This window comes from Urocitellus parryii, chromosome 11 (assembly GCF_045843805.1).
Source record: "Urocitellus parryii isolate mUroPar1 chromosome 11, mUroPar1.hap1, whole genome shotgun sequence".
NCBI lineage: Eukaryota > Metazoa > Chordata > Mammalia > Rodentia > Sciuridae > Urocitellus > Urocitellus parryii.
The window spans coordinates 103653362-103714309 of NC_135541.1; the positions used below are offsets into that span (position 1 = coordinate 103653362).

General features: G+C 36.0%; 1 protein-coding gene and 1 pseudogene across 4 annotated transcripts; one reads left to right on the forward strand and one right to left on the reverse strand.

Annotated features, from left to right (window-relative positions):
* Nucleotides 1-4836: 4836 nt before the first annotated feature.
* Nucleotides 4837-24227, reverse strand: Lrif1 (ligand dependent nuclear receptor interacting factor 1). 4 transcript variants are annotated; one of them, XM_026402838.2, is made up of 5 exons: nt 22616-24227; nt 12727-13010; nt 11504-12585; nt 10098-10370; nt 4837-9276 (listed from the first exon to the last, which is right to left on the reverse strand). In XM_026402838.2, exons 1-5 carry the CDS (start codon nt 22681-22683, stop codon nt 8839-8841), a joined length of 2145 nt encoding a protein of 714 aa, XP_026258623.1. In that variant the 5' UTR covers nt 22684-24227; the 3' UTR covers nt 4837-8838. The 4 variants fall into 4 exon arrangements, with proteins under 4 accessions (XP_026258623.1, XP_026258621.1, XP_026258622.1 ...); XM_026402836.2 differs by having other exon boundaries at nt 11504-13010; XM_026402837.2 differs by lacking the exon at nt 22616-24227 and adding an exon at nt 22186-22321 and having other exon boundaries at nt 11504-13010.
* Nucleotides 22821-42323, forward strand: LOC113192636 (ETS-related transcription factor Elf-2-like; annotated as a pseudogene).
* Nucleotides 42324-60948: the final 18625 nt, after the last annotated feature.

A 60948-nucleotide genomic window follows, 5' to 3' on the forward strand; every position in this document is an offset into this window, starting at 1 on the left:
TCTTTCTTCTTGTTCCTTCCCCTTCCTCATATATCCATTTTTGGTACTGGGGATTAAATTTCAGGGATGCCTTACCGCTTAGCTATATCTCCCCAGTCCTTTTTACTTTTTTGAGACAGACTATTTAAGCATCTCACTCTGTTGCTTAGGCAGCCTTTGAACTTGCAATCCTCCTGCCTCAGCCTCCCAGGTCACTGAGATTATAATTGTATGACCTGCTCACTTTTATGGTGAATTTTCTGCTCATACGTTTTCTCCACTTTTAAAATTAGGTTTTGCCCTTTCTTCTTCCTAATTTACATTTTAATAAAATCATTTGGCTATTGTGCTGATGCCAAGTTGTAGGACAACACTGGCGGAAGTTGAAAGGTAGTTATTTCAGAAACCCAGATGAGAAAGATAATCACAGTCGAGTTAGTGAGCTTCCAGGTATAATATAATAATCAAGAGAATTTCTAAAAGACTGTTTGTAGAGCATAAAACAAAGAGAAAAATCTAGGTGAACTCCAAAATTTCTATTTTAAAATGGAAGACTGGATTTGCCACTGATATAAATAGGGAAGATCTTTATTGAGGCAAATTTTGGGTAGGCTGTTTTTAAGGCCTTTTGTTATATACCAAAGACTGGAAAAAAATGGTTAAATGGTGGTTCCAATCCATGCTTTCTGCTTTCCAGAATGGTCTATACCATGTACAACCAAAACATGGGGATCTTGATTAGAATAAGATGTACTCCATGTTTGTAAAAATGGGTCAAAATGTACTCTACTGTCATGTATAATTAAACAGAATAAAAACTGTAGTATGAATGATAATCAAAATTTGGTTTGTGTTTGAGATTATTTCAAAATGCCCATTAGACTCCCAAGGGTAAATATCATGGAGGCAACTAAATACAGAAGTTTAGGGTCCAGAGAGTAGTAGATATTTTGATCCTCAAGAACTAGATGAGACCATCACATGAGTATAGATATAAAATAAAGGCATAAAAGGTTTGAGCTCTAAGTAATTTCAACATTGAGAAAATCTGAGAAGGGGAGGAAACAGCTAAAGAGATTGAGAAGAGTCAATGGGGTATTAGGAAAACAGAATAATGGGTCCTGGAAGCAAAGTGAAGAACACATTTCATTAAGGACAGAATGATCAAAGGCGTCAAATGTTATTGACTAGGACAAATTGACTACTAGATTTAGCAATATGATAGATATTGAAGATTCTTGACAAAAGCAACATTAGGGCTTGGTATGATGGCATACATCTATTCAATAAATATCCCCGTGACTCAGAAGGCCGAAGCAGGAGATCACAACTTCAAGGCCAGCCTCAGCAACTTAGTAAGACTGTCTCAAAAAAAATTTTTTTTAAAGGGCTAGGGCTATTGCTCAGTAGTAGAGTGCCCCCAGGCTCAATCCCCAGTATGCTTCACCTTCCCCCAAAAAAGGAAAAGGAGAAATAAAAAATTCTAGTTAGGGTGAATTTCAGATTGAGAGTGTTAACATTTGAGATCAGAAATATGGATTATGGAAAATCATGAAAAAGGAGTCAAGCCACATTTCAGTATCATGGAATACAATATCAGAAGAAACATTGGTGCTTGATTACTTTCATGAGTTGCAAAGTCTTAATAAATGAGCAGAAAAATAAAACAGGTATGAAAATGAAATAAAATGATGTCTATTATGGTTTTAATTGCATTTATTTAACAAACACTGATAGTATGCTTATTATATGTAAGACACTATTCCAAGAATCTAAAATGGAAGTTATCACTTTCCAGTCTTTAAAAAAAAATTTAAGATTATTCTTTTCCAAACTTTAAAAATACTAAAAAAGGAGCCCACAATTTTGTTATCTTCTTTTATCTTCTTTAATACCAACTGTCCAAAGTTGAGTTCACTATTTCCTATAAATCATCTCCTCTTCAGTCTTCTCTGTTAATGGTATTACTACCCATCCAATTCCTCAAGTAAACATATCTGTTAGTCATGCTTAATTCTTTTGTCCCTTTACCCACATTCAATATGGCCATAAATCCAGTAGCCATTAAATTAAAAATATAAATTTTTTTTACCACTCTCAAAGTGGGTTGCTTTTACCTCAACCACTGAAATGGCCCACTGACTTATTTTTAGCCTACTTATCCATTTACCTTACCCCAGACAATGACCTTGGACCAGTTGTCTTCTCTTCCTTATCTATAAGATTAGTGAATTACTACAGGCAAAATACCAAAAAAAGTGTCTGGGGAAAAAAAGTGAATTATTAAATATTCTAATTGTTTTACTTGCATTTTGGTTTACTTTAAATACATAAATCAGCTTATGTAACCCTCCTGCTTAAAATCCTCCAATGGCTCCTTCTCACAATTATAATAAAATCCAAATATTATAATAAAATCCAAATGCTTCTATAAATCCCTGTAATCACCCGCCTTTCAAAATTTATCTCACTACATTTCCCTTTGCTTACTATTAGAAGGCAAACTCCTTCCTCCAACAGAACCATAGTTTCCTGTTCCTTCTACTTGCAATGTTCTTCCCTGACAACCCTGTACAAATCACCCATCATTAGGTCTCAGGTGTCATCCCTTCAGAGGTTTCTCTACTTATCTAAAATAATTACCTGTCACTCTCCTGTCCTTTATCCTGATTTTATTTTCTTTACACCACTCTCATTCTCCATAATTATTTGCCTATGATCCCTTTCTTCCTTAATCCATGCTTTATTTACCATTGTATTCTTAGTACAATATCGATCCTGAATAACTAAAAAATCAGTGGCAGATGTGGGAATCATTATCACTTCAGTCAATTCAATCAGGATTCTAGCTTTATGTTCTTTATGATTCTACTGGCCTTGCCCTCTCCCATGCTATTGGTTTCATATTTGTGTTGACTCCCCTCTGAATGGCAAAATAGCTACAACAGTCCTTTTTTGGAACCCAGGAGGTAAGTGCCTAAAAAAGAAAACCTGTCCCTCAATTGGTTGATCCCTGATGCAAGAATACCAGGAACTACAACAGTTCTTTAAAGGAACTACATTACTTAGTAGCTCACAAACTGTACAGTCCCTAGTCACCAAGACAAACTTATAGAGATGTAATGCTATAACTTGGATCTTAAGGGTCCCTCATAGGTCCATGAGGAGACACTTGGGTCTCCAATGTGGCAATATTGGAATGTGGTGGCAACTGAAGGTGGAGGACCCTATCAGGAGGTCTTCAGATCACCTCAAAAAGGACCCAAGCCATGAAGTGAGATCAGCTCCACTATGCACTCCCGACCCTGACATGCTGCCTTGCCACAGGCCCAAGAGCAATAGTGCCAACCTAACATGGGTTGAAATCTCTAAAATCATGAGCCAAATCTCCAAAATTTTAATAAATTTATTAACTATTCGTTATAGTGACAGAAAAATGACTAACACATGCAGTACATTATCCTAATTTTTTGAGGGTGGTAAATAGCTATTTGACTTTGTATTAGCTGTTAGTTTAAGTAGTTCAAAAGTTCAGCATATCAAATTGAGACTGATGTTTTTGGAAACTGCTGTGACAAAAAGCAAGCACTGTTATTACAATTAATACGTAACAGGAATTAAGGGCAGAAGTAGCATCTGAGGTCTAAGTTGTGCAGTGCCCAATTGTCATACCATTTCAATACTTAGGTTTTGTTTTTAAAGATTAAGTATTTTTTCTTCAATTTCTATGTTATTTCTTCAAATGGCTACTATGATGTTACGACTTGCAGAAGACAGAATTCTAAGATAATTCTCATCCATGATTCCTTTGTGGATGAGGCCTAGAACATGAATCACTTTTATGTTAAATTGTATAGCAAAGAGATCATTGGGGTGGGCCTGATGTGATGACACAAACCCTTTAAAAATCATCATTTTATATGGGTGGTGGCATTAATCAGAAAGATTTGAAGGGTGAAAGATTGGATGTACCATTGCTGACTTTGAAGGTTCAGGAAATAACTGGATAAGAGTTTAAGTGTTCCCCCACCAGTACTTGAAAAAAAATTAGAACTTCAGTCCCATAACCATAGGGAACTATATTCTGTCAAAAATCAGAATGAGACTGAAAGTATTCTTTTCCAGAGCCTCTAGATAAAAAGCAATCCTGGTTGACATCTTAATTTTGGTTTTGTGAAACTTTGTACAGAGAACCCAACCAAGCCCACTTGGACTTCTGACCTATAGAACTGAGAAATAATGTTGTTTTAAGCTGCCAAGTTGTTAATATGTTATGCAATAATAGAAAAAAAATCCAAAACACTTAATGAGTTATTTTGACCTACTGGTACCATAAATAAACGTCTGAGACACTAAAAGCGCCCTAAATCAAGAAAGCCTGGGAGCCTTTGGCTTAGACAAATCAGAAGGAAAAATAAGCCCCATAAATGTACACAAATAATAATACAATGAAACTAAATACAGTACAGGAACAAAGTTAGCAATGGAGGAAATTAAAAACAGAATGTAATAAAAATAGAATGAGTTGATATTGTTTTTGACAATTAAGAATTAGAAAAATGTGAGATGGCACTTGAGAAATGGTCAATGCCTTTTCCCAAAGAGTCCATAATAAGTGCATCTGAAGCAACAAGATAAACTTTTTTTTTTTTTAAGAGAGAGAGAGAGAGGGAGAGAGGGGGGGGAGAGAGAGAGAGAGAGAGAGAGAGAGAGAGAGAGAGAGAGAGAGAATTTTTAATATTTATTTTTTAGTTCTCAGCGGACACAACATCTTTGTTGGTATGTGGTGCTGAGGATCGAACCTGGGCCGCACGCATGCCAGGCGAGCGCGCTACTGCTTGAGCCACATCCCCAGCCCCGAGAAACTTCTATCTTGAAACTTCTGAACTAAAGAAAGGCCTATGAAAAGATTCAGTGTTGAGGAAGGAATTCAATGAAAGTTTGGAACTATGGGAAGCTAAGTGCTCTATAAATACCTAAGCAGAAAAATAATGTAACAAAGTACTTAAGTTATAAAGAGAAAATACTATAATTATCTGGGTAGTAAAACCAAATTGTCTTCAAAGGAACTAAGATCAATTGGCTCAAGCTACTCTTTGGGAATTAAATTTGTCCTTCCAGTTTTCACAATATTTCACTCAGCTTTCAGCTACACTGGTATTCTTTTACTCTTCACATAGGCCATACTCTCTCCTACCTTTCGGTTCACTGTCTCCCTTTGATGGGAAAGTTCTTCCATATCTACTTCTTATCCCTTCAATAATTTAAATCCTGTTTCCTTTCAAATCTCAGTTCATAATTTTTAAGGAAAAGTTGACTTCTCTACCTAGACAAAAACAGGACATGAGACTGCAATTGCGTAGAAAGGATGTTCAAAGAGCTGTACTTTAATTCAATTTGCTCCTGTTGGAGCTCTAGCCCTCATCACTTTTACTCCATGTGATAGGAGTCACTGACATGTAATAAAGAATGACTTGTTTCAAAAGGATCACTGGTTGTTGTACTGAGACAAGGCTGTAGGGGCAGAAAGGAGGGAGAGGGCTTAAGAGGCTACTAATAATCCACTCCAGGGCCTAGCGCATGGAAGATGAAAAGTGGTCAGATTTGAAGTATTTTGAAAGCAAAACCAAATGAATTTGAAGTAAAGGCAGGGTGTGAGAAAGAAGTAAAGAATGACAAGTTTTTTTGGCTTTAGAAACAGATAAGATATTGTCATCAGCTAAAATGGAAAAAATTGTGGGTAAAGTTGGTTTGGGGAAAGAACACAAGTCCTATTTTGGCCAAAAGTCTGAGGTGTTTATTTAGATATCTAATAGAGATTTAAATAAGCATTTGGCTATAAAAGTCTGGATCCAAGACAGAGATTTCAAAGTAAAGAAAATCTGTTGCTTGTTAACATTCAGTGTTTAAAGCCACAAACTGGATGAGAAAGTGAGCAAAAGCAGAGAAGCAAACCAAAGGAATGAAACCTAGAGCACTTAAATATTAAGAAATTGGGGAGAAGGAACCAGAAAGAAGACTGAAAATGAGCCACACACTGACACAGAAGTGTGATCTACTGGAAGTGAAATCAATGTATATCAAGGTAAAAGGAAACAGGACACTTGGTTGTTCTTTGCAACAAATCAATATCATAAAAAGAAATTGATACAACGGCTAAATAAAACACGTAGTCCTAACTTTGATTCTGCTTTGGAAAAAAACAGTTGAAAATGATATCCTGCGGTCAAATAGGTGAATGTGGTGTGAATATTGAAAGAAATGAAAGTTTATTGAAAGGCTGAAAACTGTTAACTTTAAAAGCAGGATAAAAAAATAAAAACCTATTTTGGTAAAAAATATACATACAGAGAAGACTGGAAAAGATATACATTAAGGTGAATGTATAACTTTAGTGATGAATGCTCAATGATGGGACTGTGAAGATTTGATTTTTAGCTTGCTATATTTTCTAATTTTTTCCACAATGAACATGCATTACTCTGTAATAAATATTTTAAATATTTATCAAAGTCATTAATGATTTATGAAATTATTAAGAAGACTGACAGGTGACCTTAGGATTAAATAACATGGAAATCACTGAGGACCTTGACAAGATCTATTTAAGTAGAGGCAGCAAAACTGAATGGAACTGTTCAGCAGTTCCACATAATGTTAAACACAGAGTTACTGTATAACCCAGCAATTACATGCCTAGGTACATACTCAAAGTAGTTGAAAATATATTCATACAAAAATTTGCACACAAACATTCATAGCAACATTTTTAGTAGCCCAAAGTGGAAATAATCCAAATATCCATAACAGATGAATGGAAAAACAAAGTGTGATACAATTGGCCCTCTTTGTCTGCAGGTTCCACAACAAACCATGCATCAAAAATTTGGATTTTTTTTTTTTTTTGTCTGTACTGAACACATACAGACTTTATTTTTTTCAATATTTCCTAAACAATAAGGACAATTATCTACACAGAATTTACATTGTACTAGGCATTACAAGTAATATAGAAATCATTTAAAATATACAGGAGGAGATAAGTAGCCTATTAGCAAATGCTATGCCATATTATAAAAGAACTTAATTATTCAAAGATTCTGATATCCCTGGGAAGGGTTCTGGAACCAATCTGTCACAGATATTGAGGGATGACTATATATTCATACAATAAAATATTATTCAGCAAAAATTAATGAAGTGCTGTTGCCTCCTACCACACGGATGAACCTTGAAAATATTAGGCCAAGTAAAAACAAAACTAAACTAAACTAAAATATATTGTATGACTCCATGCAGATGAAATGTTTGCAACAGACAGTTTTACAGAAACAGTGGTACTTAGACAGGAAAGGATAATGAATGGGGTGATGGCTATGGTATAGGACTTGTTCCTGTTGTGTTCAAAGTGTATTGATGGTTGCACACCTCTGAATAGAATAAAAACCACTTTAAAAAGGGAGAATTTAGTGCTATGTGAAATATATCTCAATAAAGCTATTTGCAAAAATAAAAAGGCAGCAGAGTCTAGTTGATGTACTTATTTCAATCCTATTCAGTATTTTTTGATTTAGTATTTTCTCTGTTGTTGCCAGGACACATTTTTAAAAATCTTATTCCCCCATATTTGCTAATCATTTTCTAATTCTTCTCTCTTCTTAATCTCTATCCCCACACTACGTTCAAACTCTCCAAAATTAAAAAAAAAAAGAAAAATGTATTCCTCTATTAAGAAAAACTACATTTCACTGTGTAAAAAGTATTGATACTTTTTACACCATCTATATAATATATGAACATATTACCAAAGGAATAAAGGGAGAGGGGGTTCTGCTGTCTAAAGATACATCACTTTAAGCCAACAATATATCAAATAGCCTAAATTCCAAATATTATTTTGGATTATATAAAATAACTGACAAATTACAAAACAGGTGTCCTTCCCTCTTGAAAAATGGTTAAATACTTAAGTGATGCTGCTATACTACATTTTTAATGAAATTTTTAAAATCAACAATGGTAGATAGAAGTTATCATTATTTTACAGGTAAAGAGACCAAGAGAGTACTTTTAAAGTCAAAGGTAAATTTAAGTTTACTGCTAATTTCCTCTCTTGGACTGTAAAATTTAATTTAATAGTACACACTAATTATCTATTGTTGGAGTAACACCTGAGCAATTTAGCTAAAGATACAACAATAACAAAAACCTTATATACAAATATTCAAACTTGGGAAGTTTTCAGTTAAAATAATAGAAAAATATAAATTTTTTCCTTCCAGAAAAAGGTATCTAAGAAAATGGTTCAGACACCTCATGTATATTATTCACAAGTCATACATGAATCACCCTCTTCTGTATTTCTTAAATTCTATAATAAACTGATGAAAAAACAGGTTTCATTTTCAGAATACATCTATATTAACAATAGTCCCGCTGTTTATCTGCAGTTTTGCTTTCTGTGATTTCAGTTATCCACCATCAACTGCTATCCAGAAATATTAAAGCAGAACATTCCAGAAAGAATTAATTTATTATAACTTTTTAAAAAATTCTGTCATTTTGAGTAGTGTGATGAAATCTTACACTCCCCTGGCTCAAGACATGAATCATCCCTTTGTCCAGGGTATCCACTCTATATCTGCTACCTGACCTTTATTCACTTATGTAACTGTTATCAGAGTGACTGTCAACAGTATTACAGTGCTTGTATACAGGGTTCAGTACTATCTCCACTTTCGAACCTTCCATTTGAATAGCATTTCTGGTAGATAAGGGTGGAATAATATACTAATATAAAAGTCTATTTAAAAAACACAGTTATTTCATATTAAAGTCTTTCAATACATAACATTTTTATTATTTTTGTTGCATCTTCTTACGCATTTCTTCAAGAGCTGCTTCTTTCTCTCTTAGCACTTGTTTAAGTCTTCTTATTTTTTCATCTCGGACGGTTTCTTCTAATTCTGGTGGTGTCACTGGAAAAATATCTTCAGTATATTTTTTACTAAAGAAATTACTTTGTTCAAAAGCTGCATATGAACTCAATGCACCTTTCTCCTCCTTCTTGTGGGAACAGTGTTCTACTTCAGTTATCTTTTCTTCTCTGGTTTTGCTGCAGCTTGTGGGAATGTTATTTTTTGATACGTCTGAAGTCGGTACAACACTGCATAGGGGTTGGGAACTGGTGACAATAGTTACCCCATTTATGACTGTGTTGCAGGTACTCTCAGTTTTTCTCTTCTTTGTGTGATCCATCTTCTTCATGTTTTTGGATTTTCTTTTCTTATTAAAACCCTGTTGCAATGTTGAGTAAGATCATGAAAAAAAAGTTATTGTCATATATATAATGTGCTCTCAAATTTAACAAAATTTGCAAACACAAATATTTAGCAAGTAAACTCAATTCAATGAAATTTACTTGGGCCAGTAATAGCAAAAAAGACCGGGATCCTACTGTGTGGTATCAAAACAAATAGCATTGCATATAATCATAGTCACTGAGAATAAACTGCTTAATTCACACCATTTCTGTTCACGTATTAAAAGCTCTATGGACATACCAGCAAAATACAATAGCACTTGTGAAGCACCTGAGAAATAGCTGATTTAATTTTTTTTTCTTTTCCTTTGCACAGAAGATATATGTGGAAGGAAGCTTTTCATTGGGCAGGGTTGAGGTTCAGAATACTAGATGATAGATGACCATATAGTCATAACCAGAATGACAATAGATAAAGTTACAGGGACATATCTTTTCATTATTACTGACCACTTAGGTTGCTTACAATGTATTAATAGTAAAATTGCAATGAACATCTGCATGCTTATATTTTCCACATTTGGATAATCAGTTGAAATGTTATGGTCTGTTCTTGTATTACAATGGGAAAAAAAGATAATAGGTGAATAAAAACACTTAAAACAATGTCTTAACTGGGGATAGATTTTTATCTGTGCATGTTTCTTTTAAACATTGTTTTGGTATAATACATACTTGCAAATTTGATAACAATCACCATTCATACCAGTGCACAAAACTAAAAACCAAATTAAAAAAAACTAATATATTCATATATTTTTGTAGTATTTACAAGGGACACTTTAAGACCTATTACCTGTTTTCTCTCTTGTTCTTTCACCACAAACTCTGTCTCTGTGTTAGTACTACTCTTCATCACACTGCTAAAGGAATCAAAACTTTTTCCAGAGTGCAAATGATCAGGAATTCGAGTAAGGCACACTCGCAAATCTTTAGTGAGACCAAATATCTTTTTAAATTCAGCATCGCTCTTCAGACATGATGCCTTAACACTATTTCCTTGAGAGACTTTCTTGTCATTTCTTCCTTGAGAGACTTTTCCTAACGTTGATGCCATCTCATTCTGTATCTGGAATTAAGAAAACACAAACAATACTACTAATTACTCAATTTATCAGACTAGTAACTAAGAGATTATTTAATCTTTCATAAAAAAGATATCATGCTTTTAAGGATTCGCATTACCTTTACCTTACCACCCACACTCAAAATACTGAATTTAAATAAAATCTAAAATAATTCCCCTGCAATTTCTACCTTTAGCTTGTTGCACTAGAAAGGTAACAGTCCATTCTCAAACAACTGAAATGAGAATAGAGGCCAATAACTACTTTAAAAAAAAATGTAACATTATTTAGAAATTAGTCTTCTGAAACATTATGTCTTTAATCAATTGTGTAATTATCAGAATTCACTTCCTTACATCTCTAAAGTTTAATGGATTATTACTGAAGAGGAAAAATACTGACATTATAAAGCAGACCTCTAAGTAAAACAAGGAAAAGGTAGGTACATGAGTATATAATAAGCACACAAACATTCATATCTTAAGAACAGAGGGTATTGGTGGGCATGAGGAGTCAGAGAGAAGGGCTAAAATAAAGAAAAAAGAAACCTGTTTTAACAAAAATAAATAAATAAACCCACCACCAAAGATAATGATAAAATCTTATTTCCACAAACAACTGAAAGATACTGACTAGTCCTATCCCACCCTTTCCACATTAAAAAGAAAAAAACCTGAATATTTCTCCAATACCTTCTCTCTCTCTCACACACACACACCTCCTCAAAAAACCCAGTTCTCTATATACATGTTGCTTTTTTCATATACTAAAAGCATATTATATATATATATATATATATATATTTATGTATGTACACAATTTTACTAATCTTTGAAGTCGTATAATCCTCCCCCCAACTCTTCTAAGAAAACTTGCTGTTCTGCTTTTTTTTTTTTTTTGGTTGTTGTTGTTATTAGTTTGTTTTTGTTTTGAAGAGTTGGTATCCAAATGATTCAAGATATTGTTTGGACTTGCCTAATTGTACTCCTTCTCTCCTTAGATGAGAGTTTTGATTTAATTAAGTATATGCATGATGGAGTGGGGGTGGGTAAAAGAGGTATCATAACTGAGAATTAAGAAAGAAAAAATTTCTATATAGATATATAAAAAGAATACCCTGACATGGGAAAATTACCTTTGATTCTTGGTCTCTGAAAACATACTGTTGTGAAGTAACAGTTGTTGCATCAACAGAGGAATTTATTTTCTCTATGCTCTGGATCGTATTTCCTTTTCTGGGGGCATTCTGTCCTGTACTAAATCCATCTGGAAAGACTGGCTTTGTGAATAAAGTCTTACTCTGTTTTAGGTAGTTACTGGATTGATTCATGTTATGTGGGTTTGTGGTAGAAAGAGATGATTTTTCGAACATTTTATTCTTCTCTGCACTTAGATTAATCATGGAAGCAAGCTGGGTATTTGTAAGTGATTTTGTCTCCATCTGTAAAGATTTACTTTTAGCCAAAACAATATTTACAACCTCTCTGGATATTTCTGTGACAGGACTTGAACTCACTACCTGTGATGTGTTTTTTCTTAGTGGAATATCAGGAGAAACAGAATTCTGATGATCAATTTGTGATGGCAAAATATCTGCCCCCTTTTTAGCCAACAGATAGACTTTCCCATTAAACATAACCAAAGCATTATCTTTAATTGGCACACTTATGGATTGTGTCCCACTAGGACTGATGGTACTCAATGATGGCATATTTACAGTATTATCTCCCAAACTTTTCCTATCTACGAAAGTTTTTAAAATCTTTGAAGCCACATTATTTGAAGATTTAACAGGAACAAGAGATGGAGTACAAGGCCGTAGATTTTCTTGAAAAATCCATTTCACTGGAGCAGCTTGAGAATGCTGACCACCTTTTAATTGTGTCTCTGCAGCAACTTTCGATGGAATTTGGGTGGTATTTAGTATCAATGGCTTTGCTATTTCTTTAACAGGTTTTGGATAGATATTTTGAAAGTTCTTGGTAACTACATTTTTCACTGTATTTACAGGAGATACATAAATAACTGTTGGTATTTGGGAGGACTCAACTGCTCCTGAGGTACTTGTGGTTGCAGCTGCAAGTATCTTTTGCTGAACTGAAGGAGGCAATGATGATGCAGGTACGGATTTCACTTCAGCATGGGCTGGAATTTGTAAATGATGCCCGGAAGGCAAAACTGGAGACTTCACAGTCATTGGAAGATTCGGGGTTTTGACTACAATATAAGATGAATCATTTTGTGTTGAGGGAGGAACAGCAAATGTTTGCATGGTGAGTCCATCAATTTTCACACCATGACTCTTAACTTTAGAAACTGATGAGGTAAAATTTTCAGTTCCCACAGAAGTAACTCTACCTTTTTCTGCTGTATCTACTGTTCTTGTAAGAAAATACTTTGAAGAACTGGCTGGCTGAAAAATGGGCAATTGAACTGATGCACTTGTGGAAGAGCTGGAAATCTGAGTCTGAAAAGTAACTTGAACTGGTTTTCCTGTATTCCCTTTCAAAGCATCAGACATGACTGAAGATTGAACTAGTGGGATAAGATTTCCAGAAGAATTAGGAATTGGAAGTAATTGCAGAAGATTTTTTCCGTCCGAGCCAATCGTCTGAACTACTTGATACATGCAGCCTGAAACACTTAAAAGAACATTTTGAGTAAATAAATACAACATACTACATGGTATATACATTTTATTTTTAAACAAATATTTGCAAAAATTATTTTAAACTATTAAAATATAATAAAATACATAATTTCTTATTTTGAGTTTGCAAAGAGAAATATCTCATAATTAGGCAATAGATATGAGATATTAACATTTTTTCTCAGTAGAGATTTCTAAGGTTTTACCCTATATGATACTAGAATAGACTCCTTGAAACTATCAGCATTATCCCTTCTCCATTTCCTTGAATTCTTTCCTTTTCTCCTTTACTTTTATTAGCAGGATTCTCATTCCCACCTCTACTTATGTTTATTCTTTTATTCTCACTTTTTTTCTTTCAAATCTATTCTATCCTCTTCCAACTGACAATGAATCACAAGTTCAGTTGTCAACCACTTTTATTTTCCTTAAGACATCTCACATGGTGATATGCTAGTATGCCACATTTCATACTATAGAGTTAACTGGGTTTCTCATGTAAGAACCATTTCCTCTTGTGATTTTTGTTATAGTACATTTGAGGTTTGGTGCTAAATAGTCTCTTGTCCTTATATTAGTTTAATTATCAATTGTCTCATCAACCCATCTGTATAATACTACGGCAATTTTAGCTGAACAGTTGTCAATGAAGGTAGAACAGACTGGAAATCAACACATTCTTTGTAACTAAGCCAACTGTGATGCTCATCGATTGTTAGATTTTAAGAAAAGTCAATACATACTAAATCTCTGTATAATAAATTATTTGGTGATTACTTAAATGCAGACATCTTAAGTTATTTATAACTAAAACTATCTTTCAGTTCTTGAAAAATATTGAGCTCTCATGGTCTCCAGGGCCATCTTACATGCTATCAGTCTACCTAAGTACTCTTCCCAGACATAATTCATCATAGAGCTCAAGTCTCAGAATAATTAATATTTCTCAAGAGATACATTCTCTGGTCAACTTAACTTCCCATGTCTTTCCTTCATAATTAATCTATAACATTATATCAACTAACTCCCTTTGACACAGGATGTTATATAATAACAGTGTTTGTTTTCATATCTATAGACTGTCTCCTATGCTAAATTACAGCAACATGAGTAAGAGTCCATATGGTTTTCATATACTCAATGAATAAAAAAAAAAATCAAAAGGACATTTTACGATGTGAAAATTATACGAAATCCAAATTTCAGTATCTATAAATAGGTTCTTAATATTACCCAAAGTCACACTTTGTATTTTGTACATGGCTGCTTTCATGCTAAATGATAGAGTTGAATAGCTGCAGCAGAGATCATATGGTTCTCAAAGACTAAAATATTTACTACCTAGTTCTATACAGAAAAGTGTTTGGTGGCTCCCCAGATACACCAACTTGTAATCTCTTAAACTACTGTGTAAGTGGATATGTAGAGACAATTATCATTAAGTAAGATAAAGGATGTATTTGAAAGAATACAAAAATGCTTATTCCTTTTGTTAAAATATTCTCTTCCCAAGGCTTTCAGTTTCTTTGCTAACTCATCCAATCTGAAGGACAGAACTCTTCTTCCTACTCTGTACTTTTTCCTACATTTCTTTTATATAAATAACTTTGATTACTAAAATACCACTTATATGTCAACAATTCCCATATTTATATTTGTACCTTCTTTAAGATACAGGCTTATTATATATACCTCTACTTCCCCTTGACATTTTTTTCAGAATCTTAAAGGCTCCTAAAACTGCATGGCTAGACTATCTCTGCCCATCATTACACTCAAAATTCCTTGCTATCTCATCTCTTAGGCACCTAATTCAGAGCACGTAAATCTTGTTTTCTCATCCCTTGTATCTAATCCATCAGAAATCCTATCGATATCATTGTTTAAATTTCCATTACCTGTTCAATTATTTCCAAATCAACTGTTGCCACTCTAAGATAAGGAAATATCATCTCTGACTTAAGAGTACTCCAGTAGCTTCAAAATTTCTTTTTCCCTTTGGTCATAGATATCCTCTCCCTTTTAGTTCCATTCAGTACACTAAAACTGGTCCTTCCTGGCTTACAACATTTCTAGTTGCTTCCCATTATTCTTCGAATGGCAGAAAGAAAACCATTACTTCTGATACAATGGAAGCCAAAGGAAGAGAGGATTTAAAGAAAATTGGGCAATTATATGGAAAGCTTCTGAGAGTCCAGAAAGAATGAGGATTAAAAATATACACTGGATGGGCTGGGATTGTGGCTTAGTGGTGGAGCATTTGCCTAGAATGTGTAAGGCCCTGGGTTCAAGACTCATCACTGCATATAAATAAGTGAATAAAATAAAGGTTCATCAACATCTAAAAAAAATAAAAACATATACACACTGGAGGAAAGACTGGCAAGAAGCTAGAAGAGGAAAAGCGGAGTTAAAGAAGAGAACTTTCTTTTTTATTTATTCATTTTTTAAGGTTAGATGAACCAAGGCATATGTAAATGCTCATATGAACCAGTTAAGAGAAAGAAATTAATAATTAAGAGAGAAAAAGATGACCAATAAGGAGTTATCAAATAGAAACCAGAAGACAAGTAGAGGAATTAAAACTTATAGCAGGAGAAATATCTTCTTCTATTGGAATTGAAAGGAAGGTTAGGTATACTTGCAGGTAAGGTACATAACTTTGGTGTCAGCTGCAATTCTGATCTGATAGCATTTATTTTCTTCATGAAAAAGGATATGACATCATCTACTGGGAATAAGAGCAAACATAGGGAGAGATTTGAGGAGGATCAAAAATTTGGAACACTCTTTGTGAAAGAATAAGCTGACCATAGAAAATATTAGAGTTGTCAGGTGTGTACTAATGGATGAGGGAGGCAGGTAGTAATTATGAATTTGTAGTGCTACTAATTTGTACTCTTGTGAAATTTTCTTTCTCTCACTATATACAAGTAAAGAGAAAGCATACTGCTGAATTCACACAGGATGGCGATGATTTCAGAAGGGTACAATGAAAACTGAAAAGGAAATTGATAAGAGATATTAAAATGATAAAACAGAATCTAAACTAGACACAAAGGAAATTAAAGAATCAAGGTTAAAATATAAAGAAAAAGGACTGGAACGTCATATAAAGTTAAAGAAGTCATAGTGAAGCCTAGGGTATAGCTCAGTGGTAGAGCACGTGCATGCTCAATCCTCAGCATAAAAAAAAAAAAAAAACCCAAAAAACCACAATGGAAGTATTTAACAAGTAAGCTAGAAATATAAGACCTGATATTTAGAAAGCAGGATGCCTGAATCAATAATTCTGTAGATGCAGCAATTTCATCTGATAACAAGGACTACAGAATTAACTGGCTATGACAGAATGGAGAATAAAAAAACTGGGGGAAAAGATCTTCATATCAAAGAACCAGGCAACAAAGATATTATCCATATAGATGTTGAAGTCATACAGAATTAGAAAGAAGACTGTGAGCTAGATGCCTAGTTCAATGGCAGGAAGACGGTAGATACTCTTAATGAGCCACAATTAAGAACTGATATTCCAGAAAGTTGTCTTGAAGCCCACTTTTTTGCAGTCTATTTTCTATCCTACAATTCTATTAAAACTTCATTCTCAAATATTACCAAATACGTCTTCATAGTTAAGTCTGTCTTCATCCTCATTCCCTTCGTACTGTCTGTTGCCAAGTGACACTGATGGCCAATTATACTTTCATCTTGAAACTCGTCTCATTCTTTTTGTGGTTTCTAGTGTGTACAATTTGTTTCTCTTGATTTTCTTTGCCCTCCCTTCCTTATTCATTTTTCGGCATTTTAAGTATTCAATCATGGCTATTCTTCAAAGTATAGTTCTTGACTCTGCTTTTCTTCTTTAAGACATTCTTCCTTAAAGAGTACACCAATTTTCATGGTTTCAAATATTCCCCTCAACTACTTCCTTCGTAATACTGGCTCCTAGGGGTACATGCTTTTATTCCTATACCCAATATTGATCTCAGTTTCATAGTTGTGATGTCTTATAAAACGCTTCCATTTTAATACCATCATTTAAAATTCAACAAGTTAAAATTAATCTCTATTAAAAACTAGTACTTTATCCTACTTTCCAAACATATGATAGCACTATACACCAGGTCATAAAGGCTATAAACCACCAAGTCATCTCTAAAGTATCATTATTATTTTCTTATTCACTTTAGATTCCCTGTAGCACTTTGCATTCATACTTATAAAATAAACAGTACAGAAATGTATACTGAACAAAATACCAAGTCTATAGTTTTCTATTTTTTAACAGACTGCATCCATCTTTTCTTTTTTCACCATTCCAACTTCTACCATCTAGATTAAACCTCATCATCTTGTCTAGAGCTCTTCCATCTGGTTTCTTTTGCTTTGATGTTTAAGCTAGTTTTTCTGGTTGCAATTACTACTGACTAGTATGTATACTAGGATAAATTGTTTTCATCCTGTTGCTTTGTGCTCAAAGTTTCAATGTTAATCACTGCCAACCCAGTTTTACAGGAAAATCTACAACCTAGTCCCAATCAATCTTTAGAATACTATCTACAACTTCTCTATATGAAACCTTTGCTCTATGAAGAGACCTTTTTGCTATTCTGGAGTATGCCATGCAACTTATTCATTCTAAGTATTCTTTAATTTTTATTTTCCAACAACTTAAAATAGGCTTAAAATTCATCTGCCTCACAAAACACCTGCCAGTCATTCAAACTCACAGTTTCTTTCAACTTTGGAATCACTGAAACACTTTCACTGGTGCAACTAATGCTGGAAGTTACGTAATATCATCTTTATTGCCTTTTATCTACTAGCTATTTTTTAAAAATAAAACAAAATGATATTTCCCCCAGCAACACTGAACTCCTTAAGGTAAGACACCATATCAATGACTTGCAATTGTTCTTCAACTACCAAGCACAGGAGACCCTTGAAAAATATTATATGAAAAATGATGCAGTTCTTTCCAGTCACCATTTCAAATCAACTATCTCAATGCTTTTTATTGTTTAGTATCCTTTCATATAATTATAGACTTCATTTATCAGCAAAATCTGCCTAACAACTAGAAGTTTCATGTGAGCAGAACACATCCTTTATAAGTATTTGTGTAAGAGCAAACATGTTTTAATTGAGATGGTATTTCAACAAATTACATATATTTCTGATCCTTTACACACTACATTAGATGGCCTCTACATTTCTGCTTTAAAAAATTATTGCAAAAATTATTTTGAAATCTAATTATTGAACTCCCCACATGCTCCCTTCACAAAAAGAGGGAAAATGCAGCTTCTTCCAAGTCTACATATCAGTAAAGATCCACATAATCTACCAGAGACCATAAATTCCTCAAGGGTAGTTTACTCTATTAACACCTATATCCTGTGCACATAATAGAGCAAATGAACTTTAGAAGTAATAAAGTTAGCTGGATTGAATCCTACAAACTATAATTTTAAAAATCCCTAATTTCCTGGCAATAAAATAGAATGGATTCTAAGTACTAAGCTGAAATGCAGAAAGTTAAGGAAAAAAGTGATACATTATAGTAAAATTCATATTCTTTCAATCAATATTCTTTTTTCCCCACATCTAGAAGTTAACACTCCATTTAAAAGATTAACTAACTAATCAAATCCTACAAAGATGCTATTTTCTTAAAGATCATATTCTTCTGGATGACTGAACTAAAACTAGAATCGGAATCTACTTCCCGTGTTCTGGCTTGGTCACTTAAAAAAAAATTTACATGTCCTCTTCAAATCTCTATTTATTCATCTGTTATATGGAGAAAATAAGGATAGCTATAATGTTATAACTGCCATGGAGCATGATAGATATAGTTTTCCATTAAATTTTGCAATTGGTCTCCAAAAATAAAGTCTTTTGAAAACATTATAAAAACTAACCAAAAGGCCTATTAAGCAGGGCACTGTGGTGCACACCTATCCCAGCTATTTGGGAAGTTGAGATGGGAGGATCACTTGAGCCAAGTTCAAGACCATCCTGAGCAACTTAGTGCGACCCCATCTCCAAAAGGGAAAAAAAAAAAGCCTATTAAACATACTGACATTATTATATAACTTTGGACACTTTTTGAGTATTCTAATACTGGTATGAGATGCATATTCAAATGGGATGAAAAAAATTTTGAAATATTCCCATAAAATACATCATTTCAACTGCTAGGAGTCCCTTTTCTATCTTACTATCTATTATGCAACATTAAGTACATAATGTTACATAATATATGTAAGTACTTGTTATATATAATAACATGTATTAAATGTATTATAATAGTTGTCATTAATTGTACTTCTACTTGCCCAACTAGGTGGGTAGTGTCATTAACACTTCATAGTTGAAAAAGCAAGGTGGTTAGAAATAGTGTAAACTTTTGTAGAATACATGCTCTTCTTGAACAATCCTATTCACTTTCTGTATTTAGCATAACTACACCAAAACAGAGCCCAAAAATTCAAATGTATCAACCGACAGATTAATGACAGATTTGTTAGCATGTACATACAGTTTATCTCGCCCTCTCTCCCTCCCCCATCTCACATGCTCATACAAATTTCAAAAGTAAAAATGAAACTTGTACATTCAAATGTACACCAAACTGAAAGTGAAACATTATCTTTCTAACCAAAGCAAGACCCCTGTTGAGGACACTAATTATAGCTGGAAAACAAAGGGTTAAGGGAGGACAGACGCTAACTGCCAATCACATAACTAACTAATTCCTATTGCTGGGGAATGTATAATCACAGGTTTATGTTATAATACCTCTAAACTTATGACTCCTAATTTTCTATTTTCAGCTTTCATCCTGGGGTTTCAGATTCAAATATCCTTCTGACTGCTTTGGGTATTCTTCATCTCAGTTAATTTACCAATATACACCCAGAAAACTCATACTATCATTGATTTCACTTTCTTCATGACAATCAATAACAAGGTCTGCTTATTTTCCATAGAACTACTTTAAATCTAATGCCTCCTATACACCATTCTAGTTTAGGTACCCTCAGGATCTCCGAAAAGACCTATCTTACTTTCAAATCTATACTGACATCAGTTATCTAAAATATACACTTAAGCATGTCAATCTTCTCCTAAAATCTTCTAAACAATCTCCAACAGATGAAAAATAACCTCTTCAGCAGGGCAAGCCAACTCTTAAGAGTGCTCTACTTATCCTGTTCATAATACAAAAAAATCAAGCAAATTCTAAATTGTTAGAAACTAACCATATTGGTTATTTACCAAATTTTCTCTGGGCATATCCTAACTTGGTTGCTTCTGAAACCTTTCCTATAACTTCCTCGCTCTGTGCCCTGACAGCACCTCATGAATAACACTATCATAAAATTTATACATCTGCTTCTCCTCAACCCTTCTCATTAGACTATAAGGTTTTTCATGGCAATGGCTGATAGCCCATTCTTCAGTCTCCCAATTTAGCACATAGTAGGTACTCAGTGCAAACCTACATAGGTACTATCACAAATATTTTCCAGATTTTCCCTTTGGACTTGTAAGATTAAATTTGGGTTTTACATTTTAAATCTGGATGAATTACAATAAACATTCCATACCATGTTACTGAATTTTCCTAAAAAGGAAAAGAGCAATAACTCAGGAAAAATTCAAACTACAGAAATTAAGAAAATCAATCATTTTATGAACAAATGATTTAGTACCATCAAAATTATTATCATAAAAATAACTAAACTTCCATTAAACTAAAATAGATGCCATTAATCATTACTTACAGAATTATATTTGGACATATGCATGCTATTACTTACAAAACAGAATAGAAGCAAATATGCAACTGATTAACTAAAGTGCTAAATAGCTTCAGAAAACTATTGGGTGAATGTTCAAAATATGTGACGTAAAAACCTCAACGATTTAAAGAAATAAATGCATGTAAATATGAAGAAAAGACAATGCATAAACCAATGAGTTAACAACTTGAAGTGATTTATGAATGTAACCAAAACAATTTAACTGACAATGAATTTTTAAAAGTTAAAAAAAAAAAATAACCAAAAGGATTAGAAACTGGATTAAAAAAATTCAAGTACACAATAAATAACCTTTAAAATATCTCAAATCTTATTCTTGATTTTGAAAATTAATGCAATCTTAAAATGAACTGTCTACAAATTATGCTAAGTCAGAGCTACCAAATACCTAAATACTAAAACAAGGTAAGAAAAATTAAACAATCATTAGAAAACAATTCTACTATTGCATTTACATACAGAGCGTTATCTCTGCACCTTCCCCAAAACTTCCATGAAATAAAAACTGTATATACACAAAAGCTGACTCTTTTTATGATGTGCAATACAACGGTTCTTTCCAAGTAGTTCTTTAATATTGTTCTAGCTTAGTACTTATTAATAACCGTGTCCTTTTATAATACTATGCATAATTTTAAAGAATTACCTTTAACCAGGTAATAATCCTATGTCCTGGGTTATTCACATATCAAAAACAGCTAATATTTTAATAGTGCCTTACTCTTTTCTTAACACTATCATATATATATATATATATTTTTTTTTTTTTCTTTTAAATCTTAAAATATCTCTAGATGCTATTATTTACAAACTGGAAACTGAAGCCCTGGAATTCATAAATACCAACCCATAAAGCTGGGATTAACATCAGATGGCCTGATTTTCTTCAAACACAAATTCCCTTTTATGAGTTTTGCATCTAATGTCGTTCTTTGTAATCAGTCTGGAGACCTATTAATATTATTCTTGCACCTAAAATACACTGACTATGGTATATATCCCTCGTTAATATTTTGTTGTTCCCATTTAATCTTGAATAACAAATTTTTTTAAAAAATACAGAATTACTGATAATCAATTTCCCAAAGTTTACAAGAATGTCTTTCCAAAAAAAACCTATCTAACGCATATACACGTACTGAACGCCCCTCCAGTCAACTATTGTGCTCTCTACATTGACATTCAATGATGTCACAATCTCATAAGTACTGGATTTACAAGAGAATTTCTTTACTTTCCTCTTTACATAAAGCTATTATTTGAAAATTAAAATATTCTATTTCCTTGCCCTACCACAAGTTTTCTTCAATTTTATATCCTGTCTTTCTCACTCACTCTCTGAAAAGGCGCCTATTCTAGCTGAAGGTCCAGCGCCCCCAAGGCTGCACTTGCTAATCCACGCCCACAGCGTGTTTTTCTGCCTGCGCCTGAGAATCTTCTAGAAGGGTTTGGTCACACAGTGCGTCGGCCATCTTGATTCTCCTCGCCCGTGGAGATCTACTCAGTGCCCTATGAAACTCGAGCCGCTGGAGTCCTGCGGAGCCCGCGCAGGGCTGCGTGCGTCAGGCTCCGGAGAGCCTTTACGTTTCCGGGAGGGAGACGCTCGCTGGAGCGCCGGCGACGAGCGCTTTCCGCTGGAGTGGCGCACTCGGCGGGGTCCGACTCCGGTACACTGCGCAGCGTCGGGAAGCGACGGCCCCCTGGACAGCCTGCCTAGAGACCGGGCCAGGGGCGGGCGCGTGGAGAGTTCGAAACCGGTACTTACCAATGTGAGGCGTGGCCTGAATTTTCCTCTGCGGGTTTCAGGAAGACCCTCTGTAGATTATTGGACATTTTAGAGGGTGGGGAAGGGACAGATCATCCAGCAAAGTGGGGAATGTGGGGCTGAGGTTCTCAAGGAAGCGAAAGTCAGAACGAGAGAATATTGGGCTTCAGTTGCCCCGCAGCAATTGTGAGGGGTTCGATGCGGAATGGAGGGAGACCCCAGGCTCTCAAGAGGGCGTATCCCCAAGCTTCCGAGGGAGGTGGCGCAGCCACCCACAAACCGGAAGGCTCCGCGCGCGGCGTCTGCACCCTCCCAAACCCTCTCGGAGATTCAGCGTAAGTCTCCGCCCCCGAATCTACGTCATCGCTCCGCAGCCCTCAAAGCCGGAGAGGGAGGTGTGGCCTTCATGATACCGCCCCCAACTAGGGCCTGATCGGTGAAGACGGCGGCGTCCACTTGGCTCTGCCGCCCCGCCCACCGAAGCCGGTTGCCAGAGCAAAGCTCAGGCCCGGGGCATCCGGCATCGTCATGTCCGGTTACTAAGGCGAGTGGCTCGCTAAGGCTCCGCCCTTACAATGCGACCCAATCGCGAGTGAAGTTTGCCATCTCTTCTTCCGGATCAAGGAACAAATCGCAAAAGAAAATTCTCCGGACGTCTACGCAAAATAAAATATTTCCGGGGTCAATCGTACATTTTTTTTGTCGTTTTGCTTCTAGCCTAAGTTTTCATGCCTTGCCCTTGTTTGAAAAGACTAAGGCAGGCCTTTTGGAGTACTCCTACACTAGTGGTGTGAAGAAATTTTAGATGTCTTCCTAAAGAATTCTTGTTACTGGTTCCCTGAAAGTCTCCCCCCACTTCTTGAGCTTTTTCCTCTAGACTTATTTAACCCCTTCTTCCACTTACACTTTCATGTCTCAGTCAAAACTGTCATTTATTGCCATATAAACGATTTGTTAAGTCTCGAAAAATATTATTCCTTATAAAAACATTTTTTGACACCTTTGTTTGAATCTCCAGAGAAACGCTTTTCAGAAGTTTCTGGAATACTGAAGTTAAATATCTGAAATGGCTTCGGTCTCTGTTTAAAGGATAGAGATTATAGTTAAATTGGCTCGGAAATGATATGGGAGGGGTAGTTCCCCAAATCCAGTTTTATCTAGTGTAGGCAATCTCTGGAAAAAACTGACTGGCACTTCTCAAACTTAGGAGACTAAGTTAAGTAGCCAATTTGAATGTTTATTTTGATTATTTACAAATGGAGTTATTTTTGATGGGCTTATTTCGCTTCCCATGATATTCCCCATTTATTTATTATCCATTTACAGGTACGGCAAATGCAATGATGTCATTCTTCTTTAAAGCTGAGTAATAGTCCATTGAATATATACCACATCTTCTTTATACACTCATCTATTGAAGGATACCTAGAGTAGTTCCATAGTTCAGCTACTGTGAATGGATGTGGCTCATCAAACCAAAAGCTGAATGTTATCTCTGATATGTGGAAGTTAATTCACAAAGGGGCGGGGCACTAGAGAAGAATTGAGTTATCTTTGATTAGATAGAGGGCAGTGAAGGGAGGGGAGGGGAGATGGAAACAGGAAGGATAATAGAGTGAAACAGACATTTTATGTATGTTGACTGCCATGGCCAACGTGATTCTACAACATGTACACTCAGAAAATTGAGAAATTATATCCCATCTGTGTATGCTATATCAAAGTGCATAAATGCGTTCTATTGTCATGTATAACTGATTAAGATAAATTTTTTTAAAAAATTAAATGGAGTTATTTCTTTCTGTAACCCCATAAGGAAATAATACTTGTTTAAAAAACTTCATGTCCATATATAATAAAAAATACTAACTTCTCTTCACTCGGTTGAAGGTTAACTTCAACTATATAGAATTTATCTATATTTGTCTCATTACTGAAGAGGGGGTAGAGTGGTGAGTTCTTAATGTTGCTGTGAATTTTTCATCTATCTGTGAAAGCAAATTACTTGAAAGCGTTTCCCATTCCTGCTTGTTATATTTTTTCATTTACCTATCATTTCTTACCCTTTGCTTCTCATATTCATCACCACTCCCTATAAATAAGACTAAGTATCTCAGGATGGGTTTTCTGGGAAGCAGATTCTTAGGATGGAGTTGGGTATGCAGAAGGTGTATTAGAGATCAATATCTGTGGAAATAAAGGACAGGAAGCAAAAGGCAGAGTGAGAAGCTAAGCTATGATCCCCAATCTCAGACAAGGCCTTAGCCTGCCCCACATAGAAGTCCAAAACTGGCATGAACTTAAGACGTTTTATCCAGCATGGTGACAGCTTTATGATGATCAGTTACTGTTTGAAGACTGTGATGAAGAGTTTATGCCTTTTGGATAAGAAGGATCTCTTTAGTCAAATCAATTATTCAACTGGCAGCACTCCCAATATCTGGGAGAATATGACCTTCATTCCTTAAGAGCATTCTGGGATGTGCATCACAGCAACCGCTGTAGTCATTAAACCACTCAGACATCCATTTATTGCAATTGATGCTGTGTGTGTCATACTTATTAAGAATCTTCACTCAACAGCAATATTAATTATTCCCTCACTCAAAGCCATTGGTAATTTTCATTCATTGATTTCCTCCTACCTTTTTATCGATTTCTCCTCAGATCTTTTGAAGTTTCATCCTTCTCTTCTCAAACATTAAATAAGGGAGTTCCTTAAATCTTGATCATTAATCTTATTTTCTCAAACTGTCCTGCCTCCAAAGGTGATTTCATACATGCTTATAAGCATTAATTACTACCTCTACCCATTATTATACTACAAAACACAAAAATAACCATATGTACTAGATACTATACTAATATTTACTTCACAAATATTAACTTATTTACTTCCAACTAATAAAAATTATTATATACAGATGAAGAAACTACCCACAGACAGGGCAAATAACTTTCCAGAGATTATACAGCTTCTGAGAGGTGGAGACATTTCCAAATCCAGGTTGTCTGAAGAGTGTTTGTACTTTACTAATATTTTATGCCACAATTTGATTCATAAATTTATATCTCCACTTCTTATTCTCTGATATTTGTAGCTTTATATTTAAGTGCATTGTTGAGATATTTTGAAATTGTTTTTAAAGCTTCTTCAAATAAAACATGTTCAAAACCAAACATAAATTTCACCTATCCACATTACACTTTCTTTTTTCAATGCTATCTCTAGGAAGAAAAACACACTGTATTCTATTAAAACTGCTGAACTACTGGTGTCACACTTTTTTTCTTGCTAGTATATGTACTGCCAAATTGAGTGTCAGGCATCATTCTTTTTTTTTAAATTTTCAATTAATTTTTATTGGTGCATTATAAGTATACATAATAATGGAATTTATTGTGACATAATTGTACATGCATATAACATAAATCAGTCAATTTTATTCCCCAGTGCTACATCTGTATTAAAGATCATGCAGACTGATGTCAGCTGAGAACATCGTGATTGTGGAGAGGTGGCAAATTGTAGCTTGAGAGGCAAAATTAGCTTGGGCTACATTGAGGCCTTTAGAAAAAAAAGCCATTTACTTTTTTTTATCTTACCTAACATTATCCTATTAGATAAACCTCTCAAAATGTATTAACATCTTAATAGACCTCTAGCCTCTGCCAATCCTAAAGCTAAGAAGGCTGTAACAGTCAATACCTATAGGAAAAACTTTCCCTCTTTGCTACAGCTTACCTACCTACTGGCCCAACCAATTTATTTCTTAAACATATTGATTGATGACTTTTGTTCTTTGGCTATAAAATAGTTCATGTAACCTCTTCCACATCAGAACAAGTCATTCAGGCAACTTGAATCCGTGTTCCCATGCCACTCATACTTGGTTCAGAGTAAGCTGTCTTATTTCTTGTTTCATGTCATCATTTACAATGGAGATGGATAGGGATGATGGTTCTTTAACAATGTGCATGTATATACCTAAAAATGCCACGAATTATACACTCAAAAATGATCAAAATTATGTACATGTGTATATGTATTTTATTTATTAAAAAATAAAATACATATACACATGCACATAAATAAAAGAACATAGAAAATGATTCTTATGGATATACATCAAAGAACTGTCAATGGTTATCTCTAGATGTTGAAAGAAGTGATTTTACTTTCTTTTTTTTTTTTTTTATAAATGTTGTGATATTGTGAAATAAACTTTTGGTCTTCCGGGGCGGGGCGGGGCGCTCAGGGTCAGGCACAGCATTCTCCCAGGCCTGGGTCCACCTCCTGCAGTCCTTACTGCTCACCTCCCCCAGCTCAGGGCTCCTGGGCTATGCTCCCCAGGAGGGAGGCTCCAGAACCGCCCTCTCACCCGCAGCCTGGCGTCAGGACCCCGTCCCCAAGCGACCTCAGACCCTGGAGTCCCGCACCCAGCAGCGGCCACTCCGCGGCCACAAACAGGCATCAATCTTAACACTTCCTCTTTTTATTGTTCCAAAATATAGAATTCTTCCCCAAGTCTTGCAGGCTTCATCTTCTGAATATCTGAATATCTTTTTTATTTCTGTCACTAATACTCTGGATCAAGGTTATTTGGACTTGTAAAACTTTAACGGATATTGCCATATCCAAAACTGTTTCCTTCCATTGCTGGAGCCAGAGATGCCTTCTGAAACCACACATCAGATTCTGTTGTCTCACTACATTAAAAAATCATCAGTTTTTCCCACTGCTTTGAGATACAGCAAAAAAAAAAAAAAAAAAAATACTCAATCTCTAATCAAGTTACTGGACTAGCACAAACTGCTGTCTCCTGGAGAAGTGAAAGAGAAGTTTTGATTTTAGAGATCAATGAATGCATTGGTGAAAATGTTTGGTCACTCCTTCATCCACTCCACAAAACTGCCAACTGCTTACCAATAAGTGTCTTGCATTATATCAATGTGATTCTTTGCTGAAATTTAAACATAAAGCTTTTCTTAGGGGAATTACCTTGTGGTAATTGAAGTGAGTTGGTATGACTATCAGTCGTTTTTTGGTATCCTTGGGACATATACATTTTCTGATAAGTTGGGAAAGGCAAATCCGAGCTTAGATTTCTTCATTTGCCCAAAAGATATTATTACAGAGGAGGGAATAGTCAAGCAAAACCATGAGCCAACAAGGCAATAGAGGTAAACATATTGAGTACAGTTACTCTAAAAAGAAATAAAACAAAGTGCCACACCCTGTGAAACAGAATAATTGGGATAGAAAAATTTTTTTAAAAAACTACTTAAAAATAGCTGTGCCCTGTGCAGTGGTGTCTGCCTGTAATCCCAGCTGTTCTGGAGATTGAGACAGGAGGATTTCCAGTTCAAAGCCACACTTAGCAACTCAGCAAGGCCCTAAACAACTTAGTGAGACAGTGTCTCTAAATAAAATGGTTTTTTAAAAAAAATGTCTGGGGATGAAAAGAATATATATTTTAAATAACTATAAATACAGCAATGTTTTCTTTGGGAGTACTTACTAAATCCTGCTGCAATGATAAGCTACTGTGAACTGCTGTTTCCTTCTCTGAATTATAAAAGGAAAACAAAAAAAATTCTATTAAGAGAAATCATGAAAACTCCCAAGGAGGCTGAAGGCTGCCTTAAAATGATGAACGCACCTGGCAATGAAGGAGAGCAGCTACAGCCTGGGTTGAACACAAATGAGAGAGTGGGGAAAGGTATTTGGTTTTTTGTTTGTTTTGTTTTGTTTTGTTTTAATTAGTTACACATGACAGTACAATGATCTTGACAATTCATACATTTGAATCAGATGGGGTATGATTTCTCATTTTTGTGAGTGTACATGTTGCAGAATCATATTGGTCATGCAGTCACATATATACATACAGTAATAATGTCTGTTTCATTCTGCTGTCCTTCCTATCCCCCTCCATTCTCCTCCCCTCCCATCACTTCTCTCTACCCAATCTAATGTGACACACTTCTTTTTTTTTCTCCTCACATCATCATACATGTATTCTGTATAATGATGAGGGTCTCCTTCCATCTTCCTTGCAATCCCCCTTCTCCCTCCCCTTCCCTCCCACCTCTCTTCCCTATTTAGTGGTAGTCTTCTTCTCATGCTCTTCCTCCCTACCCTATTTTGAGTCACCCCCCTTATATAAGAGAAGACATTCGGCATTTGTTTTTTTGGGGATTGGCTAACTTCACTTATCGTAATCTGCTCTAATGCCATCCATTTCCCTGCAAATGCCATGATCTTGTTATTTTTTAGTGCTGAGTAGTATTCCATTGTGTATAAATGCCACTTTTTTTATCCATTCATCCATTGAAAGGCATCTAGATTGGTTCCACAGTCTAGCTATTGTGAATTGTGCTGCTATAAATATTGATGTGGCTGTGTCCCTGTAGTATGCTGCTTTTAGGTCTTTTGGGTATAGTCTGAGAAGAGGAATGGGGAAAGGTATTTGATGAGTTTTTTTTGTTGTTTCTCTCACAAATTTCAGTGGGACAATCAATGTCTGTCCACTAACAGAAGAAATGTAAGGAAAGAGTCTAGATCTTTAAGTGTTCGTCTTCATAATATCAGGTCAGCAGAACAGTACTACTGGAGGTATAAGTTCAGTTAATATAGTCTAGATATAATGAGATCCAGGCATTCATGTATCTGTCTCTCCTGTCCTCAAAATTCTAAGACATCAATTACAGACTGGGGTGAAAGCCTCCACCAATATTTCATCTTCTTTATGTTGTGTGAAACCCCGAATAGAGAAGGGGTCTGTGGGAAGGTAGCAAGTCGGAATGTCTGACTGGTTCAGGGATATCTGCAGTTCTGCGTCAAAGAGTTCAAGTCATCCTCTTCATTTTACTGGAAAATAGATAAGGGTAGGGCCTTGGCCTTTTCCCAAAACACACAGCCATATAAAACAGACAAAACAACAGAATATGTGATCCCAACAAAAGTAACTAAAAATAAGTTAAGGATTACAAATATCTCAAGAGAAAACAAATGGAAGTCATTATTGAGAAAGTATAATCTGAAAAAAGACTAAAACAGAGTAGAAATTTTAAATTGCAATCAAGTTACATAGAAAATTAAAGCACAGATGGTCCTTGACTTATGATGACTTAATTTACATTTTTTTCTATGTAATAGTGTGAAAGCAATACACATTCTGTAGAAATCATACTTTGAATTTTGATCTTTTCCTGGGCAGGTAATGCACAGTATGATACTCTTTCACGATATGCAGGGTTCCCAGTTGGCCACACAATCACAAGGGTAAACAACCGACACTCTACAGTGTACTGTGTTGCTAGCCTATGATGTTTGGTAGGCTTGAGTAGTAAATGCATTTTTATGTTATTTGCAACTTACAATAGTTTTGAAGGGGTGCCACCCACTGTAAGTTGAGGAGTATCTGTAATAGAAAAGTATATCAATGAGAATCAAACTGAAGCTCAAAGAGAGGAAAACATTAGTTATACAGTAGCTCCCCCTTATCCATTGCATTCCAAGACCCCAGGATACCTAAAACCCCAGATAGTACTGAACCTTACGTGTGCTATGTGTTTCTATACATATATTTTTTGATAAAATTTGATTTATGAATTAGGTGAAGTAAAATATCAATAACCATAAATAATATTGAAATAGATTGTTATATAGTATAATAAAAATTTCCAGCATCGATATCCTTGTGTTTTGAAGTCATTACTAAATAAAATAAAGGTTCCTGGAACACATAAGACCCCTTGAAAGTTAATCTAGTCACCAAAACAGCTACTTAATGACTAATGGGTGGGTCATGTATATAGTAGGATACATTGGACAAAGGGATGATTTATGTCCCAAGAAGGACAGGGAAAAATTGCAAAAGATTTTTTTTATACTACTCAGAATGATGTGCAATTTAAAACTTTTAGGTTGTTTATTTCTGAAAATTTTCTTTCAATACTTTCAGACCCGAAAGTGACTAAAACCATGAGAAGAAAGGCTTCAGATAAGGGCGTACTACTCTATAATGCAGTTTAGAATACGAACATGAATTTAGTAGCTAAAACCACTGATTATCTAAATGTTTCTGCCCATCAGGAGTGGAGGCGTTGCTCTTGGTTTCTCTCTTTTGACTACTTGAATTTTATTTTGCCAGTTTTCTGGGGAGTTTGCATCTTTTGGGTTATGCTTCTATTACTGTAACAAAATACATAAGATAATCCACTTATAAAGAGAAGAAGTTCGTCTTGGTGCACAGTTTGGGAGATTTCAGTCCATGATTGATTGCTTTGAGGTCTGTGGAGAGGCAGAACACAGCATGGTGGGACATGTGGAAGAGCAAGACCCCTGACCTCATAATCCAGAAACAAAGGAGACTAAAGAGAGAACCATGATTTCATAATTCCCTTCAAGGGCATGCTTTTAGTAACCTAAAGGCTTGTCATTAGACGCCACTTCTTACCACTCCCAAATATCACCACGTGTACCTTTGGGAACACACTTACACAGGGGGTCTACTCCTCTGAGATCCTAATACTAGAAAATGGGGGGGGGGTGCTCCTATTAGATTCTTACCTTGAACTGGTTCTAGATTTCATCTACTTCTTACCATTCCCTAACTGACTTTTTATGGATTAAATTTGTCCTTCAAAGACTCATATGTTGAATCCTCAATCCCCCCCCCAAACTCAGAATGTGACTGTATTTGGAAATAGGACACTTATTTATTTTTAAATATAATTTTATTTTATTAGTATTATGTGAGCAATCAAGTCATCAGGAAAAGCAGATAAGGAAAAGAAGGAAATGAAAATATTTGTTTTTTAATTTTTAAATTTTACTCATTTCTATTTTTCCACATTTTTATTGGTGCCTTATAGCTACACATGATGGTGAAATTTGTGGTTACATATTCACACATGCACACAATATAATAATATAATTTGGCCAATATCATTCCCAAATTCTTCCTCCCTTTCTCCCCCATTCCACCCCTGTTCCCTTTCCACTCAGCTTCTGATCTTCCTTTGATTTCCATGACCCGTCCCCACCCCATTCTTTCATTCCTTTTTTCCTCTCTAGCTTCCACATATGAGAGAAAACATGTGACCCTTGACCTTCTGAGCTTGGCTTATTTCCCTTAACATAATGTTCTCAAATTCCACCCAATTTCCTGCAAATGACATAATAATTTCATTCTCATTTATGGCTGAATAAAAAGACTACATTGTGTATATATACTATATTTTCTTTATCCATGCATCCATTGATGGACATTTAGGTTGGTTCCATAGTTTGACTATTGTGGATTGTGCTGCTATAAATATGGGTATGCATGTATTGCTCTAGTACAGTGACTTTAATTTTTTTGGATGAATAACAAGGAGTGGTGTAACTAGGTCATATGATGATTTCATGCCTAGTTTTTTGAAGAATGTCCATACTGATTTCCACAGGGATTGTACTAATTTACAATGCCATCAACAGTGTTAAAGTGCTCCTTTTTCTCCATAGTCTTTTCAGAATTTATTTTTGTTTGTATTCTTGATGACTGCCATTCTGACTGGCTCGAGATAAAATCTTAATACGGTTTTGATTTGCATTTCCCTAATCATGGTTAGCCATTTGTATTTCTTCTTTTGAGAAGTGTCTTTTTAATTCATTTGCCCATTTATTAATTGAAGATTCAAGCCATTAAGAAATGCAGGTAACTCTAAGATACCATCTCACTCCAGTAAGATTGGCAGCCATTATGAAGTCAAACAACAACAAGTGCTGGCGAGGATGTGGGGAAAAGGGTACACTTGTACATTGCTGGTGGGACTGCAAATTGGTGCGGCCAATTTGGAAAGCAGTATGGAGATTCCTGGGAAAGCTGGGAATGGAACCACCATTTGACCCAGCTATTCCCCTTCTTGGACTATTCCCTAAAGACCTTAAAAGAACATACTATAGGGATACTGCTACATTGATGTTCATAGCAGCACAATTCACAATAGCTAGACTGTGGAACCAACCTAGATGCCCTTTAATAGATGAATGGATAAAAAAATGTGGCATTTATACACAATGGAATATTACTCTGCACTAAAAAATGACAAAATCATGGAATTTGCAGGGAAATGGATGGCATTAGAGCAGATTATGCTAAGTGAAGCTAGCCAATCCCTAAAATACAAATGCCAAATGACTTATTTGATATAAGGAGAACAACTAAGAACAGAGCAGGGAGGAAGAGTATTAGAAGAAGATTAACATTAAACAGGGATGAGAGGTGGGAGGGAAAGGGAGAGAGAAGGGAAACTGCATGGAAATGGAAAGAGACCCTCATTGTTATACAAAATTACATATAAGAGGAAGTGAGGGAAAAGGGAAAAAACAAGGGGGAGAAATGAATTACAGTAGATGGGGTAGAGATAGAAGATGGGAGGGGAGGGGAGGGGGGATAGTAGAGGATAGGAAAGGCAGCAGAACACATCAGACACTAATATGGCAGTATGTAAAAAAGTGGATGTGTAACCGATGTGATTCTGCAATCTGTATATGGGGTAAAAATGGGAGTTCATAACCCACTTGAATCAAATGTATGAAATATGATATGTCAAGAGCTATGTAAGGTTTTGAACAACTAATAATAAAAAAAGAAAAAGAAAAAAAAAGAAATGCAGGTAAGAAAAAGAGGAAATAAAAATATTTAAAAAGGTAAAATTTTTTTTCACCCATGAATTACCAGTAAATTCCAGACATTTCATACTTAGGTTTTTTTCTTCTTGTGTATATGCCTCATTGCCCTAAGAGATTTCCCAGCCCTGAACTTTTCTCTAGAAGCCTGCAGGCAGATAAATGCTCATGGCCCAGATTGAGAATTCAGAAAATGCGCAGTTCTGATTTTCTAAGGATCATCTGTACTCAAACACTATGCAGGCAAGGCTGGAGCAATTGTGTTGCTTCTTTGGAATCCTGTAGGATGTGCAGTTTCAGAGGTCTTAGTCCGTGGTTGGCCAACTTCATAGCTCTGGGCCCAATGTGAGGCAGAACATGATGGCAGACGAGTATTCAGAGGAAAGCAGCTCAGGCCATGAGGACCAGTCATCAGAGAGTTTAAAGTAGAACATTTAAAGGGTGGTTAATTTAAAATAATGCTACTAGGGCAGATGCTTATCCAATCTAACTGGGCTCTAAGAAGAGGAAACTTGGATACACAGGAACTAGGGATGTGCACATACAGAGGAAAGATCCTGTGAAGACAATGAGGAGATGATCATTTACAAGCCAAGAAGAGAGACCTCAAAGAAACGAAACCTTCAAACATCTTGATTTTTGTGCTTCTTCTACATAACTGAGAAAATAAACTTTTCTTTGTCTAATCATCTGGTTGGTGATATTTTAGGTCTTATATTTAGATTTTTTACCTACTTTGATTTTTGCATGTCACATTAGATAAGGATTCAACTTGATTATTTTGCATGTGGATATCCACTTTCCTCACCACTTCTTGTTAAAAAAAAAAAAACCAAACCTCTTTTCCCTTTTGAATAGTGATGGCTCTCATATTGAAAATCACTTGAGCAAATGTGAGGTGTTATTTGTTGATTTTATATTCCATTGGTCTGTATATTTGTCTTAATGCTGGTACCACACTGTTTGGATTACTGTAGCTTTGTAGTAAGTTTTGAAGTCAGAAAGTATGATTAGCTCTGGGTTTATTCCTTCATTCTTAGGGTTTTTTGTTTGTTTGTTTGTTTGTTTGTTTTGGTGGGTATCAGGCGCCCTTTTTGATTCCATGTGATTTTACCATGTTTTTTTTTTTCTTTCTGAAGAAAAGTTTTTGGAGTATTGATGGGATTACATTAAATTCATAGATTTCTTTGTGTAACATTGACATTTTAACAATATTAAGCCATTCAAATCCATACACATGAGGTATTTTACATTTACTGTTGTATTCTTTAATTTCTTTAGAAACGTTCTGCAGTTTTCATTGGACAAGTCTCTTAACTCCTTCGTTAAGGTAATTTCTAAATATTTTATTCTTGTTGATGCTATTTTAAATGGAAGTCATTTCTTATTTCCTTTTGGATTATTTATTGCTCATGTATAGAAATTACTCTGATTTTTGTGTGTTTACTTGGTACTCTGCTACTTTGTTGAATTTGTTTATTAGATCAAACTTTTTGTGTTTGCAGAATCTTTAGGTTCACACCATCTGTGAACAGAGATATTAGTTTTTCATTTCGAATTTGGATGTTCTCTTCTTTCCTTGCTAATAGCACTGATTAGAACTTCCAGAATAAGGCTAAATAGAAATGGCAAAGGAAGATATCCTTGTCTTAGTCCTCTCAACCCCCAGTACTGGGATTGAATCCAGGGATGCATTACCACTGAGCTATATTCTCAGCCCTTTTATTTTTTAAATTTTGAGATAGGGTTTCACTAAATTGCTTAGGGCCTTGCTAACTTATTAAGGCTGGCCTTGAACTCGTGATCCTCCTGCCTCAGCCTCCCAAGTCACTGGGGTTACAGATATGAGACATTTTATCTGAAGCCTTATTCCTGATGTTAGAGGAAAAGCACTCAGGTTTTCACTATTTAGTATAAAATTTGCTGTGGGTTTTTTAATGGAAGGTTTTTATTATAGTAAGGTAGTTTCATTCTATTTTATTTTTTATGGATTTTTAAAATAAATAAATAAATTGATTAAATATTAATTAATAATTATTAATTAAATAAAAATAAATAAATTTATAGTCTTTCCACTTTAAAATGACAAATTCATTCTTATTTTCCTGCTCCTTTTTTTCCCTGAAAGCATCCTGTCTAAGAGTAAACACCAAATCTCTTCTACTAATTCATGAGCTAGTATTTTTAAGCCTTTAAATAGTGTTAACTTTATGAAATGATTTTCTGCATTAATTGAGACTATCACGTGTCTTATTTTGTGAATGTTGTATATTTGATGATTTCTGTATGCTGAGCCATCCTGGCATTCTGCCATATGTAATTTGCTCTCTCTTGTGTTAAGGATTTTTGCCTTAATATTCACAAGTTTATTGATCTGAGCTTTTATTATATCATCTTTGGTTTTGCTAGAAGGATAATATTGATAGACTCATAGAATGACTTAGGGAATGTTTCCTTCCCCTTCAATTTCTTGAAAACGTTTGAAAGGGATTGTTGTTATTTATTCTTTAAAGGATTGGTAAAATTCACAGAAGACATCTGGTCCTGAACTTTTCTTTCTGGGGAGATTTTAGTAACAGATTTAGTACATCCTGATTATATTTCTGTGTTTTCTATGTCTTTATGATTTTATCATGGCAGGTTTTATTTTTTCTTGTAATTTGTCCATTTCATCCTGGCTGTCCAATTTCTTGATGTGAAGTTGATCATACACTCTTTTAAAATCTTTTTTTTATTTCTGTAGAATTGATGGCAATAGTTATACTTCCATTCCTGATTTCAGTAATTTGAGTCTTCTCTTTTTTAATGCTTGGTCCTTCCAGCTAGAGGTTTGCCAATTTTTTTGATCTTTTCAAAAAATGAAATTTTGGTTTTCCTTATGTTCTCTCTTATTTTTCTATTCTCTATTTTACTCATCTCTGTAGTAACCTTTATTATTTATTTATGTTTGAAAGCTATATTTTTCTTCTTTTTACTGTTTCATAAGAAGAAAAGTTGACAAATTCATATCTTTCTTAATTTAATGTAAACATAGCTACAAATTTTCTTTTTTCCTTTTTTACAAATTTTCTCCTCTTAGTAATTTTGCTATATCCCATATTTTATTTTCATAGTCGCTGGTTTGTAAGAATTTTATGATTTTTTTGTGGATTTCTTCTTCAGTTCTTTGATTTTCAGAGATATGTTGTTTAATTTTCATAATTTTGGGACTCTTACAGTTTTTTTCTTTCTAACTTAGTTTTATCATGTAGTCAGAAAAGATACTTTAATATATTTATTCTCAAATAAATTGAGATTTAATTAATGGCATAAAATATGATCTATCATGATAAATGTCCAACATACAATTGAGGAAAAATGTGTATACTATTGTCATTGGGTGGAGTATTCTGTACATGTATTTAAGATCTATTTGGTTCATCATATTTTCCAACTCTTCTATTTCTTTACTTATCTTGTCTGGTTGTTCTATCCACTAGTGAGAAATAGGGTATTGAAGTCTCCAATTTTTATTCTAGCACTATTTCTCTCTCAGTTCTATTAATTTTGCATCATATATGTTGGTGTTCTTGGTTAGGTGCATCAATTTTTATAGGAACTGGATTAAAATTCATCTATGTTACATTATTGCAAAGAATTTGGTTTTCTTGTGTCTTTGTCCTGAGACTTTGTGAAAGGCTTACTTTAAATACGTTATAGTAGTTTATCTGGCAGAGAAAATTTCAGGGAATTTCACCGTGTCCAGACACTCACAGCTGCTACAGTCATGGGCTGAACAGGCACAGCTACAAATCATGCTGGTGGCAGAACTTGACATCCTACATGTGCTGTGTTTTCAGGCATTAATGATGCAAGAGTCATGGAGTAGTGGGGGACTCAACTGAGATTTCTAAGAAGACCTGGGAGGCTAGGAAATGTGTAGTAGGGTAAAATAACACGAGAATTCTGTGGGCAGCCCCTGAGACAGTGATACATGATGCTGAGAGAATAAAGACAAAGATGCATTGGCGATCTCAGTCATTTGGACATACTAGGAAAACAGAATGTCTTCTAAGGAAAGCTGCAGGCAACTTGTAGGGTTAGCCCAAGAGAATGGCCACGTGGGCTGCAGTCAGCAGATATAGACGCCCAAGGGACCCACATCCCACCACCATGTGCCTCAAATATGGAGCTAAAGATTTAATGTTTGGATTTCAGTCTTGGTTGTGTCCCATTCCTCTTTGCTATTTTCCTATCCCTCCCTTTTAAAATGGGAATCTTTACTCTGTCCCAACATTTTATATTAGAATTTGTAACTTTTTTTAAAAAATAGGAACTCACAGAAAAACAATTTGCTTTGAGTTGGAGGAGTCTATAGACTTGGACTAACTAAATTCATTTTATATTGAGATATACCTGAATCTTTGGAGCCAGGGGAAGAATGTTTTAGTTTTGGATCTGGAAGTTCCCCCACAGGCTCATGTTGAAAGATTGATTCCCAGCTGGTGTTGCTCTTGGGAGATCCTGGAAATTTAGGAGGTGGGGCCATGTCCTTGCAGGGTTCATATTGACCATAGTGTTTATCTGCCTGTCTCTCTCTCTTGGATGCCATTGGATTAGCAGCAGCCTCCTCTACCTTGCAACCTTCCTATAATTATGTTCTGCCTTGCCACAGGCCCCCACTTGCTTGATCGAATTACGAAAGCCTTAACCCAATCAGTGAATTATTCCCCTGATAGGATTAGTTGAGTGGTTGACTTAGGGTGGGTAGGGTGTGGCTGGAGGAGGTGAGTCCCTGGGGAAGTAGTTTGGGGGTTTATATTTTGTATTTGACAAGTAGAGTCTGCTTCCAAGTGTGATGTCTTTAACCACTACCTTCCACCACACTGTTCTGCCATGATGTTCTTCCTCAACTAAAGCCCCAGGGAAGGGATCTGGGTTTTCTATGGACAGAGGCCTCTGAAACCACGAGTTCCAAAATAAACTTTCCCTTCTTAAAATTGTTCCGGTCAGGTCTTTTGGTCACAGGAATGAAAGAGCTGACTTAAACAACCTGTGTGAGCAGATCCAGCTGTTTCATGGGTTCTTCATGCAGAGACATTGGTATATTTATCCTGGGGCTGGAGCTGCTGCTTCACATTGACTTACACCATGATCAGCTACAGCAGATGAGGAGTTGGACTTGCCTTCAGAAATATACACTGTGAGACCAATACACACTCACATATACACCCGCTGTGTCCTGGATCCTTGTGCATCCTCTGACAAGCAGCCACAGCTGGCCAGCCTGCTTCCTGCCACTGGACTGAGAAACCCTACCACTTAAAGGCAGGGCAGCAGCAGCCCGGATGGTCTGTCTTAGGTATTTTGTTACAGTGATGAAAACTGAGTAACACATTAAGATCACTCTTCTGGCTGGTCCTTAGCACAGAGATAGCCTAAAAAAAAATAGCAAATCATGGGAAGGAGGAGAATCTGATTTCCAAAATTACTCCTTTACATTCAAATGTCAAGCTTTTGACAAAAATGTCTCAAGACATATAAGAAAGACAAAGTTATGGCCCATGCAAAAAAAAAGGAATTTTTCCTAACCTCTCTCTACAATCTCTAATAGTGGAAATACTATAAAATGACTTTAAAATAACTGTTTCAAAGATACTTTAAAAACCTTAAGAGGTTTAGAAAGTCAAGAAAACGATGCCTGAACAAAATGCAACCATTAATAAAGAAATAGAACCTTTGGAAAAAAAACAAAAATAAATTCTAAACCTACAATTATAATACTTAAAATTTAAACTTCATTAGAGGAGTAAAAGTCAGATTTAAGAAGAAAGAATCAATGAACTTAAAGATAAGACAAGAAAAATTGTCAACTTAGTTCATTTCTAAGAGTTCTTATAGTTTTTAACAGTTCAAACATTGTCCAAAAGCTCAAATCCAGTTTCCTCTGAGACTCAAAGCAAACTTGCATCATGAGCTCCTGAAAAATCAAAAGCAAGTTACATATGTTCAATATATAAAGGCATATAGTCAAGATTTCCTCTCAGAGAAATAAGGGCATAGAAAGAAGGGATGGGACCAAAGAAAGACCAAAAGCAACCTTGGAAAACAAATCCTGTAACTCCACATGCAGCATCTGGAGCACATGGCATCATAATATTCTCTTTGAAGGAGTTACATAACTCCACCCCTGTGGCTTTTCTGGTTTCTGCCCACATGGCTTCTTGGTTGGCTTGTCTCTGCTTGATTCCTGCAGTTTTCCTCAGCAGATGTTCTCTGATACTGGCACTTCTTTATCTTGGGGGTCACCAATGCAGGTTTGGATTCTTCCTTGCATCTCCATGCAGTGCTCTCTCAGGGGCTGCCTGCAGGAACTTTGATGCTGCTGCACTTTGCCTGGCCTTTCAGTTCTTCCTTTGAAATCTTGGTGGAAGTTTTCATGATTTCCTAATCTCAGCATCATGCATTCCTGCAGAATCAGCACCATATGGTTGCCACCAAGGTCTGCCGCCATCTTGAGCAGTAGCCACATCTCTCTCCTCTGTGTATCTGGGTAGCTGAGTATTGTGAAACTCCTTCCTAGGATTCCTTGGGCAAGCAGAGTGCTTACCCAATCTCTTCTCAGAGGAATTTTTACTTTTACTCCCTTGAACCTGAAATGACTATGTAAGCTTCAATTACAACGATATAAAGTTTTTCTAGATTACATTGTGAAACTTTCCAAAATTCTTCCTACAACCCCACCCCCACCCCCGCCAAAGTTCCAAAAATTTCTTAACCACATGGTCAGATTAGTCAGCAACAACTCCATTCTCAGCACCAATTTGTGCTTTAGTCAGCTCTTTTGCTGCAGTGACAAAAAGATGAATTACAGAGAAAAAAAAAAGCTTATTTGGGGGCTCACAGTTTCAGAGTTCTCAGTCCATATAAGGCTGGATCTATTCCTCCGGGCTTGAGATGAGGCAGAATATCATGGTAGAACAGTGTGGTGGAGGAAATATGCTCGAGACATCACACCAGGAAGCAGAGAGAGACTCCACTTGCCAGATACAAAAGATATACCCCAAAGGTACTCCCCCAGGGACCCATCTCCTCCAGCCACAATTTACCTGCCTTCATTTACCACTCAACTAATCCTCTCAGGGGAATAATTTACTGATTGCCTTAAGGCTCTCAGAACTCGATCATTTCACCTCTGAATCTTCTTGCATTGTCTCACACATGAGATTTGGGGAGACAACTAACATTTAAAATATAACACAGGTGATAGAAATACCAGTTCAAGGCAATAAGGCACACTGTACAAACAAGACAATTAAAGCTGCTGAAGTCCTGCTTCGCATGGAATCTGTACTTGCTTGGGGAATTCAGGAAGTCCTGTGGAAGTGTTTGTCCCTCCCTGTGTAAAAACTCCAGAATTTATCAACAAGCCGATATGAGGCCAGGTGTCATTACAGAAACCTTACAGGAGGTGTCAACTGAAGAGTGTAAACCAATAGATAATCTCTCCTACATCACCATAGAGCCACGAACTAGTTAAAAAGAAAATGTTGGCTGTAAGCCCAAAACTCAATTTTAAATGGGTCTTCTAGGCTAGATATCAAGAAGAAACCAGAAAAGGAATCACAACCTATTGGTGCGTTTTTTTTTTGTTTTTTTTTTTTTGGATCTACTTCAACACAGAAATACTTGTCCATGGTGTATTAAGTGAACTCAGAAAGAAAAGGGCAAATCAAGATTGTGGATTTGAAGGTTGTCTATAGGCTTTGGTGGAAAGCATAAGAACAAACTGGACATGAACTATGAGACTATGGGACACATTTTAAGATCCTACTACCAAAGGGAAATTCTTGCAAAGTTTGAAGGAGAGAGGTTTTTTTTTTGTTGTTGTTGTTTGTTTTTTTTTTTTTGTTTTTTTTTAAGAGAGAGTGAGAGAGAGAGAATTTTTTGTTTTAATATTTATTTTTTAGTATTTTTAGTTCTCGGCATCTTTGTTTGTATGTGGTGCTGAGGATCGAACCTGGGCCGCACGCATGCCAGGCGAGCGCACTACCGCTTGAGCCACATCCCCAGCCCAAGAGAGGTTTTTATATTAGCTCAAGAGTATGCCCCAAAACATAGTGGTCATAGGTGATGACAAAAGTAAAAAAAAAATGCAATAAAGATTTGGCAGCAGGTGCTGAAGAAAAATCATTAGAACAAGGGTCACTATCTAATCTCCTGAAAGCATCAACTTCTGTTCATGGTGGAAAAATCTCTTCTATAAATAGCTCTAGAGCAGAGAAGGGTGTGGCTAGAGTTGTAAATATCAATTTCCCCTGGTCATGATGCCTCCTCCAAGTCTTTTAGTGTCACAATTCTGTGGCGACAGCAGCAGCTCCCAGGATAGTTCATGTGGCAATAGATCATCATGACATCATTGAGTCAGAAGATTTCAACAGAGACTGTTGAGTCAGTTCATGTGGGTACACTATTAATAACCAGCACTAGTCCAAAAGCAGTATTATTTCCAAAAAGTAGTCATTCAGACAATCCCTACTGTGATGCCAGCCTCTGCTGAAAATGAGACAAAATCACCATACAGTCTGCCAACATTATCATCATCCGAGCTACAGAACTTGCAGTGTCAATGCAGACAAAGCCAAATTTGGCTGGATCAGGAAGCATTCACATTGTCGGAACACCACTGGCTGTGAAAGACTTACTTCTGTTTTAATAGGCCATAGCACACCAATAGTGAGACTATCAATGCCTGCTCAATAGGCTTCTGGTCAGACTCTGCCTCCGGTTATTAGTGCAATCATAAAGGGACAGAGGTTAAATTAGAAGCAGATGCAAGAAAGCAGGAACATGATGTGAAAACTTTGCAGCTGCTAGAAGAAAAACTGGAAGATGGAATAAGACAATGACCCAACTCTGTTGTCAGGGGTTGTCAGCATCCCCTTAGCTCTTGACCTTCCTGTAACTGTAAAGACCAAAGGACCAGTGACATTTGAGAAATCAACAGTAGTAGACTTTAGACTATTAATGGTAGTACTGACATAAACATTTGCAGGAGAAGTCATCAAGAAAATCAAAGGAAGACTTTAAACCATTTTAATGTACATAAGAAAAAAAAACAAACTTCCTGGAAGTGAATTGCATACCCCATGTTTCAGTGGGAAATGAACTACACATTGAGGTGCTGACACAAAACTGCCTCTTTCAGTAGGAAGAAACTGAACCTGTCAATAAGGAAAAGAACTGAAAGCCATCAAGCAGCTCACTATAATGTCAAGTCACACTAAGACTTGGATAATTAACATCTTTAAGAGGTTATATAGGGTTATGGTTTGGATGTGAAGTGTCTCCCCAAACCTTGCGTGAGGGACAATGCAAGAAGGTTCAGAAGAGAAATTATTAGATTGTAAGAGTCTTAACCCAATCAGTGAATTAATCCCCTGATAAATAATTGAGTGATAATTGAAGTGGAAGGGTGTGGTTGGAGGAGGTAAGAATTGGAGTGTGGCTTTGGGGTGTCTGGTGAGTGGAATATCTCTTCTCTCTCTCTCTCTCTCTCTCTCTCTCTCTCTCTCTCTCTCTCTCTCTCTCTCCCCTTTCTGATCATCATGTAAACTGTTTCCTCCTGCCACACTCTTCCACCATGATGTCCTGCCTTACTTCAAGCCCCAAGGAATGTAGCCTCCTGTTTATGGATTGAGACCTCTGAAACTGTGAGCCCCTAAATAAACCTTTCCTCCCCTACAGTTGTTCTAGTTGGGACTGGTTGGGTCTTTCAGTTGCAGCAGCAACAACAACAAAAACTGACTAAAATCTATAGTTTTCAGTATAGAGGGGTTGGGATGGGTGATCTTATTGTTACATGTAGCAATTTTTTACCATATGAAAATATATTTATAGATTCATTTATTTTCTTCTTTTTTATTTCTTACATACATGACAATAGTGGAATGCATTGAATCATAATGATTCATTCACAACATCATTTTTCGTAATTCTGTATATAAAGTATGTTCATGCCAAATTTTTGATGCATTTTATATGCATACCAGTAATTATTACTGTGTTTGCACACTACTCAACTAGTGCTATATGAAGACTCTGATAATACAGAATGTGAATTGAAAAATGGATCAAAAACTTCAGAAAAAGGATAGCAAAAGTTATCTAGAGTAATTTTTTAAAATATCATATAGCTTAAGCAATTTAAAACAAAGGCCTTAGACCAATATTTTATTTCTTGCAATAAGCTAATAGCTTGCTTAACGATTTTTTGTTAAAAGAAAACATTTTAAAGTATTGTACCTAGTACCGCATTGTTATGGAATTTACACATAACATTTTAGATGGCAGTTTAAGTCTGCCCGTTTCTTAATTGTGGACAAATTAACTGTTGGTTCTGGCCTTTTGTGATAACATGCCAGTGTCACTCACTCAGCCCTGGCATGTGTAAAGACATGTTGTTCTACTGCTTCTTAGAATTTCAGGAGCAGCATACATTTTTGTCAGTTAGCTCTAGCACCTACAGTTTTGTTTTCTTTCTTTTTCTTTAAGGTATAGTCCGTGTTTGTATAAATACATTAAAATAGACTCTACTGTCATGTATAACTAAAAAGAACAAGTAAATAGTAAAAATACATAAAAGTACATAAAAATAAATAAATAAAAGTTTAGGAGGGAAAGTACCAATGTTCCAATTTGGACTATAATGGTTTGCATATTCAACATTTGAAATATATTCTATTTGTTGTGCTCTTGTCTCAATGTGTACTCAAGTAGGTTTTCTAAATTACAGAAATAAAATTTTAAGAAAAAACACCTAAGGCTGCTGCAGACACCACTGCCGTGCCTAGAGGTCTTTCCTCTGGGTATAGCTGCTGTTATCTCCTCGGCCCCTGCCACTGAGCCTGGAGGTCTTTTTTACGAGCATGCCAGCTGCCACCTACACCACCACTGCCAACGCCACTGCCACTGATACTGATGCTGCCACCCGCAGGTCACCTGGAGGTCTTCTTTCTGGGTGCTGCTGCTGATGCATCTGCAGCCACCTGCTGCCGCTGCCACAGACACCACTGCTCCCTGACACTGCTGTCACTGACACCGCTGCTGCCCCGTGGAAATCCTCTGGGTGAGGCTGCTCCACAGATGCACAGCTGCCACTGCCACTGTCCCACTACATCAGCCACTGACACACCAACAACCCCAACTGCTGCCACCAACCTTTGCCACTACTGCTGCCACCACCACCCAGAGGTCTGCTGCCAGAGAGACTCCAGGTTTTGCTGCACATGGCTGCATCCATCTTGGGACACCTTCCAGGGCCTGGTGGAGCAGGGTGCCAGTAGGTATGCAGACACAACTGCCTCTGTCTGGGGACTCTGGACAGGACCTAAAGGCCCAGTGACGGGGTGCCTGTGGGTTTGGCTGCACCTGGGGTCTTCCTGCTGGGAGTGCTGGTGGCCCCCATCTTGCTGCTGCTTCTTAGGGTCTCTTCTTTGTGTGAGGGTATCCCTGATGGTCTCTCTGCAAGTTGGAGCAGTGTTGAGATCCTGGGACTGCAGCATGGCCAAGCCTGGGGTATCTTAAGTCCAGATAGTGACTAGGTCTCCAAGGGCTGATCTGGGCCTGGTAGTTCTGTGAGATATCAGAGACAGGGCTGAGAAACTTTTAAATGCTGATGATGGAGACAGTTCAGATTTCCGTTGAGATTTGTTTTATTTTATTTTATTTTTCTATTTGCTAACATCTCTACCATATTTGGAGCAGTGTGTGTTTTATGCATCAGTGTGTGGAGGACAATGATATATAAATGGTGTTTTGCAGTTTTGTTTTACTCTTATATCTTTGAGTATTTTTCTTTGTTTGTATTCTTCCTTTCACTTGTCTGTTTTCCTGGATTGGCTTTCCACCTTTTCTCCAACCAACAGCCATTCTTTGTTGGTTCCTCTTCCACTCTTTCTGTGAATTTTTCTAGCTTCTCCCTTCCTCCCTCGTGAACCTCACATACTATGCTACTTCTGTTTTTTCATCCACCATTTGAAATTGAATACTGTTTTAGCAAATTTTCTGTTTATCCTGTAGATTGTTATTGAACTCATCATTTTGGTTTATTGCAAGAAAGCAGTGGATGTCTTAGTAGGAGCTATTAGGTTTAAGGTTATCTATTGTTTACACTGGGTGCTATTGAAATTGATCTCACCCTTAAAGGCAAGGTGCTAGAACCCTTTAGGGAAATTATAGGTCTGCAGGGTAGAATTTGTGCTGCCTTAGCTCCACACTGCTAGATGTTAAAACACAACCAACATGAAAAAACAAGGGAATAAAGCACCCTAAACAAACCAAGATGCTCCAAAGACAAAATCCACTGACAAAACAGTAGAAGAAATTTCCAAGAAGAAGTTTATAATGTACATAATTAAACTGATCTGTGAAGTAAAGGATGATATAAGGAGTAAAATCAAAGAAAAAATACAGGAAGTGAAATTTCACTTTAATAAAGAGTTAGATATTGTGAAAAATAAGCAGAAATACCCTAAATGAAAGAATCAATAAACCAAATTATAAATTCAATAGAAAGCATCATCAATAGACTAGACCACTTGGAAGACAGAACCTCACACAATGAAGACAAAATATATTCACTTGAAAATAAAGTTGACCATGCAGAGAAGATGGTAAGAAACCATGAACATAACATTCAAAAATTATGGGAAAACATCAAAATACCAAATTTAAGGGTTGTTGGAATAGATGAAGGAGCAGAGATACAAACCAAAGGAATACACAATCTTTTCAATGATATATCAGAAAAGTCTCCAAACTAAAGGATAAAATGGAAAATCAAACACAAGAGGCTTACAGGACCCCAAATATACAAAATTACAGCAGACCCACACCAAGACACATTATAATGAGAATAACACACAGAATAAAGAGAAAAACAAAAATTAAAAGAATTCACAACTAGAAAGCTTATGCTACAGAAAATTCTCAGCAAAACATTTCATGAAGATGAAGTGAAATAAAAGTAAAAACCATCAAAGGGATGAACTATACTAAAGAATAGTCAACCAAAGGAGAAACTAAATCAAATATAAAAACAAGAAATAAATCAAAATGGCAGGGAATACAAAACATGTCTCAATAATAACCTTGAATGTTAACAGCCTGAACTCTTCAATCAGAAGACATAGAATAGCAGATTGGATTAAAAAACAAGACCCAACAATATGCTGTCTTCAAGAGACTCACCTCATGGGCACAGACATCCACAGGCTGAAGGTGAAAGGATGGGAAAAAACATGTCACTCATGTGGGTTGTGTAAATAAGCAGGAGTTTCCATCCTCATTTCAGATAAAGTAGACTTCAAGATAAAGTTAATCAGAAGGGACAAATATGGACATTTCATACTACTTAAGGGAGTTTTATATTAGCAAGAAATAACAATGGTAAATATTTATACTCCTAATGGAGCATCTGCATACATCAAACAAACCCTTCTCAATTTCAAGAATCAAGTAGACTACAATACAATAACACTGGGTGCCTTTAACATAACTCTCTCACCACTGGATTGATCTTCCAAACAAAAACTAAATAAATTATAGAACTAAATAATAAATCAATATTAGACTTAACAGACATATAGAATTTATCACCCATCAGTGAGTAAATATATTTTCTTCACAGCAGCACATGGATCTCTAAAATAGACCATATCTTATTCCACAAAGAAACTCTTAGAAATAATACTCAGCATTCTATCAGATCACAATAGAATGAAATTAGAAATCAATGATAAAAATATGTTACTCTAACAAATGGAGTCTAAATAATATACTATTGAATGATGAATGGATAGTAGAAGAAAACAAACATAAAATAAATAAAAATATTCTTAGAGGTAAATGAGAACACTGATAAAACATATCAAAATCTATGAGACACTTATGAAGGCAGTACTAAGAGGAAAGTTTATCACATTGAGCTCATTCATTAAAAGAATAAAAAGTCAACAAGTAAATGACCTAATATTGTATCTCAAATCCTAGAAAAAGAATAACAAATCAACCTTAAAAGCAGTAGAAGACATGAAATAATTAGAATCAGAGCTGAAATCAATGAAATTGAAACAAAAGAAACAACTAAAAAATGACAAAATGAAAAGTTGGTTCTTTGAAATAATAAATAAAGTATATAAACCCATAGCCATGCTAACAAAGAGTGAGAAAAAACTCAAATTGCTAAAATACATGATGAAGAAGGAACTATCACAACAGATGTGTCTGAAATACAGAAGATGATTAGAAACTATTTTGAAAATTTATACCCCAATAAAATAAAAAATATCAAAGACATCAACAAATTTCTAGAGATATATGATCTACCCAAACTGAATGAGGAGGTCATACATGATTTAAACAGATCAATTTCAAGTAATGGAGTACAAGACACCATTAAAAGCCTACCAAACAAGAAAAGCCAAGGACCAGACAGATTTTCAAGTTCTACAAGACCTTCAAAGAAGAATTAACACCAATACTCCTCAAAGTATTCCATGAAATAGAAAAGAAGGGAACCCTTCCAAACTCATTCTATGAGTCTAGTATCACACTGATACCAAAACCAGACAAAGACACATCAAAGAAAGAAAACTACAGAGCAATATTCCAGATGAACATAGATATAAAAATTCTCAATAAAATTCTGGGAAATTTCATACAAAAACATATTAAAAAGATAGTGCACCACAATCAAATGGCGTTCATCCCAGAATTGCAGGGTTGGTTCAACATACGGGAATCAATAAACATAATTCATCATATCAATAGACTTAACAACAATAATCATATGATCATCTCAATAGATGCAGAAGAAGTATTTGACAAAACACAGTACCCCTTCATATTGAAAACACTAGAAAAACTAGGGTTAGTAGGAAGATACATCAACATCATAAAAGATATATATGCTAAACCCAAGGACAGCATCATTCTAAATGGAGAAAAATTAAAAGCATCCCCTTTAAAAGCTGGAACAAGGCAAAGATTCCCTCTATCACCACTTTTATTCACTATTGTCCTTGAAACTCTAGCCAGAGCAATTAGACAAAAGAAAGAAATTAAAGGGATATGAATAGGTAAAGAAGAACTCAAAACTATCACTATTTACTAATGATATGATTTTATATTTAGAAAAAAATTCCACCAGAAAACTTTTAGAACTAATAAATGAATTAAGCAAAGTAGCAGTATATAAAATCAGTACCCATAGATCAAATGCATTTCTATACATCAGCAGTGCATCCACTGAAAGACAAATTAAGGAAGCTACCCCATTCACAATAACCTAAAAAGTAAAATAAAATAAAATAATTGGGAATCAATCTAAAAAAAAAAAGAAGAGAAATACCTCTACAATGGAAATCACAGAACACTAAAGGAAGAAATTGAAGAAGACTTTAGAAGATGGAAAGATCTCCCATGCTCCTGAATAGGCAGAATTAATATTGTTAAAATGTCCATACTACCAAAAGTATTATACGAATTTAATGCAATTCCTATTAAAATATCAACGAGATTTTTCATAGAACTAGAAAAAGCAATCGTGAAATTCATTTGGAAAGATAAAAGACTCAGAATAGCCAAAGCAATCCTTAGCAAGGAAAGTGAAGCAGGAGGCATCACAATGCCAAACCTTAAACTATATTACAGAGCAACAGTAACAAAAATGCCATGGTATTGGCACCAAAACAGACGTGTAGACCAGTGGTATAGAATAGGAGACACATATAAGCTCACACAAATACAGTTATATTATACTAGACAAAGGTACCAAAAACCTTCACTGTAGAAAAGATAGCTTATTCAACAAATGATGCTGGGAAAAATGGAAAACCACATGTAACAAAATACAATTAAATCTCTCTCACCCTTCATGAAACTCAACTAAAAATGGACCAAAGACAGGCACTAGAACAGAGACCCTGCACCCACTAAAAAAAAAAAAGTAGGCCCAAATCTTCACCATGTCAGCATAGGATCTGACTTCCTTAACAAGAACCCTAAAGTGAAAGAAGTAAAATCAAGAATTAATAAATGAGCTGGATTCAAACTAAAAAGCTTTTTTTTTTCAGCAAAAGAAACAATAAATAATGTGAAGAAAGAACCTACAGATTGGGAGAAAATCTTCATAATATGCACCTCAAATAAAGCATTAATCTCTAGGACATATAAAGAACTCAAAAAACTTAACAACAACAAAAAAAGCAAAGAACCCAATCGATAAATGGGCTAAGGAACTAAGACTGAACAGACACTTCACAGAAGAAGAAATACAATCAATCAACAAGTGTATGAAAAAAAAATGTTCAACATCTCTAGCAATTAGAAAAATGCAAATCAAAATTATTCTAATATTTAATCTCACTCCAGTCAGAATGGCAATCATCAAGAATACAGGCAACAATAAATATTGGTAAGGATATGAGAAAAAAATGTACACTCATACATAGCTGGGGGAACTGCAAGTAGGTGCAACCACTCTGGAAAGCAGTGTGTAGATTTCTTAGAAGCTTGGAATGGAACCACCATTTGACCAGTTATCCTACTCCTTGGTTTATAGGACTTAAAATCAGCATACTACAGTGATGCAGCCTCATCAATGTTTATAGTAGCTCAATTCACAATAGCTAAATTATGGAAACAACCTAGGTTTCCTTCAATAGATGAATACATAAAGAAAGTGTGGTATATATATTCAGTGGAATATTACTCAGCTTTAAAGAAAAATTAAATTATCACATTTGTTGGTACATGGGTGGAGTTGGAGAATATCATGCTAAGTGAAATAAACCAATCCCCCCAAACCAAAGGCTGAATGTTTATCTGATATTCAGATGCTAATTCACAATGGAGGGGGCACTAGGGAATAATAGAGTTACCTTAGATTAGGTTGAGGGGAATGAAGGGGTTCAGAGGATATGGGGATAGGAAGAATAATAGAACGAAACATATATGTACCTTGTGTACATATATGACTGCATGACTGATGTGATTCTATGACATGTACTATCAGAAAAATGACAAATTATACCCCATCTATGTATGATATATCAAAGTGCATAAATGCATTCTGCTGTCATGTATGACTAATTAAAACAAATGTAAAAATTAAAGGAAAAGTTAAGAAAAACCTAAGATAAATCTACTTAAAAAGAAGAAAATTTCACGTTTTAGTCAGCTTTTTCACAGATGTGACCAAATATCTGACAAGAACAATTTTAGAGGAGGAAAAGATTATTTGTTTCTCACAATTTGTGGGAGATTTCAGTCGTTAGATAGTCAACTCCATTGCTGTGGACCCAAGGTGAGGCAGAATATCATGGTGGCAGAGTGTGGAGGAAGAAAGACGCTCAGGACATGGCAATTAGGAAGCAAAGAGCTCAGCTCACTGGAGGCAAAATGTAAACTCCAAAGGCATTTCTTTAGGGACCAACCTCCTCCAGTCACTCCCTACCTACCTAAACTCACTACCCAGCTAATCCATATCAGAGGATTAGAGTAGTGATTAGGTTAAAGTTCTCATAACCCAATCATTTTGCCTCTGAAAATTCTTTTCTAACACATAAGCTTTTGGGTGACACCTCATATCTAAACCATAACAGGTCATTTTGGCTATGGTTTCAGATACTTGGCCCTGTTACTTTGGGCCTGTGGTAGCCAAGTACCTTATGGCAAGAGCATGTGGTAGAGGATGCCTTTTCTCCTAATGCACTGGTAAGTAAAAATAGAGACAGATGGTAATGATCCTGGGTCCCAGTATCCTTTTCAAGGGAATTTCGCCAGTGACCTAACTTCCTTCCACAGGGCCCCACCTATTAAAAGTTCCCCCAGTGTCACTGCCTAGGGACAAAGCCCTTAATACATGGCCACTTGAGGGACATTTTGGATACAAATCACAGCACTTCTCTGTTCTGTGAGCATACATCTCCCTCTGGGCATGCACAGTGACTTTTTAGTTTTCTATGTACATGCAGTTGAATGTGAGTGACCAAGTCTCCAATACCTTGCTCCCAAAAGGGTAAAAGAGGAAAATGAAGGGAGAAAAGTAAACACTGGATTTTCATGCTTTCTAGAACTAACTTTGGTCAGCCAGAGAGAAAGGATCTTATAACAATGATTGTTCCTATTTTTTGTCTGCATCTCTGTGACCAGAAGCCGCAATCAGCACATAAATCATTGATACTTGGACAACAGGATTCTTTTTTGCCCACCCTGGATCTCCAGGAACTTGTGCTTTGTTGTGTGTCTTAGAGCTCAAGTGTAGGGGTATGGGAATCTGCTACTTTGGAAAGACTTTTGTATTAATCAAATTTAACCACTATTTATCATCCAAGCTTTCGAAGAGAAGTTACAATAAACAGAATTATAAAATAATTACATTAGATTCTACTAGTGTAATTGTTGTTTGGGCAAGGAGAAAAATTCTACAGTTTCCCTACTCCTCCATCTTCCCAGAAACCTCTCCAATTGATTTTTGGATATGGACCTTGTGTACTGTAACCTTGTTAACATTATATATTAGTTCTAATAGTTTTTAGTGGATTTATTAGGATTGTGATCATGTTCTCTTGAATGAAATTATTTTCCTTCATCTTGTCTCATCTGGGTGAATTTTATTTTCATTTCCTGCCTAATTTTCTAACTAGTATCTTCTTCGTGACATGCTGAATATTTACTTTGGTTTGTTCACAGTCCAAAGAGGACATTCTCGTCTTTCTCCAGATCTTAGGGAGAGAATGTACAGTCTCTCACCATTCAATATGATGTTAACTGTTTTCATAGTTTTCATTTGTGTTGTGGATGCACTTTATCAGGTGGTAGAACTTTCTTCTATTTAAGGCATTTTTATATAAGAGTATTGGGATATTGTCAAGTGATTTGTCTGCATCTTTTGAGTTAGATGATCATGTAAACTTTGTTTCTTATTCTACTAATGAATGTGTTAGATTAACTTGTTGTTGATGTTTGTGTCCATCAACTTTTTACCACTGAGAAAAATTCATAACAAGAACAACTTGGAGGAGGAAATATTTATTTTGGCTCCTAGTTTCAAAGGTTCACCCATGGTTAGCTGACTTCCTTTTCTATGGTTTTGAGATAAACAAGAATAGCAGGGAAGAAGGGTGTGCTAGTCAGCGTTTTCACTGCTGTGACTAAAAGATATGACCAGACCAATTTTAGTGGAGGAAGAGTTCACTGAGGGATCTCAGTTTTAAAAGGTCTTAGTCCATAGAAGGCTGGCTCTATTCCTCGGGGCTCGAAGTGTGGCAGAACATCAATGTGGAAGAGTGTGGCAGAGGACAGATGCTCACAGGATGATCAGGAAGCAGAGAGAGTCTCAACTGTCCAGATACAAAATATATACCCCATAGCCACATCCACAATGAAGCATTTCTTCCAGCCACACACCACCTGCCTCCAGTTACCACTCAGTTAATCCCATAGGGGGGTTCATTTGCTGATTAGGTGAGGATATTACCCAGTCATTTCTCCTCTAAACCTTGCATTGTCTTATATGTGAGCTTCTGGGGGACACCACATCTAAAGCATAACAAAGGGCCCAGCAAAGGATATATGCTCAATTTATGGCAGTCAATAAGCAAATATGAGAGAGAGAGAGAGAGAGAGAGAGAGAGAGAGAGAGAGAGAGTCAGAGTCTATAGGGACATATATAATCCACGTCCACAATAAGCTATTTCCTCCATCCATGCCCATTTCCTACATTCAAATTATTAATCTATCAAATAGATAAATCCACTAAAATGTTACAGCCCCAACAGCTGCCTAAAATACACTTCTGAACCTTGCTGAACTTGAGATTATGCTTTAAACACATGAGATTTTTGGGGGGGGGATTTATAGATCAAAACCATAGCATTCTGCCCCTGGTCCCTAAAACTCTTGTCCATTTCAGAATGCAAAATATATTCAATCCATCTCCAAGAATCCCCACAGTCCCAGCATAACTCAAAAGCCCAATTCCAAAGTCTCCTCTGAGACACAGGCCAATTATCATCTACAAGCCTCTGGAAAAATCAAAAGCAAGTTACATACATCCAATATACATCCAATGTACATTGACGCAGAGTAAACAGTCCCACTATAAAAGAGAGGGATGGGAAGGAAGAAGGGGTGGGTCAAAAGTAAGACAAAAACCCAGTGGGGAAAATACTAAGCCCTGTGTCTCCATGTTTGGAATCTGGAGCACATGTTGTTGAAATATGGACCACAAAGGGATTTGTAGTCCTAACCCTATGGCCTTGCCAGTTGCAGCTTATATGGCCTTTTTATTGGGCTGGCTACTTTGCTTGCTGCCTGTAGCTTTCCTCTACAAATGTTTTACATTCCCAGCACAACCTAATTTCTGAGGTCTCCCAGCAAAACCTAACTCCTGAGGTCTCCATTTCAGCTTTGGCTTCACTCTCCACAGCTTCATAAATTACCCTTTCAGGGGCTGCCCACAGGGATTCTAACCCTACTACACTTTGTCAGTACTTCCAGGTCATCCTTTGAAATTTCAGTGGAAGCCTCTGTGGCCCTTGCATCCCTTCAGCATCTTGCATTCCTGCAGAACCAACATTATGCAGACAAAGCCAAGATCTGACACCAGCTGGAGCAGTATCCAGGCCCCCCCCTTGGACCATGGCGATAGCAGGCTCTGAGTTCCTGAATGGCTGAGCATGATGAGATAAATCCTGGTGAAACAACTTTCTGGGAACTCCTATGTAATTAGAATGTCCTTGTGGCCTCTTCTCAGATTCATGTTCACTTTCACACACTTGAGCCTGCCATGCATGTGGTCTTAATGATTCCTGAGATGCCCTCAAGGCATTTTTCCTGTTAAAATTAATTAGTTTCTCTTCAGTTAGTTATAGTCTCTTCAGCAAGCATACTTTCCTTGGCTCCAATTTTATAAGTGCTTCTTCTCTGGTCAAATTACAAGTTTTTAAAAATCTTTACTCTTTGCTTTTTCTCCCAATTCTTGCAGTGAACCTAGCTAAAAGTCCTAAGAAATACTCATGCTGCTTCCTCAATGCTATGCTGCCTTAAAAAGTTCTCCACAAGATTAATTAGTCCATCCACTTAAATTCAGCCTCAGAGAAAGTTTCATGGCATGGACATAATGTAGACAAGTTGTCATAATGGAATACGAATCACTTCCAGTTCAATTCTTAATAGGATCCTCATGAGTACAGATTTTACTGTCCACTTTTGTATCACGCCTCTGTTCTTCTGTGTTCACACCAGAATTGCTCTTTAGGTTACAACATTATAAGGATTCCTTAGCCCTCATCTCCAGACTTTTATAAACTTCTCCCACAAAGTAGTTCCAAACACTTCAGAACTACATTTTCAGGTTAGTCACAACAACTCCACTTCTTGGTACTAATTTCTGTGTTGGTCATATTTTCATTGCTGGGACCAAAATTACTTGGCCAGAATAACTTAGACAAGGAATAATTTATTTTGACTCAGGCTCAAGGTTTCAGAGGTCTCAGTCCATAGTTGGCCATATGCATTGCTCTGGGTCTAAGGTGAAGTAGAACATCTTGGCAGAAGGCATGGTGAAGGAAGTGGAGGAGGGGGGCAAGGACTGTACAGTCCAAGGCCATGCCCCATGTGAGCTACTTCCTCTAGTCATGCCCACCTGCACAGAAACCACTCATAGTACATTGAAATTATTAATCAATCAAATGGATTAACCCATTGATGAGATTGCCATCCTAATCACTGCCTAAAAGCTCCACCTCTGCATCTTTTTTTTAAATTAAATTATTTATTTATTATAATTTGTTGTACATGATGGCAGAATGCAATTCGCTTCAGGTACATTGGAAAAGGTTGAAAACAATAATCTAATAATCTGTAGTTTATATTACATAATTATATATATATATATATATATATATCTTTTACATATACTTCATTTATATTTGAAAGCTCTAATCATTCACCTATCATTTTTCTCAAAAACAGAATTCTAGAAAAACAAACACAATATTTATTTTAAAAGATAGCATAAGTGTTATATTTGTTGCTAAATTTAAGTTTTAATAGGTGTTCTGCATCTGAGACAATACATTTAACAGATTAATGGTGGACTCATGAAGTCAGAGTGTTCCCTATTTTCTATTTTTAGGAAGAATTTGAGAAGAATTTCTATAAACTCCTCTTTAAGAGGTTGATAGACTTTAATGGTGAAGCCATTTGGGCCAGAGATTTACTTTGTGAGTAGTTTATTATTAGTATTAATCTACTATAATCTATTATTTTAGACTTATCTAAATTATTTCTTCTTGGGTTAGTTTTGATAGCTTGTATCTTTCAAAGTATTTTTTATTGAAGTTAATTGTTTGACATACTATTGTTCACATTATTTTTTCTGATTCTGTTTGATTTTTGAAGTTGGTAGTAATATTTCCTCTTTCATCTATGGTTATAGTAATTTGTTTTCTCTTTTTTTCTTTATCAAAATTGTCGATTTTGTTCTTTTTTATTCAAAGAAACATCTTTTGGCTTCATTGATTTTATCTGTTGCTTTCTATTCTCTATTTCAATAGTTTCTCTTTCATCTGTCTTTTCTCATTATTTCTTTTTGATTTAGGTTTATTTTGCTATCCCTTTTCCAATGTCTTAAGGTAGAACTTTAGGTTATTAATTTAAAATATTTCTCTTTTCTTAAATGTCATTAATACCAATAAAATTTCTTTGGGGCACAATTCAATCTTCATCATTTAGATTTTGAAATCAATGTTGATTTTAATGAATCTTAAAGTATTTTCTGATTTTCCTTTTCCATTTTTATTCCTTTGATACACGTGTCACTTATTGTATTGTTTAATTTTCACATTTTTGCGACTTTCCCAAATTTTCCTCTAACATTAATTTCACATTTTACTCCATTCTGATGGAAGAAGATAGTTCATATTACTTTTATTATTTAAATGTTTTCATTTGTTTATTTCTCAGCATATGGTGTATCGAGAGAATGTTCCATGTGAACTTGAAAGGTGCATTTATTCTTTTGTTGTTAGGTGTAGTATTCTTAAAAATTTATGTTAATTCTGATTGATATTTAGTGTTTTCCAAGTGTTTTATTTCCTTGTTGATTTTCAGTATTGTTGTTTTCCCCTTTATTTTAAAACAATGTATTAAAGTTTCTAACTGACATTGTTGAATTGTCTATTTTTCCTTTCATTGTTCTCAAGTTTTACGTCGGGTATATTAGTAAATGCCTGCATATATTTATGATCACTATATCTTTCAGGTGTATTTATTCTCTTGTAATTATAAAAGGTCTCCTTTATCTTTAGTAGCTTTTTTCTATTAAAATTTATTTTGTCTGATATTAATACAGGCACTTTAACTTTATTGTGATTCCTCTTTGCTTAATATGTCTTTTTGTAGCCTTTCAACCTATTTGTATCTTTAAAGTATATCTCTTATAGACAATACATAGTTGGATTATTTTTATCTAATTTAACAATCTTTGCTCTAGATATCTTATTCATATTTAATGGTGTTATTGATTTGGTTTTACATCTATAATTTTACTTTTTGCTTTCTATATGTCTCATGACCTTTTGTTTCTCTTTTCTCCCATTATTGCTTTCTTTTTCACTAAGTAAATATTTTGTAAGATAGCATTATAATATCTTTAATGAGTTTTTCATTGTATTTATTTGCAGCATTTTAGTGGTTTCCAGAATTTTCCACATACATCTTAGCTTATTAGAATCAGCTCCAGGGCTGGGTTTGCAGCTCAATGGTGAAGCACTTGCCTAGCATGTGTGAGGCACTGGGTACGATCCTCAGCACCACACAAAAAATAAATAAAATAAAGGTATTATGTCCATCTACAACTAAAAAAATATATTTAAAAAAAAGAAAGTTAAAGACTGCACTTTGAGCAGTGCCTCTGGTTTTGCCTGGAAGGAAAAATGGCCAGATGTATGAGTATACATTGATTCATGAGCCATAGCCAATGGTTTGGGTGACTGGCCAGGGAACAGGAAAGAACACAATTGATGACAAGGGGAAGAACGGGAGAAAGATTGACAGTAAAGATTTTTGGTACTATACCAGGGTCATTCCTCAAGGGTACCTGGCTTCCCCTTTCATTCATGAGATTCTTGATCTGTAAATTGACTCAAATTTGGGAAGTGGTTGAGGGGCCATGATTCTCTGCTGTTATGATCTATGGCAAACTTTTGTACATTTTACCTGGAATTTTTCTGCTTGTATAACTCAAGAATTTGATGGGATTCCCATCTATTTGGCTTCTAGAAACACCATGATTAATTAGCCAATACCAGAGATCTACACAAGCCAGAACATTTTGTCCATTTCTTCCCCTTTGATGTCTACTATGGTAACTATGACCAAACTGTCTTTGGAGATTGAGGGCTACCACTTGGCCCCTTTCTCCCCAGGATTCAATTATTCCCATCATATGTAAGTCTTCCAGTTGGTTGACTGCAGCTTCCACAGAAAGGTTGGGCATACGGAGAAGAGCAATGACAGAGGTGTTCAAGGATGCTGGTGCTCCTCTCACAAATTTGTTTCTTTCAGTTTTGGTGAAGGGCACATGTTCTGGACCCTCCCTCCCAGTGTGGAGGAGGAGGTCATACATGACAGAGCCATGCCAGGAACCCGATCTCTCTGAGCCTCTGAATTCCTTCATCAGCAGTAAACCAAAGATGGCCTACTGTGAATGAACTGGAAATTCTGACTTCTTTATTCTCTCAGATGGTAGCTATGGAGAAAAATATCCCTGTCTCCTTGGATACTGCAGTCTGAAATGGATTATTCGCCTGCTTGGCTGGGATGTCAGGCATTTTCAGCTCATTCACAGTAGGCCATCTTTTGATCCACACTACAGCCAACCATCCAAGCTATTAGTATCTTTTTTTTTAACACTGCAAGCTATTACATTAAATGTAGAGTCTCTGCTTATTGGGCCCATATCAATAAATTCAGCCTGATTTAATCTTATGTTCCTTTCACCATTATCCCATACCCTTAAAGTCCATCCCTACACATGTTCCCCAGACCTCTGCTTGTATGAGTTTGAAAACTTAAGAGGTTCCTTCAGAGTGTAGTATACATCCTCATGGGTCACATTCTGTACCTCACTTCTAGAGACCTGCTTAGACTTGGATCTAGTTATTGGACTGGAGGCAAAACTGGGTGGTAGGGGTGGATCCTGAGGAGTATCAACATTTTCATGCTGAACAACTGAATCATGAAAGGTTGTTACTATTTTCACAGGCAAAGCAGGATTCGTTCCCTCCAGGGGAGGTGGAGAAGCCAATGCCACAGAGGATGGGGGTAGGGATGCCTCAAGAACTTGAGAACTCAAGAACTTCTGGCAAAATAAATTCATCATAATGTGGGAGGTCAGTGTCCCCAGCCCCTCCAGGGTCCCATATGTCAGTCCCCATAAGTCATCACCATCTCAATTTACAGGATCCCATTCTTTTCCAAGCAGTGCCTTCACTTGAACTGCAGACTTCTTTTGAGGTTGAGAGTTAAGCTTGCATTTAATTCAGCCGATCATAGGATGAGGGTTTGTGTTTTGTTTTCAGCAACCTCAGCCCTGTGACTACAAGAGAGAAGATTCTCCTTTGGAGCACAGATCAGTTATGCATATCTTCTGCGGAGAAACTGAATTTCCTAGTTCATCCTCCTTTCTTACATTTCCAGTGAAGCCAGAAACAACCAACCAACATCATAATATTTCTTAGTTTTCCAGAATGTTTCAAAGGCATCATGTATAGAGTCACTAAACTCCTTGCTTTTACAAGTGGCAAGTTGAGCACATCAAATGTATACTTTATGAGTCTCTTTATTTAAACAGTTCACAGCCATGGATTATCAGTACCAGTAGGAGAGGCTTTAGCAACTTTAGACCTAACCAATTTAGACAGTCAATTCCAGAAACCCCAAAGTCAACTAAGAAAATGCATCCTTACAATTCTGTTTCTCTTTAAGCATTCCTGCTACCAACTTCTGTATTAGTCAGGATTTTCTAGAGGAACAGAATCAATAGGAAGTATGATTATAAAAAAAGGATTTATTATATTGGTTTACACAACCAGAAGCTGGATAGTCCACAATGGCTACCTGCAGAATGAAGAGCTGGAGGAACCAATAACTGCACAGTCCAAGTGGCTGAAGCCTCAGAATAAGAGGGATAAATGATGCTACCCCAGTCCAAAATTGAAGGTTTCTGGAAACTCTCTAGAGAATCACTGGCAGAGTCTACTTTGGAAGAGTAAAGGAATAAGAGTCTTATATCCTCAGGTGATCACAGAATCAATAAATAACTTATTCAAGAATTGAGCTTGCATGTTCTCCTGCTTCCTTGTTCTTCCAACCTTTATTCCATATAAGCCACCACACTATTGAATGATGTAGCCAATACTTAGGGAGGATCTCCACTTCAGTTGGCTATCCCATATGCCAATTATTCCTAGGCATACCCTCTTTGACATACCCAGAAGCCTCTGAATCTTCAACATCTCTTAATACAACCAAGTTGACAATTCAAATTAACCATTACAGATGATGATATTACTTTCAGGGCTCTCTTCCATTCCTTCCATGACCATATATACCTGCTGAACTCCACTAATTTTTGACCAATTGTTCAGTTGTTTTCATGATGCCTTGAAGTGCATATTGCTTTGCAAACTAATCCAATAAAATCATGGCTCCTTAGAAGGTCAACACATGCAACACATGACATTTTTCAGAGTATAGGAAGGCTTCTCCCAGTTATCTTGTTATCTGTTCTCCTTTGAAAACTAGCCACAATCTACAATTTACTATGTCTTTATCTGTCTAAATTGTCTTTAACTCTCAACTTGAAGATGCTCTAAGTCTTGAATTTCTCCAGCCTCTTTTGTAAATAAAATTAATACCTTTGAGAAAAATTTAGAAGTTATCAGTTTTATTCCTGTTTCTCCCCCATGAAAATTTCTAAGACAGGAATATCTATATGTAGCTTTAAAACAATAGCAATAATCTTGGCACATGAAAACCTTCCATGGGAATTAAACTCTGTGATGGTGGGGGCATCTGGCTGAGATTTTCTTGGCTTGTCTCTCCTCTTGTCAAACCACTTCATGAGCTTTGGAAAGGGTATTCAGAGTACTATTTTTGTTAGGGCAACACTCAAGGTAGAGATTCTGTTCCATAAATCAGGGATAGGAAGCAGGAGGGAGGATTATCTTCTCAACTCTGCTCTCGCAGAACTTAGTAACTCGGCAACAGGTAACTAGGGCCAGGATAAGAAATTCTGACTTCTTTATTCTCTCAGAAAGAAAGCCTTCTAGTGGTAGCTATGGAGAAAAATATCCTTGTTTCCTTGGATACAGCAGTCTGAAATGGATTATGCACCTGCTTGGCTGGGATACAAAGTTGTTAGCATCTGCCTGTCAATCAATAAAACTCCAGGCGTGAAGACATTGTGTAGCAAGGGCATCCTATAAGGCCAATTGTAGCATTTATAACTCTGCAATCTGGGAAAACATAAAGATACTGACCCTTATCAAAGGGGTACTCTAAGCCAGGAGATAAGTCATGGCTCTCCAGTGGACTG

What these genes read in the sequence shown, in the direction of transcription:
- Lrif1 (XM_026402836.2), bottom strand. Translation starts at nt 22,683, where the DNA reads ATGTCCAATAATCTACAGAGGGTCTTCCTGAAACCCGCAGAGGAAAAT. An exon ending in TCAGAGACCAAGAATCAAAG is followed by an intron (nt 10,371 to 11,503) that starts GTAATTTTCCCA and finishes TCTTAATTCCAG; the next exon opens with ATACAGAATGAGATGGCATC. An exon ending in AAGAACAAGAGAGAAAACAG is followed by an intron (nt 9,277 to 10,097) that starts GTAATAGGTCTT and finishes ACATTGCAACAG; the next exon opens with GGTTTTAATAAGAAAAGAAA.